At 42.2% G+C, this 72,089-nt stretch overlaps 1 protein-coding gene across 1 annotated transcript; it reads left to right on the top strand.

Moving 5' to 3' along the window:
* The first annotated feature begins 44,767 nt into the window (after nucleotides 1-44,767).
* Nucleotides 44,768-45,352, top strand: LOC137644405 (uncharacterized). Its single transcript, XM_068377386.1, has one exon. It carries the CDS (start codon nucleotides 44,768-44,770, stop codon nucleotides 45,350-45,352), a length of 585 nt encoding a protein of 194 aa, XP_068233487.1.
* Nucleotides 45,353-72,089: the final 26,737 nt, after the last annotated feature.

The following is a 72,089-nucleotide window of genomic DNA, read 5'->3' as shown; positions in this document are numbered from 1 at the left end:
AGAACTTTTGTATGGTGGCCAGGTGTAGATAAAGATGTGGAATCTTATATAAATAATTGTATGAATTGTGTTATGCAACAGAACAATCCTCAATTTGCCAGAATGTACCCGTGGCAGTTACCCAGGTATCCATGGCAAAGAGTGCATATAGATTTTGCAGGTCCTTTTTTAAATTACTTGTTTTTGATAGTAGTAGATGCTTACAGTAAGTGGCCAGAAATCATACCAATGAAGACTACAACGTCTTACGCTACAATAAATGAGTTAATGCAAATTTTTTCTACAAATGGTATTCCAGAAAGAATTGTTACAGATAATGGTCCACAATTTACCTCACAAGAGTTTAAAGAATTTTGTAATGTCAATGGTATAAAGCATACATTTTCAGCAACATATCATCCATCTACCAATGGAGAGGCTAAAAGATTTGTTCAAACGTTTAAACACAATATGAAGTGTAGAAAAGCAAATTCAGGTAACATATTTTTGCATGTATCAAAGTTTTTATTGTCTAATAGAACAAGGCCGCACAGCACAACAGGCGTGACACCCTCAAATTTGTTGATGGGGAGGAGGATAGGGTGTAAGTTAGATTTGTTGCATCCAAGTTTCCAAAGTGATTTAGAAGAAAAAGGGTATAACAAGTAGTAAAGCTTCCTAATGTAAGACATTTTTTACCTTTATCTGATGTCATGGTAAGATCGTACAACACTCCAGAGAAGTGGGTACCAGGAGAGATTGTAAGAGAGATAGGAAATTTACATTATGATGTTCGTGTTGGTGATAGTGTTGTAAAACGTCATGTTGATCAATTACAGCCACTAAAAAGAAATACAGTAGAGCATGTAAATGTTAGAGATGAGAAACTTAAAGGAATAGTTAGATCAAATGAGTCAAATATTATCCAAGATGCTCCAACATCAAATATAGATTCAGAACCAATTTATGTACCAGTACAAGATGAGGTTAAAGTGCTTCCTAATAGGATTAATAGAGGAAAGCCCCCTGAGAGATTAAATTTATAAAGATTTTTACAATGTCAAGTTAAGGGGGAGGAGACTGTTATGTATTATTGTAATAAAGTACTGTATTATTTCAAGTGTTACATGTATTGTGCAACATTGCATCATATTGCATTGATAAAACATGTTATGCTTTGTATATAAGTGGAATGATTTATTTTGATATTAGGATTCAAACATTTATTAGTTACCTCAAAGATAGGATGTAATTCTTTATAGTTTTGTACTGGGGTAGGATTTAAGTCTTTGAAAGCGATGCTCTTTTGTTGTTTAGCAATGTTTTGGTTTTGTCAGATTGTGTATGACGCTCCACACACAGTTAAGAGTTGGCTGTCATAGAGCAATGTAGTCACAAGATTTATTAATGTGTATTTTAAGAATACCAACGTATCATTAAATCCCACCAAGAAAAATTGACAACTTCATTTGGGATCCTCAGGAATAATTACAAACAATTCTTCATCTATTGCAGGTAACAATGTTTGTTATGTTAACATCCTATCATCATATTAGAGTGCCACTCTGAAATTTGAAAATTTTGATAACATTTTCTAAGATAATTTTCTATGAATGTTGTATACTCTCAACACTATGTACTATGTTCACACGGCACAAGTGTTATCTGTATAATTCCACACCTAGGATTTTGAACAGTCTTAGTGTCACCATGGTGACACCCACTTAAAAGGTATCGCATTGGAAGTGTCAATACCTTTTCACCCGAATTGATAGTCCTAATCAATTCACTGTTCATCGTAGCACTAGACTACAGGTTTTAATATACTAACCTGCCGCCACCACGTAATGCTTCAGTTCGTGCATTTGCTTTGCATAGTGTTTGTAGAACACTCTGGATGATTTCCATCCAGTATATGAGGGAAGACGCTTGAAGTCCATATACTGAAAAAAGTTCAGTGATGAAGCAATTTTTCTCGGATCATTACCTGCAGGTGTACCGTCAGGATCCGCTCTGCGAATGAAGTAGGTGAGCTTCGCCCTCAGTTGTTTTAGGGATAAGTTTGATCCTGAAGTTTCTCCTTTGAAAAGCTGTCCTCCCCTGAAGTCTGAAGTTCTTCGAAGATAGACCTTTAGACACTCTACTGGACACAGAGAGACATCTTCCATCAGAGGGCAGATTCTCCAGGGACCCCATCTTTTAGTGGGTAGCTCGTTCTTGGCGAGAAAGGTTGGATCAAGAAAGAGATTCAGTTCTCCCACTTCTGTGAACTGAATGTGGCCCTCATTTCTTGATAGGGCTACTATTTCACTAACTCTAGCCCCTGAGGCTGTAGCGAACGGGAAAATAACCTTTTGGGTTAGATCCTTGAGAGAACAATCTTCATTGTTCACAGATGAAGCAAAATGTAGGACCTTGTCCAAGGACCATGAAATGGGCTTCGGAGGAGCTTCAGGCCTAAGTCTAGCGCATGCCTTCGGGATCTTGTTAAAGATTTCGTTCGTCAGGTCCACTTGAAAGTCATATAGAAGAGGTCTAGTCAGGGCTGACTTGCACGTAGTTATCGTGTTGGCGGCCAGACCTTGTTCATGAAGGTGGATAAAGAAGGACAGACAGAAGTCTATTGATATTTCTTTTGGACCCTTTGCTTTAACGAAAACAACCCACTTTTTCCAAAACGATTCTTATTGTCTTCTAGCTGACTTAGACTTGTATTCTTTTAAGAAGTCTATACTGCCTTTTGAGATCCCAAATCTTTTCTTAACTGCTAAGGCGAAGAAATCATGAGAAGAAGGTTTTGGGTTCTCTGTGACGAAGCGAAGACAGTCGACTTCTGAACCCGTTGAGATAGAGCTGGATTTGGTAGAGGGACCGGCATCAGCCTCAGTTCCATCAGTAGAGGGAACCAGTTGCTCTTGGGCCATTTGGGGGCCATTAGAGCTGCCGTTCCCTGGAAGGATCTCAGCTTTTTGAGGACCTTCAGCAGGAGATTGGATAGAAGGAACAGGAAAATCCTGGTCCATTTGTTCGAACCGAGGGACATGGCGTCCGTTGCCTCCTCTAGAGGGTCCTCATATGGGGCTACATATCGAGGTAGTTTCTTGTTGTGGCTCGTTGCGGAGAGGTCTATCTGCAGCTCCGAGACTTGTTCCAAGATTGAGGAGAATGAGTCTGCGTCTAGGGACCATTCTGACTCTATCGGCTTGAGCCTGGATAGAGCGCCCCTTGTCACATTGCGGAACCTTTGTAAGTGAACTGCTGATAAGTGCCATCTCTCTAGACGAAGGATGGCTAATATCACATGGTTAATATGGGACGATCTCGAGCCTTGTTGGCTCCGACATCTCACTATCACTTTGCTGTCCAAGATCAGCCTTATGTGGACTGATTGCGAGGGTAGAGTTTTCCCAACGTCAAGAGGACTGCCATGGCCTCCAAAATGTTGATGTGAAAGGCCTTGAACAGAGATGACTAAGTCCCTTGGACTTTCCTTTGATTGGAGTAAACTCCCCATCCTTCCGTCGAGGCATCCATGTGGATGGTCCTTGACGGCAGAGGTGGCTGCGAGGGCACGGTCCTCGTTAGGCTCTTGGCCTTCGACCACGGGTTGAGAAGTGATCGTAGTAAGGCCAATATCGGTCATTTTAGATCTCATTGAGCGTTGGTGCGTATCTTCTCCAGACTCCTGACGCATCTTTCAGCTGTGCTCTTAGCACTGGATCTTTTATTGCTGCAAACTGGAGAGAGCCCAGTACTCTTTCCTGTTGGTGTCTTGAGATCCTGTCAGATTTCAGTAGTCTCTTGACAGACCCTGCAATCTCCCTCCTCTTCCCTGAGGGAATGGAGAGACGGTGTGACCTCAGGTTCCAATGGATTTCCAGCCATTGAAACCCTTGAGCTGGAGAGAGTCGAGACTTCTTGAAGTTAATCTTGCATCCCGGATGTTCCAGGAACTGGATCACTTCTTTGGATGCTTGCAGACAAGCCGTTTCGGATGCTGCCCACACTAGACAGTCATCCAGGTACACTGCTACCTGAACGCCTTCTAGGCGTAGTTGTTGCACGACTGCATCTGCAAGTTTCATGAAGATCCTTGGGGGTATGTTTAGTCCGAAGGGTATGGCTCTGGGAACATACTCTATCTTCTGTAACATGAATCCTAGGTAGGAGGAGAGGGGGCAACTGACTAGAAGGGGCCAATAGGGATCTGCCAGGTCTATTGAGACTGTGAACGCCCCTCTTTGGTAACAGGGTCCTTATGTGTTGAAGGATTAACATCCTGAACTTGCTGTTTTCTATGAACTTGTTGAGTGGCAACAAGTCCAGAATGACTTTAAGTTTAACTTAGTCCTTCTTGGGAACACAAAACAGCCTTCCCTGGAATTTGATGGACTTTGCTTTCCTTATAAACTGTATGCTCAAGAGGTCTAAGGTATATTCTTCCGATGGGGGGGGGGTGGAGTGTTGGAAGAATTGAGGAAATAATGGTGAAGACTTGTTTTGTTTCAATCCTAGTCCAATCTTGATTAGGCCGTGGGCCCAAGGATCGAAGGCCCAACGATCCTGAAAATGTTGGAGCCTCCCTCCTACCGGAAGCATCTCCTTGCTTCGATTGTCCGGAGGGTTTACCTCCTCGACCGCGTCCTCCATTACCTCTTGAGGGATGTCTAGAGGAGCCCGGTCTGGATCCTTTACCTTTCGACCGAAAGGTAGTGGTCTGCCTCTCAAACCCGGGGTTGAATGTTGGTGACTGGGCAACCAGCTGTTGAGGCACCACTTGGAAGGTGGTCTGTGTTTGGGCCACCACTCGGTCACCGCGGTCATGGTGACTGTGGGATGTTGTTGAGCAGGCCGAGGGGGAAGTCTAGGCTTCTTCGTCTTCCTTTTAGGTTGGGGACCCGCATCCGGGGAAGACTTCCTCTTTAAAGAGATGCCCCACTTCTGGAGAAGGTTCCTATTCTCCGTGGTGGCTTTCTCAACTACCTCTTTGACTACATCGTTAGGGAAGAGGTCTTTACACCAGATGTTAGAAGATATCAGCTTCCTGGGTTCTGGTTTCACTGTTGCAGCAGAGAACACGAACTCCCTACAGGCTCTCCTAGCCTTCATGAAAGTATACAGGTCCTTTACTAGGGTGGCCATATGCATTTTAGCCAGGACCATGAGCATGTCTAGGGTACTTCTTTGGCCTGCACACATCTCTATGCAATTTTGTAGGATAAGGATGTTCCTTGCGCAATAGAAAGTCCCTGGATAGGTACGCTCCTCGGACACCCCTTTAAGGGTATACTCGGTCGCGTGCGACCCCGACGCCAAAAAAAATTCTTAAAAAATCAGTTTTTGCAGTAACCTCCTTTTTTCTTTTGCCAAAAAGAACTTCAATGAATGCTTAAAACAACTGTAAAGATAAATACTACTCATCTGCAGAAAAACTATTTATTATAAATATTTTAAAAAATTAAGTAGAAAAAAAGACCTTACATAAAAATTCATAAAAAAAAAGTTTATACATATATACACAAATCCTTTTAGGAATTGATTCTTGAATGTTTAGGACACATCTTGATGTATTTTGGATGAAGTCAGACCCATGGAGGTGAAGATCTGAAATGAGAAAAAAAGGGTAACTTTTTTTGGCCAAAAGAATTTGTCCAAATTTCATGAATTTTTTGGGGTACCCAAATGAAATAGGAAGTGGCTAATTTTTTTAGGGAATAAACATATGTTATCCTAAAATAGAAATATGTAAAAAAATCTTCATTATTTTGTAAATTACATTTATATCAGGGGCCATATCTAAAGGTAATTTTTTGAGTACTTAGAAATTTCGTAAAAACATACATATATTTAATATATAATATGATATTTATGCAGGTAAAAATATACCAAAATATCACAAATTCTATAGGGAACAAGAATATATATAGATAGGGCAACTTACGCTTCGGATATGTCCACAAAATGGCCGCCAACCACACTGACTCAGACTCCCTAATCTGCCACTTGAAATGTAGGAAGGGTATGTCAATTTCAAGGTGTTATTTACTAATCTAATTATTCTTGGATATGCATAAAAATTGTATGGTGGGTTGCTGGATAATTGTCGATTATTTTACGACTATAAAATTAAAATTCTGACCCAAAAAAAAATTTTTGAAGGGAAATAAAATCGAAAAAAAAATGTAAAACAATATAATATTTTAGCTAAAAAAATATGATGATATTCAACCAAAAAAGAAGTAAACAAAATTTTCCGACAAATAAACATCTAGAGGAATCATTACTCTGTGATAGTTCCTTAGTACGTAGTAATTTTGAAAGAAATGGGAAAAAACGAAAAAGTGGCAATCGCAGGAAAATCGAACACATACCTATATATACGCCATATCTGGCTAAAAATAAAGATAGGCATGGGTAGCCAGATCATCTAGAAACACTTTCCAACACTATAAAAATACAAGTTTTGCGACACTACTTGCCAATTCCTTACGGTAACATGACTAAGCAAAAAAATGCAAAACAAATAAAAAGGGGCACTCGCGGAAAAATGGCCAACATTCTAATATACGGCATTTCAGAAAAAAAAAAATTCAGCCACCTGCTAGGCAAACCATCAAGGCACATTTTCCGAGAAATAAACATCTAAATGAATCATTACTCTGTGATAGTTCCTTAGTATGTAGTAATTTTGAAAGAAATGGGAAAAAACGAAAAAATGGCAATCACAGGAAAATCGAACACATACATATATATACGCCATATATGGGTAAAAAAAAAGATAGGCATGGGTAGCCAAATCATCTAGAAACACTTTCCAACACTATAAAATTATAAGTTTTGCGACACTACTTGCCAATTCCTTACGGTAACATGACTAAGCAAAAAAATGCAAAACAAATAAAAAGGGGCACTCGTGGAAAAATGGCCATTCTAATATACGGCATTTCAGAAAAAAAAAAATTTCAGCCACGTGCTAGGCAAACCATCAAGGCACATTTTCCGACAAATAAACATATAAATGAATCATTACTCTGTGATAGTTCCTTAGTACGTAGTAATTTTGAAAGAAATGGGAAAAAACGAAAAAATGGCAATCACAGGAAAATCGAACACGTACCTATATATACGCCATATCTGGCTAAAAAAAAAGATAGGCATGGGTAGCCAGATCATCTAGAAACACTTTCCAACACTATAAAAATATAAGTTTTGCGACACTTCTTGCCAATTCCTTACGGTAACATGACTAAGCAAAAAAATGCAAAACAAATAAAAAGGGGCACTCGCGGAAAAATGGCCAACATTTTATTATACGCATTTCAGAAAAAAAAAAATTTCAGCCACGTGCTAGGCAAACCATCAAGGCACATTTTCCGACAAATAAACATCTAAATGAATCATTACTCTGTGATAGTTCCTTAGTACGTAGTAATTTTGAAAGAAATGGGAAAAAACGAAAAAATGGCAATCACAGGAAAATCGAACACATACCTATATATACACTATATCTGGCTAAAAAAAAATAGGCATGGGTAGCCAGATCATCTAGAAACACTTTCCAACACTATAAAAATATAAGTTTTGCGACACTACTTGCCAATTCCTTATGGTAACATGACTAAGCAAAAAAATGCAAAACAAATAAAAAGGGGCACTCGCGGAAAAATGCCCAACATTCTAATATACGGCATCTCAGATAAAAAAAAAGACATGCACGTGATAGCCCAACCATCAAGGCACACTTTCTAACACATAAACATGAACAAAAAATCAATAATAAACGGCAATTCCTTACTACGTAGTAAATTTTTACAAATATTGAAAAAAAAACAGAAATTGGCAACCGCAGTTAAATACCCAATATACCAATAACTACGTCGTATCTGACAAAAACAAAGTCACGCATGGGTAGCCAGATCATCTAGACACACTTTCCAACACTAAAAAAGCAAAAGTTTTACGACACTATTTGGCAATATCTTACGGAAAAATGACTTGGCAAAAAAATGAAAAAAAATGAAAAAGGGGCACTCGCGGTAAAATGGTCCTCGTGGTGATGAACGACATTTTAACTAAAAAAAAAATCATGCACATGGTAGCCAAACAATCCACCAAGACTTTCCACAACTGATAACCTATACAAGTTGCACCATTGTACGACAATTTCATAATACGTAATAACTTTGATAATTATGCAAATTACCTTAGAAGGGTAAACTCGGTCGCGCTCGACCCCGACGCGTCTCAGAAATCGGGGAAGGAGTACAGCTACAGCAATGCACATCTGGACACTACTAGAGCGTGTAGGCGAGACACCTACTGCAGGTCGATCACCCACAAATTCAGTCACGGGGGTGAGTCACGTGAGAAAAACCTCTTTTTTTTTGACGCTCGGGGTCGCAGACGACCCACCGTACCGTTCCAGGGTTAAGTTTAACTTAGTCCTTCTTGGGAACACAAAACAGCCTTCCCTGGAATTTGATGGACTTTGCTTTCCTTATAAACTGTATGCTCAAGAGGTCTAATGTATATTCTTCCGATGGGGGGGGGTGGAGTGTTGGAAGAATTGAGGAAATAATGGTGAAGACTTGTTTCGTTTCCATCCTAGTCCAATCTTGATTAGGCCGTGGGCCCAAGGATCGAAGGCCCAACGATCCTGAAAATGTTGGAGCCTCCCTCCTACCGGAAGCATCTCCTTGCTTCGATTGTCCGGAGGGTTTACCTCCTCGACCGCGTCCTCCCCTACCTCTTGAGGGATGTCTAGAGGAGCCCGGTCTGGATCCTTTACCTTTCGACCGAAAGGTAGTGGTCTGCCTCTCAAACCCGGGGTTGAATGCTGGTGACTGGGCAACCAGCTGTTGAGGCACCACTTGGAAGGTGGTCTGTGTTTGGGCCACCACTCGGAGCACCGCGGTCATGGTGACTGTGGGATGTTGTTGAGCAGGCCGAGGGGGAAGTCTAGGCTTCTTCGTCTTCCTTTTAGGTTGGGGACCCGCATCCGGGGAAGACTTCCTCTTTAAAGAGATGCCCCACTTCTGGAGAAGGTTCCTATTCTCCGTGGTGGCTTTCTCAACTACCTCTTTGACTACATCGTTAGGGAAGAGGTCTTTACACCAGATGTTAGAAGATATCAGCTTCCTGGGTTCTGGTTTCACTGTTGCAGCAGAGAACACGAACTCCCTACAGGCTCTCCTAGCCTTCATGAAAGTATACAGGTCCTTTACTAGGGTGGCCATATGCATTTTAGCCAGGACCATGAGCATGTCTAGGGTACTTCTTTGGCCTGCACACATCTCTATGCAGTTTTGTAGGATAAGGATGTTCCTTGCGCAAGAGAAAGTCAGAATGTTTAGGGAGATTCTCGCTAAACTGTCGTCCAGCGATGTATGCATCCAGTTTTCCTACTGAGAAGGTTAGGTGGACTTCCTTCCATTCCTTCTCTTCCATGGGCAGGGCTAACGACAGAGGCCTGCATTCCTCTAGTGCAGGGTATGGTTTGCCTGCCTCCACTGCCTTGGCAATGGTTTTAAATGCCTTCGACGTAAAGGGGAAGGCTATTGAAGCAGGAGCAAGAAAGGTAGGGTGTTTCTTGCTCAAGGCGGACACTTTTGAATTCAAATAGCCCACCTTTCTCAGGCTACTCGACAAGAGAGCCTGTGCCTTATCGTGGTCGAAAACCATGACCTTCTTCGGTTCCATCTCCTCTTTTGGCGTTGGTTCATGCTTCAGTCGAATGAAGCAATCAGGGTAAGCGATATAGCTTGGCCAGAACTGAATGTCGTCTAAAGGGACGGCTCCCATCTTCTGCGTGATGTAGAGTTTTCCGTTAGTAATCGGCATAAACTCCGCATATCTTCAGGGATTGGTTTTGGAGCAGGTTGGGAGGCCTTGGACTCCGGGTCGCTTGTATGACCCTTGGGAGGTGGTAAGTGGAGCTTCACGGAGCTCTCTCTCGAATCTCGCTTCCCTTGCTTCGCCTTGCTTGCGAATGTTCTCCATTAAGGCCGTAAGATAGGCCAGTGTCTGGCTCCTGTTGTCCAATGGAAGGGTAAAAGCTGAAGATGCCGAGGGTAACAGGTCCGGTGCCGACACAGACGGAAGGAACTCCGACTCGACATCATCATCCTCTTCCGGAGGTAGAGTAGACTCCTCCTCGTGATCATCATTTAGTAGATCCTTTTCAGAGTCCGTAGAAACTTCTGACATCCTTTCCTCCTGGTGGATGTCCATACTTTGCAACGCCTCACTGACATCCGTCTCGATGGTAATCTGGAAGCAGGGAGGTCCGGGTCGTGCTTGGGGCACAACAATTTCACTACACGCTTTCGGGAACAGCAAGCTTCCTATCCTATTGTTAGGTAGGTATGGTCCCGGAGAGTTCTTCTGGAACCCTCTTACCCACTTGCGCAGCTTTTCTCGTGCCGCATCCCTCAACTCCATTGACTTGGGGTCGTCGAAACCTTCTGTCACCAAAGTCCGGCAGATATTGCAGACTTCGGGGTCCCAGTATTGCAGGGTTTCGGTAATGATGGCGCAGGAGTCATGAGACCTGCACGCTTTGTGACCGTAGAAGTTCCTACTCCTATGGTTACAGAAGATCGCATCGTATTTCATCTGGGGTTCCTCCTGTAAAGAAAGGAAAATTAAATGAGTATGCAATTGTTTATCTCACATGATAAACAGATTATGCAAAATATTAATATTTTAACCACTATAGCTTAGGATAGTAAGCTAGAAAAAAATTAGGAAAGACACATACTTGTGTATCCTTTCCAGCCAATTACTGTGACCTACCCCCCAATATCAAGATTATTGAGTTTCCTGATCAGGGCAAACTCAAAATAGAAGGGTTCTAACCTCTAGGGATAGGAAAAGTGCACTATCACTGACCCTTCTAAAATTATTTAACCCTGGATAGGTACGCTCCTCGGACACCCCTTTAAGGGTATACTCGGACGCGAACGACCCCGACGGCAAAAAAAATTCTTGAAAAATCAGTTTTTGCAGTAACCTCTTTTTTTCTTTTGCCAAAAAAAACTTCAATGAATGCTTAAAACAACTGTAAAGATAAATACTACTCATCTGCAGAAAAACTATTTATTATAAATATTTTAAAAAATTAAGTAGAAAAAAAAGACCTTACATAAAAATTCATAAAAAAAAAGTTTATACATATATACACAAATCCTTTTAGGAATTGATTCTTGAATGTTTAGGACACATCTTGATGTATTTTAGATGAAGTCAGACCCATAGAGGTGAAGATCTGAAATGAGAAAAAAAGGGTAACTTTTTTTGGCCAAAAAAATTTGTCCAAATTTCATGAATTTTTTTGGGTACCCAAATGAAATAGGAAGTGGCTAATTTTTTTAGGGAATAAACATATGTTATCCTAAAGTAGAAATATGTAAAAAAATCTTCATTATTTTGTAAATTACATTATATCAGGGGCCATATCTAAAGGTAATTTTTTGAGTACTTAGAAATTTCGTAAAAAAATACATATATTTAATATATAATATGATATTTATGCAGGTAAAAATATACCAAAATATCACAAATTCTATAGGTAACAAGAATATATATAGATAGGGCAACTTACGCTTCGGATATGTCCACAAAATGGCCGCCAACCACACTGACTCAGACTCACTAATCTGCCACTTGAAATGTAGGAAGGGTATGTCAATTTCAAGGTGTTATTTACTAATCTAATTATTATTGGATATGCATAAAAATTGTATGGTGGGTTGCTGGAAAATTGTCGATTATTTTACGACTATAAAATTAAAATTCTGATCCAAAAAAATTTTTTTGAAGGGAAATAAAATCGAAAAAAAAAAAACAAAAATGTGAAACAATATAATATTTTAGCTAAAAAAATTTGATGATATTCAATCAAAAAAGAAGTAAACAGAATTTTCCGACAAATAAACATCTAAATGAATCATTACTCTGTGATAGTTCCTTAGTACGTAGTAATTTTGAAAGAAATGGGAAAAAACGAAAAAATGGCAATCACCGGAAAATCGAACACATACCTATATATACGCCATATCTGGCTAAAAAAAAGATAGGCATGGGTAGCCAGATCATCTAGAAACACTTTCCAACACTATAAAAATATAAGTTTTGCGACACTACTTGCCAATTCCTTACGGTAACATGACTAAGCAAAAAAATGCAAAACAAATAAAAAGGGGCACTCGCGGAAAAATGGCTAACATTCTAATATACGGCATTTCAGAAAAAAAAAAATTCAGCCACGTGCTAGGCAAACCATCAAGGCACATTTTCCGACAAATAAACATCTAAATGAATCATTACTCTGCGATAGTTCCTTAGTACGTAGTAATTTTGAAAGAAATGGGAAAAAATGAAAAAATGGCAATCACAGGAAAATCGAACACATACCTATATATACGCCATATCTGGCTAAAAAAAAAGATAGGCATGGATAGCCAGATCATCTAGAAACACTTTCCAACACTATAAAAATATAAGTTTTGCGACACTACTTGCCAATTCCTTACGGTAACATGACTAAGCAAAAAAATGCAAAACAAATAAAAAGGGGCACTCGCGGAAAAATGGCCATTCTAATATACGGCATTTCAGAAAAAAAAAAATTTCAGCCACGTGCTAGGCAAACCATCAAGGCACATTTTCCGACAAATAAACATATAAATGAATCATTACTCTGTGATAGTTCCTTAGTACGTAGTAATTTTGAAAGAAATGGGAAAAAACGAAAAAATGGCAATCACAGGAAAATCGAACACATACTTATATATACGCCATATCTGGCTAAAAAAAAATAGGCATGGGTAGCCAGATCATCTAGAAACACTTTCCAACACTATAAAAATATAAGTTTTGCGACACTACTTGCCAATTCCTTACGGTAACATGACTAAGCAAAAAAATGCAAAACAAATAAAAAGGGGCACTCGCGGAAAAATGCCCAACATTCTAATATACAGCATCTCAGATAAAAAAAAAAAAAGACATGCACGTGTTAGCCCAACCATCAAGGCACACTTTCTAACACATAAACATGAAAAAAAAATCAATAATATACGGAATTCCTTACTACGTAGTAAATTTTTACAAATATTGAAAAAAAAACAGAAATTGGCAACCGCAGTTAAATACCCAATATACCAATAACTACGTCGTATCTGACAAAAACAAAGTCACGCATGGGTAGCCAGATCATCTAGACACACTTTCCAACACTAAAAAAGCAAAAGTTTTACGACACTATTTGGCAATATCTTACGGAAAAATGACTTGGCAAAAAAATGAAAAAAAATGAAAAAGGGGCACTCGCGGTAAAATGCCCAACATTCTAATATACGGCATCTCAGATAAAAAAAAAGACATGCACGTGTTAGCCCAATCATCAAGGCACACTTTCTAACACATAAACATGAAAAAAAAATGAATGATATACGGCAATTCCTTACTACGTAAAATTTTTTACAAATATTGAAAAAAAAACAGAAATTGGCAACCGAAGTTAAATACCCAATATACCAATAACTACGTCGTATCTGACAAAAACAAAGTCACGCATGGGTAGCCAGATCATCTAGACACACTTTCCAACACTAAACAAGCAAAAGTTTTACGACACTATTTGGCAATATCTTACGGAAAAATGACTTGGCAAAAAAATGAAAAAAAATGAAAAAGGGGCACTCGCGGTAAAATGGTCCTCGTGGTGATGAACGACATTTTAACTAAAAAAAAAAATCATGTACATGGTAGCCAAACAATCCACCAAGACTTTCCACAACTGATAACCTAGACAAGTTGCACCATTCTACGACAATTTCATAATTCGTAATAACTTTGATAATTATGCAAATTACCTTAGAAGGGTAAACTCGGTCGCGCTCGACCCCGACGCGTCTCAGAAATCGGGGAAGGAGTACAGCTACAGCAATGCACATCTGGACACTACTAGAGCGTGTAGGGGAGACACCTCCTGCAGGTCGATCACCCACAAATTCAGTCACGGGGGTGAGTCACGTGAGAAAAACCTCTTTTTTTTTTGACGCTCGGGGTCGCAGACGACCCACCGTACCTATCCAGGGTTAATATTGTGGGGAAAGTTACAGAAGTCCTTACTCCTGTGGTTACAGAAAATTGCATCACACTTCATTTGGTCCTCCTGTAAAGAAAGGAACATTAAATCCGGTTGTTTATCTCACATGATAAACAATTTTATGCAAAATATTAATATTAATATTTTAAACATTATAGCTTAGGGTAGTTAAGCTAGAAAGGAAATAGGAAAGATGCATACTTGTGTTTCCTGTCCGGCCAATTGCTGTGACTTCCCCCAAAATTAAAGCTAGAGTTTCCTTATCCAGGCAAATTCCAAGAGAAGGGTTATAATCCCTTGGGAGAGATAGGTGTATATTAACACTGACCCTTCTTAAGTTCTTTAATATTGTGAGGTAAGTTGCTAACTGATTAACTATCAGTGTATTGAAGGAAATCTTTTCTTCCAATATATGATTGGTCTCAACAATAGACTGTGCAAGGAAACATAAGGTATGTTGGAAAACAACTACTGTATAATATATACTGTACTATAGTTTCCTGCCTGCAGTATACTATACTGCAAATATACTGGCTACTGTATAATTATATACTGTAGTTCAGCCAGCATATTGCCGGCTAGGCTAGCACCTTGTGGCACAGTCCAGCCGGCATGTCGCCGGCTGGTTAGTACCTGGCGGTACCAGTTCAGCCGGCATATCACCGGCTGGGTTAGTACCTGACGGCACCGGTCTAGTTGGCATGCTGCCGGCTGGGTTAGTACCTTGCGGCACTAGCTGACAGAGAGAGAGAAAGTATGGAGTGAAGGGCTGCCTTATTGAAATGTTTGTTAACAATAAAACGGATTTTGAGCGAAGCAAAAAATCTATTTTTGGGTGAGATGGCCATGTCGTCCTGATGGAAGTTCCTAAAGGGTAGTTTCCTTGGGTATATATAACTACGGCGATATTCCCAGAGAATTTACCTTAAGGTACCCAGAATTCTAACTCCTGGAGCGAATATCCCTAATATAAGAACCAGGGATATCGCGAAATATCAGAGGACATATTCTTGACATGCCACATGGCAATCTGCACCCCGAACAGAGTTAACACTTCGAAGGGGTCAATTGGCAAGAAAAAAAAACGAGAAAGAAAGGAGAGCCGCTCGCAAGGTATCTCTCCTCTCCCGTTTCGTAAGCGTGCATTGCGCCGCTCACGGCGCCATCTGTATTCCTTGTAGCGATACTCGAGGTGCTACAGATACTGTATGTAGGGAGGGGCTCTACAACCCTTTTTAGAAGAAAAGAGAAGGGCAGGTCCATCAGGACGACATGGCCATCTCACCCAAAAATAGATTTTTCGCTTCGCTCAAAATCCGTTTTTTGGGCTCAAGCCATGTCGTCCTGATGGAAGTATACCAGAGCATTACTGTATCTGTGGATTCTCAAAACGTGCCGTACTCCCCGAAGGTATTTCCCGGCCAACTAGACCTGGAGACCTGAGATGTTACCTCCTGCCCCCTACAGGGAAGAGTCATACTAGACTCTGGAAAAGTCTCGAAGAGTACATATACCTATGTATGAATAACAGACAAGCCAATATAGTGGTCTCACCCTATATCATGTAAAGCATAGTTTGTAAAGAACCACTGAGTCAATATGAAATATCGACCAGTTCCCCGTTCATTACTGGATTGGACAAAGGTTTATATCCGGGTAGGAGGAAAACTTGCATATCCCCCACCGTCCCCTTAGGGCATGGAGTCCTCCCGCTAGGGGAAAGCATAAACCAATGGAAAAATGCTTGCATAAAGGAACAATCTATTAGAATTATCCCGGATAAATATACATAATAAACGTAATACTAAATCATTTCAAGTAAAATGACACAGGCAAAGGAGACGCAAGGTTCACAAGAACTAGTTTATTGACAAACAATAAAATAAAAAGGTTAAACAACAATTATACATATATAAGAGTAGGATAACCAATAAATAAGCATAAGCATGATAGTAAACAGAAAACTTGTTTATCTGAAAGAAAAACATTAGCGCCACTTTTAACATACCGAGGTATCAAAATCATAAAAGTCTGTATTACTAATCAGTTACATTAGCGTTGGAAACGCTTGGCACACATGTCTGCACTTATGCTAGGTTCACCTTTGAATATGAAACAGTCAATGTGGGCACCCCAGTGCCCTAACACTTAGTTTGTAGAACAGTTCATAACTACACACTCACCCCTGAATTAATCGTCCCAATTAAATCCACTGTTCCTCGCAGAGTTAAACAGCAGGGTTAACGACACTACCCACTGCTACCACAGACCTCTTCAGTTGCTCCACTTGCTTCGCATAGTGATGAAAGAAAACTCTGGAAGACTTCCTGCCAGTGTATGAGCGAACATGTTCGATATCTATACTATTAAAGAAATTTAAGGATGAGGCAACTTTCCTCGGATCGTGACCTGCGGGTGTACTGTCTGGATCCGCTCTGCGAATAAAATAGGTGATTTTCGCCCTAAGTTGTTTCAGTGATAAATTTGAGCCTGATGTTTCTCCCCTGAATAGTTGACCACCCCTGAAGTCTGAAGTTCTACGAAGATAGACCTTTAGGCATTCCACTGGACATAGAGATGCATCTTCTTTTAGAGGGCAGATTCTTCAGGGACCCCACCTGTTGGTGGGTACCTCGTTCTTGGCAAGAAACGTAGGATCCGGAAACAGGTTCAGTTGTCCCCCGTCCAAGAACTGAACACGACCTTCCTCTCTCGAGAGGGCTACAATTTCACTAACCCTGGGCCCCGATGCGAGTGCAAACAGGAAAATAACTTTTTGGGTCAAATCCTTTAAAGCACACTCCTCATTGTTCAACAGCGAAGCAAAATGAAGAACTTTATCTAAAGACCATGAAATGGGCTTTGGAGGTGCTGATGGTCTGAACCTAGCACAGGCTTTCGGAATTTTATTAAAAATATCGTTAGAGAGGTCGACCTGGAAGGCATATAAAATGGGTTTTGTCAAAGCAGATTTACAAGTTGATATTGTGTTGGCTGCTAACCCTTGACCATGGAGGTGGATGAAGAAAGATAAGCAGAAGTCCGTCGAGATCTTTTGCGGATTCTTCGCCTTGACAAAGGCCACCCATTTTCTCCATGATGACTCATATTGCCTTCTAGTAGATTTGCACTTATATTCCTCTAGGAAGTCTATACTGTCTTTCGAAATCCCAAAACGTTTTCTCACCGCTAGGGAGAGAAAATCATGAGCTGCAGGTTCCGGGTTTTCTGTGATGAAGTGCAGACAATCGACTTCTGAACTCGCTGGGTCAGAACTGGATCTGGTAACGGTAGACACTTCAGCCGTAGTTCCAATGCCAGAGGGAACCACACGCTGTTCGGCCACTTGTGAGCCACTATTGCCGCTACTCCCTTGAAAGATCTCAGTTTGTTGAGGACCCTCAATAGAAGGTTGTGAGGAGGGAACAGGTAAATCCTGGACCATCTGTTCCAGTCGAGGGACATCGCGTCCACTGCTTCCGCCAAGGGATCCTCGTACGGGGACACGTAAAGGGGTAACTTCTTGTTGTCTTTCGTCGCAAAGAGGTCTATCTGCAGTTCTGGGACTTGACTCAAGATGAAGGAGAATGATCCTGCGTCTAGGGACCATTCCGACTCTATCGGTGTGAACCTGGATAGAACGTCCGCTGTCACATTGCGGACTCCTTGAAGGTGAACTGCCGACAGGTACCACTTCTTCTTTTCTGCCAGTCGAAAGATGGCCAACATCACCTGGTTGAGTGGTGGTGACCTCGATCCTTGTCGATTCAAGCATCTCACAATCACCTCGCTGTCCAGTACCAACCTTATGTGGATCGAGCGACGAGGAGAGACTTTCTTCAAGGTAAGGAGTACTGCCATAGCTTCCAGAAAGTTTATGTGAAATGTCTTGAATAGAATGAACCAAGTTCCTTGGGCCTTCTTCCGATGAGAATGACCTCCCCACCCCTCCTTCGAGGCGTCTGTGTGAATAGTCAACGAGGGGGGAGGTGGCTGAAGAGGCACCGACTTCTTTAGTTGCCTGACTTGGGACCAAGGCCTGAGAAGCGTACGTAGACGAAGCGGTACTGGTCTTATCAGATCTCTTCGCGCGTTTGATGCATAACTTCTCCAAACTCCTGTTGCATCCTTTAGCTGTGCTCTTAGCACCGGGTCTGTTACTGAGGCAAACTGGAGAGAACCCAGCACTCTCTCCTGTTCGCGTCTTGATATCCTTTTGGAATCCAGAAGTCTCTTGACAGAACCAGCTATCTCCTTCCTCTTCTTCGCCGGGATGGAGAGTTGGTGTGACACTAGGTCCTAGTGGATTCCCAACCACTGGAACTTTTGAGATGGAGAAAGCCGAGACTTTTTTCTGTTGATCTTGAAGCCTGGATGCTCTAGGAACTGGATCACCTGTAGGGAAGCTTGCAAACATTCTGTCTTGGATGCTGCCCACACCAGCCAGTCGTCCAGGTAGGCTACCACCTGGATTCCCTTTAGGCGTAATTGTTTGAGAGCTACGCTCGCAAGCTTCGTGAAGATCCTTGGGGCTATGTTTAGCCCGAATGGCATGGCTCTGAAGGCGTAGAGTCTTTGATGTAGCTTGAACCCTAGGTAGGGGGAGAGTTGACGATTGATTGGAACGTGCCAATAGGCGTCTGACAAATCTATGGAGACGGTATATGCCCTCTTGGGCAGTAAGGTCCTTATGTGTTGCAGTGTTAGCATCTTGAACTTGCAGTTCACTATGAACTTGTTGAGTGGCGACAAGTCCAGAATGACTCTGAGTTTTTCTGAGTCCTTCTTGGGAACACAAAACAGCCTCCCTTGGAATTTGATGGACTTTACCCTTCGGATTACTCTTTTCTCCAACAGTTCTTGAACGTACTCCTCCAGAACGGGGGTGGAGTGTTGAAAAATCGAGGGCACGGGGGTGGAGTGCTGTACCAGCTCCAACCCAGTCCATTTTTGAGTAGGCTGTGGGCCCAGGGATCGAAGGTCCACCGATCCCGAAAATTCTGAAGTCTCCCTCCTACCGGTATCATCTCACTTTGGCTGCTGTTGCCTGAGGTCTTGCCTCTTTGACCGCGACCACCCCTGAATCCCCTCCCCCTTGAGGGGCGTCTAGACGAACCTCTGGTGCTCCTCTAGGCTTCGCTCGAAAGGTAGTAGACTGCCCTTCGAACGCTGGGTTAAATGCCGGAGACTGCGTCGACACGGCTTGGGGTACCCACTGGTACGTGGTCGGGGTTTGTGCCACCATCTGGGGCACTGTAGGCATAGGAAGTTGTTGCTGCTGCTGCTGTCTGAATGGCTTGGCTAGCCGAGAGGGTAGCCTAGTCTTCTTAGTCTTCCTCTTTGGTTGGGGACCCTCATCCGGGGAAGACTTTCTCTTGAGAGATAGGCCCCACTTCTGGAGAAGGTTTCTATTCTCCGTGGCGGCCTTATCTACAACTTCCTTGACTGCTTCACTAGGGAAGAGGTCTTTGCCCCAAATGCTGGAGGAGATTAGCTTCCTTGGCTCGTGCCTCACCGCAGCCGAGGCGAACACGAACTCCCTACAAGCCCTCCTAGCTAGGTGTGTCTTAGCCACTCCCATAAACATTTCATGGACCTTGGGGTCACTTGCCATTGTCTCTAGAGTCGTTTGATGAGACATTGAGGCAGCAAGTCTTTCTTTTGTCTCAAGCTCCCTGCGCAAAAGAAAGTCAGACAGCTTGGGGAGGTTCTCACCGAACAGACGTCCGGCAATATCAGCCTCCAACTTCCCGACTGAGAAGGTAAGATGGACGTCCTTCCAGTCCTTGTGGTCCATGGGTAGGGCCAAAGACAGAGGTTTACACTCCTCCAAGGAGGGGCATGGCTTACCTGCCTCGATTGGTTTCAGCACAGCCGTAAACCCTTTCTGCATAAAGGGGAAGGCTCTAGAAGGAGAGGACACAAAGGAAGGGTGCTTCTTACTCAAAGCAGGTACCTTTGAGTTTGTGAAGCCCCTCTCTTTCATCGAGCTTGACAGTAAAACTTGAGCCTTAGCGTGGTCCAAAACTATGACCTCCTTCGGCTCTGTTTCTTCCTTTGAGGCTGGTTCCTTCCTTAGACGGACATAACAGTCCGGATACGACTCCTTGCTGGGCCAGAATTCCACCTCCTCAAGGGGGACTGAGCCCAACTTCTCCGAAATGACAATTTTTCCCGTCGTCATAGGCATGTGCTCGGCATACCTCCAGGGGTTGGCATCTGAGCACAAGGGAAGGTCTTTCACGCTGAGCTTCTTCTGGGGCCCACGTGATGTTGCAAGTCTCCGCATCTCCAGCTTCATTGCAGCAGCCTTCTCATTATTTTCCCTCTGCTCCTGTTGGATCATTCCAACGATGGAGGAAAGGGTCTTTCCCAGCTCATCTGGGAGAGAGGACGATGTTGAGGGAATAGGTTCAGGGGCCTGAACCGGAGTAGCCGACACCTCGTCGAACTCTTCCTCTTCATTGTCTGAAGCCTGCTCTTCTTCCTGGTCTTCTGCCAGAAGGTCTTCTTCCAAACGCTCGGACACCTCCGACATCCTATCGTCCAATTGGATGTCCTGCAGGGTGTCCGCGACTTCAGCATCCACCGGGATCTGAACCAACGGTATCTCCGCTTGAGGCTGGGGAATCACTGCCTCAGCTGACGCCTTGGGGAAAAGGTAAGCCCTCATCTTCTCACTTGGAAGATAGGGCCCAGAAGTGTTCTTCTAAAAGCCCCTTACTCAGGTACGAAGCTTCTCCCTTGCTGCGTGCCTTGACTCCGCCGTCTTAGGGGAATCAAAAGCCTCAGTAATCAGGTTTGTGCACACGGTACATACCTGCGGGTCCCAATACCGGAGATCACCTTTGGAGACTGCGCATGCTGCGTGCCTCCTACACAAGTCATGTCCGCAGAAGTTCTTGCTGCGGACGTTGCAGAAAATGCTTCCACACTTCGGATGGTCCTCCTGTAAAGAGAAGAAAATTCCATGAGTATCAAGTGAACTACGTATCACTGGATATACATAGCTTAGCACAACTAAACTAGAAAGGAAAGACACACACTTGTATTTCCCGCACAGTCAATTGCTGCAACCTTCCAGATAATAAAATCGTATGGTTAATCTATTCTAGAGCAACCAATAAATAATTTCCAGAGGAAACAGGTGTAGCTCACACCCAAATAAGTGATTTCAAAATGCTGGATAGTAGACAAGAAAGAACTCTCTTTATCTGTAAGGTTACATCAAAGGGCTGTGCAAGACAACACAAAAGTGTTAGAAAAACTTAGTGTTGTAACAAATACTATACTATAGTTTTCTCCCTACAGTATATACTATACTGAAAAATACTGGCTACAGTATAGAAGGTAATGTGCCGGGCGGCACACACCTTAACTAGTTCCAAAGTATACTACTTATAAACTATAAGGTGGAAGAACGCTGGTTCAAATGCGTGTGCCCGGCAACTACACAAGATAGCACCCGGCTGCCGGCCGCCAAACGTAGCGGCCGGCAGAACCTCGGTGTGTTTCTATTGCCGACCGGCAGGGGACTGCCGGCCGGCAGCTAAACAACAACAGCACCCAGCTGCCGGCCACTAATCGTAGCGGCCGGCAGAACAATGGTGTGATATATAGCCGGCCGGCAAAGGTATACAACCAATGCCGGCCGGCAGCAAAAGAACCAGAGAACTCCGACTGCCTGGCTGCCGGCCACTTAGACCGGCAGCCGGGCTAGGGTACAAACACTAGAAGAAAAACAGAATGGATGCCGGGATAAGAGACTGTACTGCCTCATAGCCCGGCAACCCGAAAGAGTGCACATAAGGAAGGGGAGAATATAACTTCAGGCTTCCTGACCAATGCCATCTGGCTCTACAGACAAACATGGATGAGAGACCAAGGGAGGTCCGGGCAGCACTCAAAGCAGAAGACCCTTGCCGGCCAGCACGCACTGCCGGCCGGCAAGGGACTGAGTCAACCCCACATACTAACCTATGCTAGGTTCAGATGTAGAATGACGGACAGGGATGCAATGGCTAGCCCATCGCTAAGGAAAGAGGGGGGAAGGGGAAAGAGGGTCCTGCCAACTTTGCTCTAGTAATGAATCACCCGCAGCCAAGAAAACTCATCTTACCCTAGGGGAGATCCGAGGAGGGAGGCCAGCAATACTTGCCAACTCCCTCGGAACCACAGCAAGGAAGGCGTTGTTATTCACAGAAAAGAGGATCTCATCCTCCACACCGAGAACAACAACGCTGGACTAGTCTGCTAGATCACAAAAAGAAGGAATCACCTCGTACAGAAACCTTCGAAAGTGAACTAAGGAGGCTAAGCCTCCTATGTCTGCTGTCAGCCTAGCAAGGGAATCTCAACCACAAGCTAGACAGAAACAGACTCAGACTAAGAACTCTGATATCCTGCCCCCTTCCTGAATCCAGACTTACTGGAAACAGGAAAGAACAGAAACACCCTAATATAGTTGTATCTAAAGTCAATTCAGATAAACCATTAGGGTTAAGCCCAAGGCTTAAGCAGAGGGAAAGGGATTGCACACATTCTCCGAAGAGAAGAGAGCAACCGGGGAGTGTGAGAAAGTATACTATGGCCCCATAGACAACTAGCCTAGGCGCGAAGAGAATCAATTACCTAATTCACCGAAACTCACTCCTATACTATCTTGGAAGAAAATCAACATAATATTAAATGTATAAAACTGCCTAAAGCTTCAATAAAATTTTAAAACACTCGGAAATCTGAATATCATGCAGGAAAGTACTAGGGCCAAACAACTAGGCTACAAGGTCTAGCGTAGGCCCGAATCGGCAAATCCTTCGGCAAAACGGAAATACTAAAAGCATCATATAAAGAAAACCTATGTAACGCTGAATAGCTAAAATTATTAAAGCGAAACAGCCGAGAACGCCGCTCTGGCTAACTAATTAACTTATACATAGCGAGCGACAGCGTCCAGGACGCCTCCGGTAGGCAACAGCTCTTGTAACAACGATATCACTATCAAATCATTTTAAAATTACCAAGAGCTTACATTTGTACATAAAAGAAATAATACTCAACTTATCAGAAGCAGAAGAAGTTGGAGAAAGCATTATCAAGTTGAAATAATCCAAGAATTGCAAGAAACACAGGGAAAAGACACCGAGTTGTTGAGCTACGCAAAAAGGAATGCAGATGGCGCCGTGAGCGGCGCAATGCATGCTTACGAAACGGGAGAGGAGAGACACCTTGCGAGCGACTTTCCTTTCTTTCTTGTTTTTCGTTTTCTTGCCAATTGACCTCTTCGAAGTGTTAACTCTGTTCGGGGTGCAGATTGCTACGTGGCGTGTCAAGAATACATCCTCTGATATTTCGCGATATCCCTGGTTCTTTTATTAGGGATATTTGCTCCAGGAGTTGGAATTCTGGGTACCTTAAGGTAAATTCTCTGGGAATATCGCCATAGTTATATATACCCAAGGAAGCTACCCTTTAGGAACTTCCATCAGGACGACATGGCTTGAGCCCAAAAATAAGGATGTAAGTACATAACCTTACTGACTTCCTCCAGAACGAGGGTTCAACATGGAAGGGGAGAATATATCATTCAAGCTTCCATCCAGCCACAATTCCATCGCCGGTCACAGCCGGCTTCAGGGATGTGGATGGCAATCCAAAAGAGGACTGAAGAACCCTCAACAGTAGATGGGTCTCCCACCGGCAGCCGTCACAGCCGGCACAACCTTTCCCGGAGCCTTGCGTCCATAAGGGAAAGACTGAGTGACTATACAGCTGCTATGTAGGAGCCCGGCCGGCACCACAATCTACCCAGCAAGCAGTGAGATTGTAGGACGACGGCCACAGGATTGCGATAGCTAGGCCATCACTAAAGGACAGAGAGGGGGAGGGAAAAGGGTTCTGTATCAAGCGTGGAAGTAAGCGGCAGGATTGCCGCCACTTCCACACGACGGAGAAACTGTTTCAGTATCGGCGCCATCCTAGGCGGCAGAAGAATATCTATTCTTCCACCTAGGGTCTCCCAAAACAGGACTAGTCTTCTAGACCGCAGGGGAGAAGGTGGCGGCATCATACTACCACTTCAGGTGCGGTCTAGGGAGGCTTAGCCTCCTATGCCAGCAGCTGTAAGCCGGCAGGGGAGTGCTACTCGCCCTGCTGCTCTGCCGCCAGCAGAAAGACTGAATATTATTATTATTATTATTAAATGCTAAGCTACAACCCTAGTTGGAAAAGCAGGATGCTATAAGCCCAGGGGCCCCAACAGGGAAAAGAGCTCAGTGAGGAAAGGAAACAAGGAAAAATAAAATATTTTAAGAAGAGTAACAACATTTAAATAAATATTTCCTATATAAACAATAAAAACTTTAACAAAACAAGAGAAAGAGAAACTAGATACAACAGTGTGCCTGAGTGTACCCTCAAGCAAGAGAACTCTAACCCAAGACAGTGGAAGGCCATGGTACAGAGGCTATAGCACTACCCAAGACTAGAGAACAATGGTTTGATTTTGGAGTGTCCTTCTCCTAGAAGAGCTGCTTACCATAGCTAAAGAGTCTCTTCTACCCTTACCATGAGGAAAGTAGCCACTAAACAATTACATTGCCGTAGTTAACCCCTGGGGTGAAGAAGAATTGTTTAGTAATCTCAGTGTTGTCAGGTGTATGAGGACAGAGGAGAATCTGTAAATAATAGGCCAGACTATTCGGTGTCTGTGTAGGCAAAGGGAAAGAACCGTAACCAGAGAGAAGGATCCAATATGGTACTGTCTGGCCAGTCAAAGGACCCCCTAACTCTCTAGCGGTAGTATCTCAACGGGCGGCTGGTGCCCTGGCCAACCTACTACCTATAAAATACTCTGAGGTTCTGTCGAAAACCAAAGCCGAGATCTCGCCGGCAAAGGTGGGAGACAGAAAACTCTAGCCTAGTCAAGCCGGAGTGAACTACTCTATGGCAAGACCAGATCGGGTTATCACCTAAGGAGGGATTACCCTTAAATCTCCACAGGAGACGAGTATCGAGTTATATAATTAAAGGAGATGTACTATCTCCCGTTGAATTGATAAAACGATACACGAAGGTAAACGGGGATAAGGTCTGAAAGTATACTACAGCGCATAGGCTAGGTAGCCTAGCGCGAGACGAGATCTCGGTTCCCTAAATCGCCGAAACTCTAACGTATACGATCGACATAAGGAAGAGGAAATTATATGCAAAAAATATATATCTTTACTAGTAAAGTTGTGCCTAAATAGCTTTTATAATTTATTAATGCTATTACAACCGGGAAAGTCGTTCTGCTAACTAAATAACACATGCATAACAAACGACAGCTCCCATGGCGCCTCCGATGACAGGCCTAGCTCCTTAACACAATAAATTACTCTAATTTCACTGTGAAGCAGGAGCTAAAAGTTATACACTGTAAAGAATAAATACTCAATTTTCCAGATGCTAGAAAAAGCTGGAGATTGCATATTTAATCCTCACAAAAGCGATCAAAAACGTTAGATCAACAGGGAAAACCACCGTGCGAATTTGCTACAAAAATAGGAATGAGCGCCATCTTGGATACTCATAATAGTATGGGAGGAAGGGTAACCTTGATAACGGCTCCCCTTCTGTTTTTGCCACTCTTCCCCCTCGAAACGAAAACGCTATTCGGGGTGAAGATTGCTATGTGTCGTATCGAGATATACGTCCCCTGATATTATGCCATATCCTTAAGAGAAATTTTAAGGATATTTGCTCCAGGAGTTAGAATTCTGGAGAACTAAAGGTCAATTCTCTGGGAATATTACTGTAGCCAAATATCCCTTAGAAAGCTACCAATAGGAACCTTCCATCAGGACGACATGGCTTAAGCCCAAAAATAGTTTTGAAAGGTTATAATGGTTTTGATATTCAGGTAATAGGTGATTCGAACGTATTAGTACAGTACACAGAAAAGAAATTAGAGAGAATGCCATTAATAGTAGTAAAAGGTAAAGGATAAACTTTGCTAGGTTTGGATTGGCTACAGTATTTGAAATTTGATTGGCCTAGTATTTTGAAGGTTACAGGTAGAAAAGATGAACACAAAAATGAAATGTCTGTGGATAATATTATATCAGAGTTTCAAGACGTATTTGAAGATAAAGTAGGTACAGTAAAGAACGCAAAGGCAATTTTAGTTTTGAAACCTGACAGTGCTCCTAGATTTTGTGCTACCAGACCAGTACCGTATGCATTGAAAAGCGTTGGTGAAACAGAAATCAGGAGATTAGAAAATAAAGGGTCTTGGGAAAAGGTTACATATTCAGATTGAGCTACTCCATTAGTATCTATTGTGAAGGAAAATGGTCAGGTTAGGTTATGTGGAGATTACAAAGTAACGTTGAATCCACAACTGCAAGTAGCTCAACATCCATTACCAAATCTGAAAGACATGTTTGCAACTATGTCACGATGCAGTGTTTTTTCTAAGTTAAATTTAAGACAAGGATACAGTGTTTTTTCTAAGTTAGATTCAAGACAAGCATTTCAACAGCTTCCCATGGATGAAAGTTCACAAGAATTATGTAGAGTAATTACATCTTTAGGTTTGTTTAGGCCAAAGAGATTGCCTTATGGAGTTGCAAGTAGTCCAGCTATATGGCAACAAACTATAGATAAGATTTTTTTCAGGAATGCAAGGAGTATTCATGTTCATAGATGATATTTTAATTGCTGGTAAAGACACAAGAGAACATAGAGAAAGATTGCGAACAGTTCTGAAGAAGTTAAAGGAACATAATATTAGAGTAAATAAGAGCAAATGTATTCTAGAAGTTGATTCAGTGGAATACTTAGGTTTTGTAATTAATGGCAAGAGTATTCACAAAACTAAAGAGAAGTTGCAAGTAGTCCAGCTATATGGCAACAAACTATAGATAAGATTTTTTCAGGAATACAAGGAGTATTCATTTTCATAGATGATATTTTAATTGCTGGTAAAGACACAAGAGACCATGGAGAAAGATTGCGAACAGTTCTGAAGAAGTTAAAGGAACAATATATTAGAGTAAATAAGAGCAAATGTATTCTAGAAGTTAATTCAGTGAAATACTTAGGTTTTGTAATTAATGGCAAGGGTATTCACAAAACTAAAGAGAAGATTAAAGCTGTACAATCAACTAAAATGCCAGAAAATGTTAAGGAATTACAATCATTTCTAGGTTTAGTAACATTTTATGGGAATTTCATTCAGAATCTGTCTACAATTGCACATCCATTGTATAATTTGTTGAATAAGGATGTAGAATGGAAGTGGACAAAAGAGTGTCAGGAATCTTTTTAAAGAATCAAACAGGAAATAACATCACCTACATTCCTAGTACATTATCAAATGGATTTACCAGTTAAATTAGTATGTGATGCATCAAACATAGGCTTAGGTGCAGTATTATCTCATGTAATGCCAGATGGAACAGAAAAACCAATTGCATTCACTTCTAGAGTATTGAACAAGGCAGAAAGGAATTACTCTCAAATAGAAAAAGAAGGTTTAGCATTAGTTTATGGAGTTAAAAAATTCCATATGTATCTTTATGGAGGGAAAAAGTTCACACTTGTTACAGATCATAAACCTTTATTAGCAATATTGGGTCCAAAAGCAAGTTTACCTACGTTGGTAGCTGCAAGACTACAACGTTGGGCAATTACGTTAGTCGCGTACCACTATGATATAGAATACCGTCCAACATCTAACATGGGTAACGCAGATGCTTTATCCAGATTACCCGTAGACAAAGCTCCAGAGGAGTATGATTTACAGTGTTCTGTTAATTTCTGTATATGATGTACCCATAACTGCAAAAGACGTAGCAGACAGTACCAAGAGAGAACCAGTACTTAGTAAGGTTTTAGAAAGTTTAATGACAGGTAGGGACTTGTGTGGAAAAGAGGAAAATTGTAAACCCTATAAGGATATATGGTATGAACTAAGTGTAACACAAGGAATAGTGATGGGAGGTTCATGGGTAGTTATTCCTAATTCACTGAGAAATAAGGTTTTGTCTGAAATACATGCTGATCACCAAGGTATTGTAATATCAAAGGTAATTGTCAGAACTTTTGTATGGTGGCCAGGTGTAGATAAAGATGTGGAATCTTATATAAATAATTGTATGAATTGTGTTATGCAACAGAACAATCCTCAATTTGCCAGAATGTACCCGTGGCAGTTACCCAGGTATCCATGGCAAAGAGTGCATATAGATTTTGCAGGTCCTTTTTTAAATTACTTGTTTTTGATAGTAGTAAATGCTTACAGTAAGTGGCCAGAAATCATACCAATGAAGACTACAACGTCTTACGCTACAATAAATGAGTTAATGCAAATTTTTTCTACAAATGGTATTCCAGAAAGAATTGTTACAGATAATGGTCCACAATTTACCTCACAAGAGTTTAAAGAATTTTGTAATGTCAATGGTATAAAGCATACATTTTCAGCAACATATCATCCATCTACCAATGGAGAGGCTGAAAGATTTGTTCAAACGTTTAAACACAATATGAAGTGTAGAAAAGCAAATTCAGGTAACATATTTTTGCATGTATCAAAGTTTTTATTGTCTAATAGAACAAGGCCGCACAGCACAACAGGCGTGACACCCTCAAATTTGTTGATGGGGAGGAGGATAGGGTGTAAGTTAGATTTGTTGCATCCAAGTTTCCAAAGTGATTTAAAAGAAAAAGGGTATAACAAGTAGTAAAGCTTCCTAATGTAAGACATTTTTTACCTTTATCTGATGTCATGGTAAGATCGTACAACACTCCAGAGAAGTGGATACCAGGAGAGATTGTAAGAGAGATAGGAAATTTACATTATGATGTTCGTGTTGGTGATAGTGTTGTAAAAAGTCATGTTGATCAATTACAGCCATTAAAAAGAAATACAGTAGAGCATGTGAATGTTAGAGATGAGAAACTTAAAGAAATAGTTAGATCAAATGAGTCAAATATTATCCAAGATGCTCCAACATCAAATGTAGATTCAGAACCAATTCATGTACCAGTACAAGATGAGGTTAAAGTGCTTCCTAGTAGGATTAATAGAGGAAAGCCCCCTGAGAGATTAGATTTATAAAGATTTTTACAATGTCAAGTTAAGGGGGAGGAGACTGTTATGTATTATTGTAATAAAGTACTGTATTATTTCAAGTGTTACATGTATTGTGCAACATTGCATCATATTGCATTGATAAAACATGTTATGCTTTGTATATAAGTGGAATGATTTATTTTGATATTAGGATTCAAACATTTATTAGTTACCTCAAAGATAGGATGTAATTCTTTATAGTTTTGTACTAGAGTAGGATTTAAGTCTTTGAAAGCGATGCTCTTTTGTTGTTTAGCAATGTTTTGGTTTTGTCAGATTGTGTATGACGCTCCACACACAGTTAAGAGTTGGCTCTCATAGAGCAATGTAATCACAAGATTTATTAAAATGTATTTTAAGAATACCAACGTATCATTAAATCCCACCAAGAAAAATTGACAACTTCATTTGGGATCCTCAGGAATAATTACTAACAATTCTTCATCTATTGCAGGTAACAATGTTTGTTATGTTAACATCATATCATCATATTAGAGTGCCACTCTGAAATTTGAAAATTTTGATAACATTTTCTAAGATAATTTTCTGTAAATGTTGTATACTCTCAACACTGTGTACTATGTTCACACGGCACAAGTGTTATCTGTATAATTCCACACCTAGGATTTTGAACAGTCTTAGTGTCACCATGGTGACACCCACTTAAAAGGTATCGCATTGGAAGTGCCAATACCTTTTTACCCAAATTGATAGTCCTAATCAATTCACTGTTCATCGTAGCACTAGACGACAGGTTTTAATACACTAACCTGCCGCCACCACGTAATGCTTCAGTTCGTGCACTTGCTTTGCATAGTGTTTGTAGAACACTCTGGATGACTTCCATTCAGTATATGAGCAAAGATTCTTGAAGTCCATATACTGAAAAAAGTTCAGTGATGAAGCAATTTTTCTCGGATCATTACCTGCAGGTGTACCGTCAGGATCCGCTCTGTGAATGAAGTAGGTGAGCTTCGCCCTCAGTTGTTTTAGGGATAAGTTTGATCCTGAAGTTTCTCCTTTGAAAAGCTGTCCTCCCCTGAAGTCTGAAGTTCTTCGAAGATAGACCTTTAGACACTCTGCTGGACACAGAGAGACATCTTCCATCAGAGGGCAGATTCTCCAGGGACCCCATCTTTTAGTGGGTAGCTCGTTCTTGGCGAGAAAGGTTGGATCAGGAAAGAGATTCAGTTCTCCCACTTCTGTGAACTGAATGTGGCCCTCATTTCTTGATAGGGCTACTATTTCACTAACTCTAGCCCCTGAGGCTGTAGCGAACAGTAAAATAACCTTTTGGGTTAGATCCTTGAGAGAACAATCCTCATTGTTCACAGATGAAGCAAAATGTAGGACCTTGTCCAAGGACCATGAAATGGTCTTCGGAGGAGCTTCAGGCCTAAGTCTAGCGCATGTCTTCGGGATCTTGTTAAAGATTTCGTTCGTCGAGTCCACTTGAAAGTCATATAGAAGAGGTCTAGTCAGGGCTGACTTGCACGTAGTTATCGTGTTGGCGGCCAGACCTTGTTCATGAAGGTGGATAAAGAAGGACAGACAGAAGTCTATTGAGATTTCTTTTGGACCTTTTGCTTTTACGAAAACAACCCACTTTTTCCAAGACGATTCTTATTGTCTTCTAGCTGACTTAGACTTGTATTCTTTTAAGAAGTCTATACTGCCTTTTGAGATCCCAAATCTTTTCTTAACTGCTAAGGCGAGAAAATCATGAGATGAAGGTTTTGGGTTCTCTGTGACGAAGCAAAGACAGTCGTTGAGATAGTGCTGGATTCGGTAGAGGGACCGGCGTCAGCCTCAGTTCCATCAGTAGAGGGAACCAGTTGCTCTTGGGCCATTTGGGGGCCATTAGAGCTGCCGTTCCCTGGAAGGATCTCAGCTTTTTGAGGACCTTCAGCAGGAGATTGGATGGAAGGAACAGGAAAATCCTGGTCCATTTGTTCGAACCGAGGGACATGGCGTCCGTTGCCTCCTCTAGAGGGTCCTCGTATGCGGCTACATATTGAGGCAGTGAACCCTCGCTACTTCGCGGTTCGACCATCGCGGATTCACCACTTCGCGGGTTTTTTCCATAACCCATATATATATATATATATATATATATATATATATATATATATATATATATATATATATATATATATATATATCGTGGATTTTCTGGAAATTTCGAAAATACCGCAATATCTGAAGACCCCAAATACGATATTTCGTTACCTGTAATTCCATTAATACTGTAATTAGTAATATCTGCTCTTACTGATTGTTCATTGCATTACATATGACATATAATTAAGCACAGAATGAAATAAAACACGAAAAGAGAATGTGATCATACGATAATTCAGTACTGTATACAGTACATAGTAAAATTGAATCGAACATGAAACGCAAATCAGATGCAGTCATACCATATTAGAATGTTGTAAGGCTGCTGCTGGCTACTACTGTACTGTACTACAAATGTAATGGATGTGCTTCTTTTCCATGAATCTTTTGTATGTATACGTACGTAGTACTGCATCCAATAATATTCTTTGTTGCAAAAATCACATTTCGAATAAGCGTACGAGAGAGAGAGAGAGAGATAGAGAGAGAGAGACACACACACATCCTACAACAAAAGCGTAAAATAGCGTACGTAAAGCTATTATTATTATTGTTATTATTATAATTATTGTTGTTGTTGTTGTTATTAAAATTATTATTGTTATTATTATCATTATTATTATCATTATTATTATTATTACAGTAACATTATTTATTATTATTATTATAGTAACATTATTTATTATTATTATTACAGTATTATTATTACTGTACAGTATACTGTACGCAGGGTATCTTGTACTTTGAATTGGTAACCTACGTAGCATATAAGACGGGTTGTGATTGGTTCAAGCGCTGATAGATGACGAATCAGAACCCAAGTTTTGTAATCTAGCCTGTGATTGGTGTTTTGACCGCTTCTCCAACCCGCAGCATCTCTTTCCGCGGTCACTTTGTCTCCCGCTGTATCGCTGTGTTGACGTTGTTAAGTTATTGTGAACTTTAATCTGTGCTGCGCGTGACTGTTTTAAGTTGAACTTTTTGTTGGACTTTCTGTTAAACCCTACTGTACAATGCCTCCCAAGCCTTCTGCTTCTACTAAGGCTGGTAGTGAGCCTAAACAGCACCGAAAGATGATGACGATTGCTGAGAAGGTGATGCTTCTCAATATGTTAAAAGACAGTAGAAGTTACGCGGCCGCAGACATCGAAGACCTGATGAAATCGGGCAGCGAAGACAGTGAAACAGAGGAAGAGATCCAAGAAAATGTCGAAGAAACGGGCTTAACATTAGAACGGCTTGCCAAGCTCTGCAAGCTTGCGAATGAGGTGAAAGATATGTCGTAAGAGTGGGACGAGGATATGGTTCGTTCTGTACAATTCTGCACCAAGATCGATGAACACATGGCTCCCTACAGGATGCTCTTGCGAAAAAAGAAGCAGCGGCAGCAACTTCCGATCACAATGCCCTCAGAAAAAATTGAAGAAGTGTCTCAGGAAGAAGTTGAAGAGGTGTCCCAGGAAAAGACACCTCCGTCTGAAGAGACGTAAAATACTATTATTGGCTGCACAGTAGAAGACATCATCAGCTTCATCATCATCATTTCTACTGTGCAGCAAATTCATCGCCATCATCATTCAAGTTTTTCTTTAACTTCTTTCGTGGTGAGTACAGTAACAATCTTTATTTTTTACTTTAATATTCTAACATTTTAATATTTGTGCCTGTTTTATAGTTTAGTACTGTATGCATTAAGTTAAAGGGAATGTTTTAAAAGTCTGAAGAGTATACATGTTGTAACCTATCATATTTTTTTTGTTTAAAATTTACATTTACGTACATAAAACAATCTCTCTCTCTCTCTCTCTCTCTCTCTCTCTCTCTCTCTCTCTCTCTCTCTCTCTCTCTCTCTCTCTCTCTCTCTCTCGTAAATTGTTTTCCTGCTTTGCTACGTACAGTATGTACTGTATGATTTTATATAGATATGGTAAATAATATTTGTAATAACATATTTTGTAAATGCTTTTACTGTAAATATCATTATTTATCACTTTCATCATGCGCGTTAAATGCCTTCTTTGTACTGAGCGTGGTTGTTTACTGAGCATACTTTATGACGCCGTCGTTTCAGGCGGCGTCATAAAGAAAAACATTTCATTTGGAAGTCCTAAGAAAAATTAAGTAAAACATTGGTAATAACAAAATCAACATACTGTATAATCAATATAATCGATGCAAAAACTAACCTATACATATATGTGTACACTAAATGAGTTTGTTTCTTCATTATGATCAGAGATAAACGTAAACAAAACATTGGTTGCCATTTTTTATCGTGGTTTTTAGCGTGTTTAGGAAACGCATGATATAAAATCGCCTTTAATATTTGTGCCTGTTTTAGTTTAGGGTACTGTAGTACATGCATTAAGTGTTCTGTACATTAACGGGTAGTTTGTTAACAGTACTACTGTACGTACAAGGGAAGGTTTTAAAAGTCTGAATACTGTATACATGTTAAATAAATAGGTAAATATGGTGTCAATACTTCGCGGATTTTCACCTATCGCGGTCGGGTCTGGATCCTATCTACCGCGATAAACGAGGGTTCACTGTAGTTTCTTGTTGTGGCTAGTTGCGGAGAGGTCTATCTGCAGCTCCGAGACTTGTTCCAAGATGGAGGAGAATGAGTCTGCGTCTAGGGACCATTCTGATTCTATCGGATTGAGCCTGGATAGAGCGCCCGCTGTCACATTGCGGAACCTTTGTAAGTGAACTGCTGATAAGTGCCATCTCTCTAGACGAAGGATGGCTAATATCACATAGTTAATATGGGACGATCTCGAGCCTTTTTGGCTCAGCCATCTCACTATCACTTTGCTGTCCAAGATCAGCCTTATGTGGACTGATTGCGAGGGTAGAGTTTTCCCAACGTCAAGAGGATTGCCATGGCCTCCAAAATGTTGATGTGAAAGGCCTTGAACAGAGATGACTAAGTCCCTTGGACTTTCCTTTGATGGGAGTAAACTCCCCATCCTTCTGTCGAAGCATCCATGTGGATGGTCATTGACGGCAGAGGTGGCTGCGAGGGCACGGTCCTCGTTAGGCTCTTGGCCTTCGACCACGGGTTGAGAAGTGATCGTAGTAAGGCCGATATCGGTCATTTTAGATCTCTTCGAGCGTTGGTGCGTATCTTCTCCAGACTACTGACGCATCTTTCAGCTGTGCTCTAAGCACTGGGTCTGTTACTGCTGCAAACTGGAGAGAGCCCAGTACTCTATCCTGTTGGTGTCTTGAGATCCTGTCAGATTTCAGTAGTCTCTTGACAGACCCTGCAATCTCCCTCCTCTTCCCTGAGGGAATGGAGAGACAGTGTGACCTCAGGTTCCAATGGATTTCCAGCCATTGAAACCCTTGAGCTGGAGAGAGTCGAGACTTCTTGAAGTTAATCTTGCATCCCGGATGTTCCAGGAACTGGATCACTTCTTTGGATGCTTGCAGACAAGCCGTTTCGGATGCTGCCCACACCAGACAGTCATCCAGGTGGCGATCCTGATGGCGATCTCGAAGTACGCGTCCCTGTCGTAGGTACGAGCTGCGGAACCCGGCGAGAACGGGGTCGCGCTGGGGTTAGCGCTAGCGCTGGCGCGATGGAGCATTCAGAGGGTCGCACGCGGGCGGCTGCTGGAGCGCAGGCGCACAGTCGTGCGGAGATAAAAGCGCGCGGGCACATTCGCTCGCGGGCGCGTGGGTGCGTGGGTGCGTGGGTGCGTGGGTGCGCTGGCGAGTGGGCAGGCGAATGAGCGCGCGAGGGTAGAGGAGATCGCTGTCGGTCAGGAGAACGATGAAGCGCAGGAGATCGACGGCGCACTGGAGATCTATGGCGCGTGGGCGAGCGATTCCGAGTCGGGGAGCGATGGCGCGTTGGCGAGCGATGGCGAGTCGGCGAGCGTTGGCGCGTTGGCGAACGCTGGCGAACGCTGGCGCGTCGGCGAGCGATGGCGCGTTGGCGCGTGATGGCTCGTTGGCGCGTGATGGCGCGTTGGCGAACGTTGGCGCGTAGTACGTTCAGGCGATCGACCGCGCGCAGGAGATTTAGCGCGTGTGCGTGTCAGAGACCTGTGACGATCCGAGTCATGGGCGCGCTGGCGCGTTGGCGAGCACTTGTGCACAGGCGAAGGATCGCGCGGGCACTCAGGAGATCGTTGGTGCGCAGGAGGGTGTCGACGCGCAGTCAGCTGGGGCGCAGGATCCGATGGCGAGGAAATGCACAAGGGCGAACGCTCACGGTCAGGCTCAGAAGAAGAAGACTCGTGGGCCTGCGGGCGCGTAGGAACTCTTGAAGTGCGCACCGGGGAGCGTGCGCGCTGTTCCGCAGGCGAAGATGGGCGCAAAGGAGCGCGAGGGCGAGGCGAAGGAGTAAGGTCCTTGCCTGCGTCCAGATCTGAAGATCTAGGGCTCGTGGGGGAGCGTTGGCAGGGTGCACATCAGGAACAAGGTGCGCAGGTGCGCTCTGACGAGCAGGAGATTGTGTGCTCTCAGGAGACCGATGACGTGCCTGGCGCACAGCAGGAACAGAAGGGCGCTGACGGCTAGCAGGGGAGCGCAGGCGAGCAGGAGAGAGCTGGCGAGCAGGAGAGCGTTGATGAGCAGGAGAGCGCTGGCGAGGCGAGTCTGAAGGCTGCAGCTCAGGAGAGCGCATGTGCGCTACTGCGCGCAAACGCGCAGCATGTGCGCTACTGCGCGCAAACGCGCAGCTGACCGCGCAGGGGAACCCTGACGCGCAAGCTAATTAGCCACACCGTGGGAGACATCCCTTTGCCCCGAAGGGACCAGTGCCCATTGGGTGACGGGGTGAGAAGGCGCCTGCTGCGCATCTGCAACCAGGGGTGAAGGTAGGCCGGAAGGATTGGAAGGTCTGGCAGGCGTAGGAGATCGCGAGCGATCTGCGGAGAGGTCCAAGGACGTGGCTGCTACGGTCTGCTCCAGACGAGAAGAATCCTCTGCAGGGGAAGGCGGCGGTGAAGATGACCCGATGAGGCGCCTCTTAACTCCCTTGTAGGGAGAAGGGAGGCCCCTACGGCGAAGAGGGGGACAAGCCTTACGGCGAAGGCGGCCTCGAGGAAGGGCATCCACATCGTCGGTCCTCCGAAGAGGAGTCTCTGTCAGTGCGCTCCCCCGAGGAGGACACGCACCCGCAGGAGAGACCGTGGGACTCAACTTCCCCTTCGAAGGATGCTCGGAAGGGGAGGCTGAGCCTTCAGCAACATCTGCAACAGCAGCAGCAGCAGAGATTTGACCAAACCCGTTGGAAGCCTCTGCCACAACCACATCGACAATAGACAGAGGGTCTACCTCTGCTATTACCGGCGATTGCTTGACAGCAGCCCCAACTGGATCAGGTCAAACAGGGTTTCCTTGGAGGGCAAGCCCTTAAGCCCCAAGGAAGCCCAAAGCTGAAAGAGATCATCATTAAACACAGCATGGTCATCATCATAATGAGAATAAAAATCCTCCCCCGGAGAAGGAGGGGGAGCTGCCCCGCTATGGGAGGCAACGCCCTCTCCTGCACCCCGAGGTCGGGAAACAGAACAATGGCCTACGCTACCACTCGATGAGTGGGAGCTTCGGAGGAGGTTCGGGCGGCGGAAGAAGAGTCCTTGGAGCCTTCCTTCTTCAAGGCAGCCCTTGAAGGAGAAAGGTCTCTCTTGGACTTCTTACGCCGCCGGGCAAACCTCTCCCACTGGGAGGTAGACCACTCCCTGCACTCACTACAAGTTAAGTCTCTAGCACACCGTTGACCTCGACACTGCAGGCAAAGGGTGTGAGGATCCGTCTCGACCGCCGACATGAAGGTTCCACAGGGGCGGCCGGAGAGTCCAGGGCATTTGCGCATAATTGCGATGAAGGTAGAGGCCAACTTCCAAACACACAAAGTCTGAGAAAAAGAAAAAACAGATTAAGGCTGTCAAAAGCGAGGACAAAAGACAGACACATCTGCTCATCCTCCGAGCCAAAAGTGAAGTGAGACAATTCACCGGTGTGTGTGGGGGGGAGAGGGGTATCAAGTTACCCCTTCCCCTACCCCCTTGCTAACTAGCGCGGGGGTAGTTAACCCTCGTTAAAATCTAATAGCTCGTCATTTTCAGCTACGCCGAAAGTAAACTCTATGTAAATAGCGTGGTTTGTATTTCGGTTACGGAACAAATATCCTTTTTTCTTTAACACAATCTGACATCAAACATAACTTTTTCTTATCAGACATTAATTTGCTAACGAAGGCAATAGTATGGCTACTCATTGTCACCTTCTAACCCAAAGTTTGTTTGGTTGAGATGATTCCCTTGATACTCAAAAATAAGGAATTAACTTAAGAACTCATTACATGAATCAGAGTTTATTGCTTGACTAAACTATTCTTCAAAACACAGACTAGCCTATCAAGTCTTTCAACACTAGGCCTACTGTTATAACTATCGTGTCACCAATATCTGGTTTTACAATCATTCCGATTATTTACTTTACTCTTCCCCACAAACAAAGGAAAATCTACGGCAACTTGTTCGGCATTTCTCAAAATTTTCCCATTACTTATTTGTTCTCGCGAGTTAGCCAGAACTGACAATCACATAAGAACTCAAATTCTCTTCTCTACGTCCTACAGTTGCTGTCTGGGACCTCTTCCACTTTTCGGGATTGTCCTCGGCCTTTATGGGCATGCCATTTCTACCAATACGCCCGCTGCTGCTGCTTGGACGACGAAATCCTTTATGGCAAGGGTAATCAAACACACTCCAACTGCTGTTGACAGAGTGCATAGTAGTGTCCTGGGTCGCCATTTCTGACGGCGATTTTCGATGCTGTTGCTCCCGCGACGGGAAGCTGAATACGACGACGATTTTAGATGTACATGAGGGCGTACCGTCTTCTCTTCCATCAGGAACACTGCCGTGTCATCCTCTCTAGGAAGAACATGTTTCCTTACAGTTTCCTTTCTTGGCCGCCGTCTGTTTAGGCCCTCTTGACTCGACGTAAGGGCGCCAAGATCTCCTCTCCGCAGGTCCTCCGTGGGTGACTGATCCACAAAACTCTTCCTAGCTGCGTCCCTCCAGCCAGGAACATATTTACTGGCGGTACTTAGGCCTAACCTCCGTTGTAGGTGTATTATCAGATGTGCCTATGACCTGGGTTCCACGAATTCGAGATCTCTCCTCACTTTCATATGGGCTTTTCCTCGAATTCTCCGTTTCGCCACGATGATTTTTTGACGAACGGTCCAACACTGCTTCCCCAGAACTCAGAAATGTTTTGTATTTGCTGTATCGTCCATTCCCTCCGGCCCGGGGTTCGAACCCATCTACATGTGAAAAGCTGTTTTGGCAAACTCCCTGTAGTGCTGGTCTATCTGCGCCCGCTGATGTTTTAATATGGATTTCCATTTCGATGAAACTATTATCTTGCTGTTGCTCCAAAGTACTCATGTTGTAGTTTCGTAATTTCACTTCTTCGTTTCAGTTCAATTCTAAGTTGAAAGAAATCCCAGTAAGATGCCACCATTTATTTGTACCAACACAAACAAATTATTTCTAAAAGTTATAATTCAGGAAACGGGATAAGTCAGAGGTGAATCTGATCCGACAAACTTACATGTATTTCAATAAAGAATTCTACAACATCGATCTTGAGCACTTCATTTACGTTATCAAGTTAATAATCCTGGGTAGCGTTCAAGCATTGTTTATATGTTATGTTTTCTCGATAATCATCAACATGAGCTCTTACATTAATCAAATATACATCATAATTCCTGGGCAAGACTACAGCTGGGAGACAAGTTTTCTGTTACTCTACATTTCACTAAAAAATAGTACAAGTCCAAATTTAAGCTTAGCTTGGGTGCCTTAGGCACAACGGGAGGACGTTAGCCCTTGATCATGGCTCTTTTTGAACTGCTCTAGGCATGGCAGACTATCAAGACATCGTCCTTTGGGGCGTCATGGGGTAGGTGCCATCTTGCCTAGGGTGTTCGAGGTATGGGTCCTCTGTTTCCAAGCAGATTGTACCGGTCTCCTGGCTGTAGTCTTCCCACCATCCTGTACGAACAAAGAGGAGACAGCAAAAGGTCTTAGTCATCGGAAACGAGATGGCAACAGCCCTCTGTCGCCACTGGGAGCTAAGTCTATGTCTATTCTCAAGCGACGGCAGCAGAAGAGGTCGTTCACATGACCCCAAAGGGGTTTCAATTCTTTCTTACATGTGACATTTACGGTAAGTACAGTTACGCTGTAATGTAGTAATATTACTGTAAATATATTACAGTAATATACATTACAGTATTAGTGAGTATTAAGTTACAGGACAGTATTACTAGATAGAAATAACTTTTGCTACACAGAACAGTAAAGAAATGACGATGACTTGGTAAACTTTATCTTTGTGAAGAATTTCTCTTCACTCTTCTTCTTCCTTTCGTATTTTAGGCTCTCTCCTAATATTATTGTTAACCCTTAAACGTTCCCTCCTACATTAAGTTTTCTTTACCGAAACATTGGGAAAACTATTTTAAATCAACTAAACTTGTTGACAATAGCGTATGCCATGTTCGTAACGTCACAGCGTAGACACTCACAGCAAAAGCCTTACGCCGGCGAATGATGGTTCTTTCCTCAAACTACGTGTCGAGATAAAATATTAAACTGGTTTTGAATATAATTTTAATACTGCTGACTTGAATGCAGTTTTTATTTCTCAGTACCAATTAAGGTCTGTTAATTTTAAGATTTATGCCAATTGCACCAGCCAATTGCTAATTGCTACATTAGGTTATTAATTTTTAGCAAGCCGGAATAGGTAGGATTATTGTATATGTAAACTCCCTTAGAGCAGCAAGCTGTCTCTAAGTATTTTGTGCAAAATCCTACCTCCTATGGCACCTCCACTGGGTTACTCACGCATCATAACCTTCACTTGTTCGAAAGGTGAAGACAGGTGAACCCTCACGACCTAAGCGTCACCCATTCGTTCACCAGTTGATTGACCTGGTCAGCTAATCTGTTTACCTCTGGCTCACCACCCAGACTGGACTCTCCCCAAACAAAGGGATGGGGAATTTTGTGTGTCCAAGCTGGAGATAGGGAAGGAGACGAGCCTGGTATACCCTATCTACCACAAGCGAGGATTTCAGGGTTGTGGCAGTCAAGGGTGCAAACTGAGCAAATTATCTGGTAGACCCCATTTCAATCAACAGCCATTTGAGGACAAGGGCTGGCTTCTGTAAGGAGCGCAGGTAAAAACACGTGGCCACTTAGTTTTTCCCCCATTTTTACCTTAGATTAATTTTTACTTGATTTTAGTTTAGCTGGCTGTTACATATTTCAGGTTAATAGCAGTGGGATTGTGGGTAGTGTTTTTTACATATCATTTTTGCTTTCAAGACTAGCACAGTCTCGGGGTCACAGGGCCGCATGTCCGACCTCTTTTCAATCATTAACACTTGCAGAAGACTGCGAGTTTAAGCAACCATATTTTTTATTGTTTTGCATTTCTTTTTATTACATTACATTTTGTATTGATCCTTTTACTTGATGTTCAGATGTCCATTTCTTTTAATGTAAATTTGTGTAATAAAGCAAGATTAGGTTATTTAAACCTTGTCGTATTTTTAATCCTTCATTTATTTGATTATGCCTACTATGAATATTTGATATCGGGACACTATACCCGATATTTTGGAAGGAGTAAGTTTAGGTAACTTAAGAATAATAGTGTGTTAGCGAGTGACTTAATATTGAATCTATATGCTTCAAAGGTAAAGATCCATATCTTTAACTTTTAATTTACACTACATCACTGCTCCCATCCATTGCCATTGTCTCAATAATTACTTAACGTAAGATTCCTGAGCAGCATCTCACTGGGATCCCTGGGACAGAGCCGAAACCGAGCCTAAGAGTGTAGATGACCTTAAACCTGAGAAAGCTAGAGTAGGCCATCAAATTACCTTTATTTCATGTATGGAGTTTTCAGGCCTCTGAACAGAATACAGTTCTTTGCATTTCGATTGATGGGTTCGTAAACTATGTCATCAAAGTTATTAACAGGGTGTATGTGCTTTGAGTGATAGTACTCATTTTCCTCTCCTGTTGATCTTTTAGGAATAGACGTAGGGAGTCTTTCCCGGAACAACAAGTTCCCACTCAACAATTGAATAAAAACACATTTCTCCAACCTTAACACCAATGTACTGTAACCTTACTGTGTCCAGTACACAGTGTACATGTGTGCAAATGTTCTGTACATTGTACATATGATTATAAACTGTTATAAAAACTGAATTAAAACTATTAGGCAGTATTTACTATGTTGATCATCATCTCGGGCACCCACTTGTGGCAAGGGGCAGTGACTTTTTAGATTAGGAGCTAGCCCACCCTAGTGTAAGATTCATTCCTGATTTTTTGCTTATCGTGGCTCTCTGTGTAACCTATCGCGATGATCGAGGTCTGACTGTACTTTGTTCAAGAGTACTCACCTGGCGGCAACAGGAAAGAGTCTTGGGTTCCCTGCAGTTCGCTGCCGTGACAGATCCAGTCTTAAAAGTAAGACTCAAAGATGCCAACAGAGTCTGGAGAAGAAAGGCATCAAATACTTGGAGAGATCTTTGCCACAAAACCCTGGTCTTACTGCAAAAGCAGCTCAAGCCGTGGTCCACTACCATGAGTTTATCAACATGCGTCCCTCTGCAGTGTCCTCCTCCTTCCGTGACAATTTACACAGACGCCTTGAAGCAAGGTTTGGGGTGGGGACACTCCCCTTCCATGAAAGTATAGGGTCGGTGGTCAATTACATTTCGGAAATTTCATATCAATATTCTGGAAACTATGGCAGTGTTTCTGACTCTGAAGAGACTGAACCCAAAGACAAAATTTCACAACAAATGAGTTATCAACAACAGGACGATAGTCCACTATGTCAACAGATGGGGCTCCAGGTCTCCTCAGATCAACCATGTGATTCTAGCCATCCTCACTTTAGCAAAGCAGAGGAATTGGCATCTCACAGCAGTTCACCTCAAAGGGGTTCCCAATGTGGCAGTAGACGCCCTTTCAAGATCTAGGCCTCTGGACACAGAATGGTCTCTGGATGCAAAATAATTTTGTTCCATTCTAGAGTAAGTCCCTGAACTGCAAATCGATCTCTTTGCGATGATCTTCAACAAAAAGCTTTCCTTGTATGTACCACCAAACTTAGATCCGGAAGTGATAGGAACAGATGCGATGTCTCTAGATTGGAACTATTGGTCTCACATCTACTCATTTCCACCATTCAAGCTTCTAATGAAAGTTCTGAATAAACTGCAGACTTTCAAGGGAACAGCAGCTCTAGTAGCCCTCAAGTTGCCCAAGAGCAATTGGTACCTTGTTCTGGAACCCAAACCTCTCCAGGTCCCTCTACCATCTCGAGTGCTGTCCCAGAAGACTGTCTTTGCCTCCTCTTGGATAACGAAAACCCTTCAGCTTATTTTCCAGTGCTGTCCCAGGATGATCAACAGAAGACTGTCTTCGCTTCCTCTTGGATAACGAAAGCCCTTCAGCTCATGATTTTCTCGTCCTCACGGCTTAAAGAAAGTTAGGAGTTGCAAAGGAGAGAATTGACTTTATAGAAGTGTAGGATATGCCACAGCGTTTTACGTTTCTAGTTAAGTTGGCGCTACACGTTTTCTTTGTTGATGATAAGGATGAGGGGATAAGCGAGCGTCGGGATTGCCAGATGTTTGTTTAGTAATTTAATTATATACATATGTGCACTATTTTGAATTAAATATTTCTATTGAATGGAAAACTGTATACATTTTTTGTTTACTTTTTTGTATGAAAAAGAAGTATTGATTTGGTACTGAAAAATATTGTATTGTTATTGTTGGCATCTGCCCAAAAGGCCGCGATTTATGCCTGCCTTTGTTTAGTTCAGCGTGGGTAGGCTCTGGAAAGCACATGGAATTTGTGCATGCTGTGGTTCTGCAGTATTTGTGGTGTGCTGAGCTGCCCAGTGTTCTCATCATAGTAATAAGTGACCAGTGTTGCTGTTAGCTTGGAGGCTGAATGCTTCTGGTTGTACAGCAACTTCTATCAGTGGTTATCTGTGAATTTAGTATTAGAATTGGCGTCTGGAAAATGTAAGTTTATTTTTTATGTTAAGTGAATCTTACCTGTGGAATTACTGTATTGTATTTTACATCATTTACATTATTTTGTATTTACATAATATTTACAGTATATATATTGTATTTACATGAATATTTACATTATTTTTTGTATATTTATTGCTGCTTTTGTTTGCAGCGTCAAACCTCGCTTCTTTGATGGAATATATGAACAAACCAGAGGAAGAGTGTTTGACTTCCCCCCTAGTAAAACGCCGATGTTCAGAACGTAGCTGCATTGGTGGTGTAGTGTTCTACAGTTTGACGAATACTCCAGCCTGGGTCAAGTAACGCCAGCGTGGGACAAGTGGACTTCATCAGCCTTGTGTCTGCAAGGATCGTCTGTTGTGGCTTCTATCATCTGTCGCCATATCGTCTGTTTCAAGAGCTTCAGCAAAGACCAGCCAGTCGGCGCTGCGTGTGCGCTTGCTTGAGGCGCAAGCAAAGCTTAAGCAAGCTGAGGAAGCAAAACAGCTAGAAGAAGAGGAATTGGCTTTGTAAATGCAAGCCAAAGCACTTGCAGTTGAAGCTGAAATGCAAGCCAAAACACTTGCAGTTGAAATGCAAGCCAAAGCAATTGCAGCTAAACGCAAGAGCCAAGAAGAGATTAACGGCCTGAAGTTAGACTGTGATAAACTACAGGTATGAAACACTGTCTGAAGTTGGAATTTCATATACTGGTTCTGCTGCTAGTAATGCTTCACAACGTGAGAAGAGGGACTCATCAGCTCAGTTGGATGTCAAAGGGATTGAGCAGTGGAGAAGTGATGTAAATTCTCACTATGAGAGTGGGAGAATCAGCAGGGTTCATGAAGTAGATGTGAATCCTACAAACGTCCACAGTGCGACGTATGACCTGAAGGGTCTTGAATATCATTCAACTCCATTGGTCCCAGATGCAACGTTTTTTGTGCCAAAACGTGTTCCCTTAACTAGAGATGTGTCACAAGCAGATCTGCAAACTTCTGAAATAGTAAAGGCTCTTGATTGCACACTAGCTAGTCAGCAAGTAGTAACACGACGAATGCAGCTGCCACAGATGAAGCTGGAGCGTTTCAGTGGAGACTTAACCAAATTCTCCATGTTTAAGAATTCTTTCACCTGGATTGTGGAGTGTAATACCGACGACCCTGCACGAAGGCTAACTCATCTATACAACTGTTTAGATGGTACTCCCAAGAACCTGATTGAGAACTGTTTCCATCTACCCACTGACATTGGGTATGATTGTGCTTGGGAGATATTGTGTCGTAAATACAAGAACGACAATGACCTGTCAGATGCTTATGTCAAGATGCTATTTGATTGGAAGGAGATTAATGCAGGTGATATTGATGGCCTGGAAAACTATGTTGCATGTTTGAAGATAGTTAACGCAGCACTTGGTAATAACTACCATCGAATAGAGCTTCAAGAAACAATGAAGAAGATTGTTGAAAAGCTCCCATACCAACTGAGAGTGAGATGGGTAGCGAAATGCGAGGAACATAAGTTTAAGCTTCCAGCTCTAATAGAATACATTGAAAAGCAGGCATGTATTGCCAAGCATCTCTCCTATTATGAGTGCGACCGTCGTACCCCGAAGCCTACTGAGAAGCCATCCAAGCCTGTCAGGCCTAAGACCTTACCTGTACACCACACAGCTTCACCAGCTAGAGGGAAATGGCGTCCCTTCTGCACTAAGGAGGACCATGAACTTAAAGAGTGCTTCAAATTTGAGAGGTTGAAGCTTCCAGATCGCTGGGAGGTGATAAAGAAGGCAAGATACTGCTTCAGGTGTCTTGATGGTGAACATTCACATGCAAAATGTGAAGATGCATCCATTTGTGAAAAGTGTGGATCTCACAAGCACCATACCATGCTGCATAAGTCCACCTAAGACTACAAGCAATACAGGTGCGGCCCATGTGGGAGGCAAAAGTGCTATCGGGGGCAGTCAGAAGGCAGTTGGTGCTACAGAAGGTGGCGCGACTGCTACAGCAGACAAGAGTGCTGTAGCCCCCAATGTGCAACCTATGCACTCAGTGATTGCAAGCCAGTTACCTAAGGGAAGAACAATGCTCAAGATCTTACCTGTTCTCGTGAATGGCATCCATGCAACCTATGGATTCATCGACAGTGGAGCTGCCCCAACATTGGCAGCAAGGAGCCTGATAGACCGAATGGGTCTCAAAGGAAGACCATGCAACCAGATCATGGCAACTGAAGCAGGGACTTTCACTTGTAAGGAAGTTCTGTCCCTACACATTGGTAATATTAATACTGATGAAGGAGAACATGCGACCGACGTGTTCATGGCTGACAAGATCAATGAGTCTATGGACCATGCCATGAGTCAAGAATGGCTGACCAAGTGGCCACATCTGAGTGACCTGGAAGTAGAAAGTCTACCTGAAGATCATCGTCAAGTAGAGCTGATCATTGGGCTAGACACGACATTGAACAGAGTGATTCTAGACCAGCGACATGGGCTGAAGGACGAGCCATCTGCCTACCTGACCAAGCTAGGGTGGGTTGTTTTCGGCCCAACAGGACCCAGATCGACTTCAGGTCCTGCCCCTCTGTTCCATGTGTGCACTGTGGATGATACAACAGAACTTCTGCAACGCAACTTCAACCAAGACTTTTGGGAGAAAGAGACACTCTTAAAGATAGAAGATTCTTTTGAAGACAAGAGATTCCTGTCTTTGTTGGATGAAACTGTTGTCCAGACCGATGGCAAGTATGTTGCTTGCTTACCCTTTAGTGACACTGAGCCTCTACCTAATAACCGTGTCATGGCAGAACGTAGGGCTCACTCCTTAAAGAAGAAGTTTGAGGCAAATGAAACGTACAAGACTATATACGTCGAACAAGTAGAGAAGTACCTTTTGAAAGGGTACGCTGAGCTTGTCCCAGTCGACAAGCTGAATCGCAGTGATGGCCGTGTGAACTAAATGGTGCACCATGGGGTCAAACACCCTACCAAGGACAAGCTTAGGGTCGTCTTCGACCTTAAGGCTAAGCATGCTGAGACCTCACTCAATGACCACCTCATGCAGGGACCAGATCTCACAAGTAGTCTTGCTGGAGTGCTCCTGCACTTCAGGGAAGGACAACATGCTGTTACTGCGGACATACAAGAAATGTTCCATCAAGTCAAGGTGCCAGAAGACGACAGGGACTCTTTACGCTTCCTGTGGTAGCCAGGGGGAGACACCAATTAAGCTATTCAAGAGTTCAGGATGACTTTACATGTGTTTGGAGCGTGATCGTCTCCAAGTGTAGTTAACTTCTGCCTCAGACAGGCAGCACTGGACTATGGTGACAAGTATGGTGAAGAAGCTTGCCATGCCATTCGACGCAACTTCTACGTCGATAACTTGTTGAAGTCAATGGACAGCGAGGAAGACTGTATCCAATTGAAAAAAGACATCATTGGACTCTGTGCTGATGGAGGATTCCGGCAGAACCAGTGGACATCTAGCAACAAGTGCATTCTTGCTGCCGTGCCTGAAGGGGAGAGAGATAAATCAGTGGCTACATTGGACCTCAGTAAGGACGAGCTGCCTACGGAGTGCGCTTTGGGTATCCACTGGGACATGAGCAGTGATGAGTTCACCTTCAAGATCAACCTCAAGGAGAAGCCTAGGACGAGCAGAGGAGTTCTCTCTGTAGTGACTTCCTTGTACGATCCACTTGGTTTTGTTGCACCTTTCACCCTGAAAGGGAAGATGTTACGACAAGACCTGTGTCGTCGCAGCTTACCTTGGGACGAAGAAATGAACAACGACGAAGCAAATCGCTGGAGCAGATGGACTTCCCAGCTTCAGTGTCTAGGAGACTTCAAGATCAGAAGAAGCCTGGTGCCTCCAGACTTTGGGGAGGTATCATTGTACCAACTTCACCATTTTGCGGACGCAAGCCAGACAGGATATGGTGTGGCCATGTATCTGCGCACAGTAGGCAAGAATAACCAAGTGAACAGCACACTGGTTATGGGTCGAGCTCGTGTAGCTCCCCTCAAGAGACCAAGCATTCCACGAATGGAATTGACTGCAGCTGCTGTGGAAGCTCAACTTAATTGCAAGATCAGGTCAGAACTCGATTTGGAGTTGTGTGACTCAGTGTTCTGGACCGACAGCACGTCTGTCCTGAAGTACATATGTAACCTGTCTGCAAGATACCACATGTTTGTGAACAACCGTGTGAACCTCATCCGCGACCTCAGTGACATCACCGCTTGGAGGTATGTGAACACCTCCGTGAAAACTCAGCAGACCTGGCCTCTCGGGGCCTTAATGTGGACAGCTTGCTGGAGTCATCGCTGTGGCTGACAGGACCAGAGTTCCTGTGTCAAGAGCAGGATAGTTGGTCAGCTCTTCCTGACGATGTGAAGCGAGCAGAACTAGATGGAGATCCAGAAGTTAAGCAGTCTGCACCCATCTTCAGCATGGTTGTGCTGGAACCAATCTTAGTTGAGAAGATTGCTGCCAAGTTCTCTTCATGGACCAAGATAGTGTGAATCATCGCTCGACTGAGGTGATTAGGAACCAAGAGCGGATCAGAAGTGTTATCTGCAAACGAGATGAATAGTGCAACAACCATAATATGGAAGAAGATTCAAGTTCAAGAGTATGGGAGTGAGATCAAATCACTCTCCAAGAAGGATTCCAAGATGAAGAAATCCAGCAAGATTTGCAAGTTGCGACCATTTCTACAAGAAGGCTTGCTGAAGGTTGGTGGAAGACTCTGTGAAGTCACCATCAGTGACAGCTGCAAGCACCCCATCATTCTTCCATCCAAGTCGCCAATTGTGAGGAAGATGGTGCGATGGACCCATGAAACAAACAGCCATTGTGGGCAGAGCCATCTTATGGCTAAACTAAGAAAAAACTACTGGATCGTTCATGGAAATTCAGTAGTTAGATCAGTGATACGTGACTGTGTCATCTGTAGAAGACTCAGTTGTCGGCCAGTGAATCAAGTGATGGCTTACTTGCCCTCTGACCGGATCTGTTCGGGCGACCCTCCCTTCACCAGTACAGGGGCAGACTGCTTCGGTCCCTTCTTTGTGAAGCAAGGGCGCTCTACAGTGAAGCACTGGGGATCCATTTTTACCTGCCTGACAGTCCGAGTGATTCTCCTGGAGGTTCTCAGCTCGATGGACCAAGACTCCTTTGTGAATGCAGTGAGAAGATTTACAGCCAGGCGAGGAGATGTCAAGAGAATATGGTTAGACAATGGTACCAACCTCGTCGCAGCTGACCGAGAGCTGAAGAAAGCTCTTCAAGACTTCAAGGAAGAGGAAATTGCCCAAACCCTAGCAGTTAAGGGCATCAAGTGGCGTTTCAACCCGCCACATGCGTTACACTTCGGAGGAGTCTGGGAACGCCTCATACGCTCAGTGAGAAGAGCTCTCAGTGCAACCTGCCTGCAGAAGGTCACCACTGACGACACACTACTGACTCTGTTCTGCGAAGCCGAGTCTTTGGTGAATGGAAGACCTCTAACCAAGGTAAACGACGACCCAGACTGTCCACTGCCGTTGACGCCTAGTATGCTGTTGACTCTGAAGAGTACAGTGCTCCCAGTAACGAAGACTGACCAGAAGGACTTGTATGTTAGGCGCCGCTGGCGTCAAGCGCAATATCTTTGCCGACTAATTCTGGAAGCGATGGCTGAGGGAGTACCTACCATTGTTGCAAGAAAGACAGAAGTGGACCGTCCAATGACGAGATATCCAAGTTGCCGACATTGTGCTAACTACCGACGAACGTCTCCCCAGAGGCTCTTGGCCTTTGGGACGAGTCTTGGAAGTGACTTGAGACTCTGACAACCAAGTTAGACAAGCCAAGATTAAGACCGAGTGTGGGTTATACTTACGCCCAGTGCAGAAAATGTGCCTTCTCCTTGAAACGGAGTGTGATGACAGTGGAGTGCCATTGGAAAAAGAGTGAACGCCGTGCGCTGCTCATATGGCGTGCTGTGTATGTGGCATATTTGCGGTGTGTTTTGTATACTACAAAATAGGGGGCGGTGTAGGTTATACCACAGCGTTTTACGTTTCTAGTTAAGTTGGCGCTGCACGTTTTCTTTGTTGATGATAAGGATGAGGGGATAAGCGAGCGTCGGGATTGCCTGATGTTTGTTTTGTAATTTAATTATATACATATGTGCACTATTTTGATTTAAATATTTCTATTGAATGGAAAACTGTATACATTTTTTGTTTACTTTTTTGTATGAAAAAGAAGTATTGAGTTGGTACTGAATAATATTGTATTGTTATTGTTGGCATCTGCCCAAAAGGCCGCGATTTATGCCTGCCTTTGTTTAGTCCAGCATGGGCAGGCTCTGGAAAGCACATGGAATTTGTGCATGCTGTGATTCAGCAGTATTTGTGGTGTGCTGAGCTGCCCAGTGTACTCATCATAGTAATAAGTGACCAGTATTGCTGTTAGCTAGGAGGCTGAATGCTTCTGGTTGTACAGCAACTTCTACCAGTGGTTATCTGTGAATTTAGTATTAGAATCGGGGTCTGGAAAATGTAAGTTTATTTTTTATGTTAAGTGAATCCTACCTGTGGAATTACTGTATTGTATTTTACATCATTTACATTATTTTGTATTTACATAATATTTACAGTATATATATATTGTATTTACATGAATATTTACAATATCTTTTTGTATATTTACTGCTGCTTTTGTTTGCAGCGTCAAACCTCGCTTCTTTGATGGAATATATGAACAAACCAGAGAAAGAGTGTTTGACTTCACCCTTAGTAAAACGCCCATATTCAGAACATAGCTGCACTGGTGGTGTAGTGTTCTACAAGAAGAGTACAAGTCCAACACCATGAAACGACAACATTTGTCTTCTTGGAAACAAAGGGTTGTATTCATTAAAAGTCATCAGCACTCTTCTATTTTATATGGACTTCTGTATATTTATCTTTATTTCATCGCAGGATCAAGGTCTGGCCTCTACAACTATTGCTTCATGTAAGTCAGCACTAACTAGACCCATTGCTTATGCTTTTGATATTGAACTCAATTGCGAGTTGTTCAATAAGATCCCAAAGGCCAGTGCTAAACTGAAACTTAACGCTCTTCCTAAGGCTATTTCATAGTCATTGGATATAGTCCTGCACTTTGCCTCTTCGGTAGATAACGCCTCTACCTCTCTGTGGGATCATACTCCAAAGCCTATCTTTTTGCTTGCTATGGCTTCTGGTGTTAGAGTCGGTGAGATTGTAGCCCTTTCAAGGGAGGATGGCCACATTGAATTCACGGAATCAGGGGTAGATAAATCTTCACCCTAATCCTGCATTCTTGGTGAAAAGCGTACTTCCCATGAAACGCTGGGGGCCCTGGAAGATTGTTCTACTACAAGAGAACCCTTCTCTGTGCCCAATGGAATGCCTTAGGGGGGCCGGCCGGTATGGCAATATATGGGGATATAGGAAGAAAAGCACAAAATCCTGAAAAAATTCACAGAGCTGCGTATAGCAATGGAGAATGCGTATATGAAATATTTTGTCAAAATTCCTCTTTCTCTCATAGTTACAGGGTAATTAGTAAAAGTAACTCGATAAACCAAAAAAAGTGTTCCCTACAAGAAAATGCAGTATTCCTCCTATAATCGTAAATTTTTATAGTTATTTCATCCTGGATAAGTATTGTTATTTCACCACCTTGGATAGGTATCGATAGGTCAACCTCGGCCCGACGTACAGTCCAAAATAAAAGAAAAAATTAAAAAAGTTAATTTTTCAAGACAATTCACAACATTTGGATATAAAGAAAAAAATTCAAAGAATATTCTAATCTCCAAAAAACAGTAAATAAAAGCTAAGTCCAAAATCAATTTTTAGTACAAATAAATTAAAAAAATAAGTATACAAAAAAAGTGACTTTACAAAAATATTCACCTAAAATCTAAGTATGGAAATAAACAAAAAAATATTCTAAGCACTTATTCTACGATAAGTGAGCACCATTTGCTGAGATCCGGGGGGGGGGGGGGGAGGGGGTGGACCACAGGGGAACGTTTCCTGGGTCGAGAAAAAAAGTATATGATTTTTTGGCTAAAAATATTTATCCTCTTTTCAACCTTTTTTGGGGGTAGGTAATTGACATAGTTAGTGGCTGAAATTTTTACAGAAAATTGTATTATTATCATACAACAAACATGTGTTAAAGAATCTTCACTTGGATATTATTTAGTGTTATATAAAGGGGCAATTTATTTATTTATTTATTTTATTTATTTTTTTTTTTTTTTTGCTGAGTTCTATTATGAAATTCTTCAAGAAAAATCCTTATATCCATTCCTGAGTATGGTATCTATGCATGAAAATATCAGAAGTTTTATAAAAAAAAAAAAAAAAGAAGAATACATATAGCTATGCCAGCTTACCTGTCGGATATGCTCACAAAATGGCCGCCAACTACATCACCTCGTAAGGCTAAATCTGCTACCTGAAATGGAGAAAGATATGTCAATATCAGCAAGTTATTTACTTATGTAATTGTTCAAGGATTTGAATGAAAATATTATGGTAGCTAGAATGAAGTTTATAGATTATTTTACAATGAAAAAAAAATAAAATAGTGATCATAATTAGGTTATCATAAAGGTATAAACTTACAAAAAAGGAAAAATTATAAACTATTCTATAAAAAAAATGGATAATATGCAATTTTATGAATTATTGAATGGTAAAAAATACGAATATTTATTTTATTTTCTTACCTAGAATAAGCATCAAACACATTCTGGACACAGCACAGTTTGGTGCTCCAGACACAGGTTTGCGACACTTCAAACAGGCTGTGTTCGTCTTGTGATCGTCCTTGGATTGGGAGCTATGGCATCTAACCCTTTTCGGCAGCTTGATGTGGTCACAGAGAATGTCAAGTCCGGGGTGAAGTTTTAGCTTGAGAGTGTCAAGCATCTGTTGACGGAGCAACTTAGAAAATTTCCCCGAAGACCTGTCGTACCACTGTGGAACTTGGGGAACTCACAAATCAAATGCGATTTCCTTGAGGAAAGTTCGCCTTGGCATCGGCTTGGAGAAGGGCATGGACGTGTACAGAATATAGGAATTTACCATTGCTATGTTCAGTATCCCATAAAATAGACACAGAGGCCAGCGTCGTGTCTTACGGATACAATTGGATGTAGCACACATCTGATCAAATGTGTCTACAACCCCCTTCGGCGAGTTATAGAACATTTGAATGTCAGTTTTCCTCTTCTCGATCTCAGAAGGATTGTGATGAAGAGAACTCAACAACATGATCTTCTTTGTTCTATTAACTTGCTGACATTGTGGGATCAAATTTTGTTCGTAATTGATCACAGCCACCGAGTCCTTGATTGATTGATTGATTTAAAGTTTACCGAGTCCTTGATAGGAAGCGCATTCTCAGAAACCTGTTTGGGAATGTAAGGTTTCTGTCGAATGTGCCACACAAGTACATACCTTTTGTCTCGAGTGCCAAGACAAGTGGAAGACTCGTGAAGAAATTATCTATTGTCACTGTGCAGCCCCTTCGATGAAAAGGGGCCACAAGGTTCATCGTGAACATTTCTCCAAGAAACGTTCCTCTCGGCACCTTGTCTGCGTCCTTCCCAAGATATGGTATGGCATTACACATGTAGTGCGTGTCTGCACCACTTGCCAATAACAGCGTATGCCCTACCTAGAGGAAAAAACTAAAATTAGTTACCAATAAAATCAAATGGTATAAAATATATATATATATATATATATATAAACATATATATATATATATATATATATTTATATATATATATATATATGTATATATATATATATATATATATTATATTATATTATATTATATTATATTATATATACATATATATATATATATATATATTATATTATATTATATATATATATATATATGTATATATATATATATATATATATGTATATATATATATTGTGACGGCTTTATGGCCAAGGTTCAGAGAATAATAAGTTCCATAGGTCACATAAATAAGTAATGAAAGGTTTAATTTCAAAACTGAACAAAATTTAACACTTTAATAATGAAATAGTTCACATAATTACGTTAATCCCTTTCTTACCGAAATAAACCAGAAAACACTCGAACAATCCTGCACCGCACAAATAACAAAATCAATAATCTTAATATACTAAATTTTAAATATAAATCACATTACCAATTTCACCAAGGTTCACTCAAAACTTATATAAAGAACATTAATACATTACAAAAACTAAAAAATAAGAAGACAGCTACTCCAATAGGACACTTATCACAGTAGAGGACCAGGTGAGACTAACTATGCATGAAATAAGTGGTCCGAAGAAAACTTAAAAGGCGGGAAAACAGAAAGCACCCTGAAAACGGGATAACTAAAGATACAGCCAAGGATCTTAAAAATAGGTACAGGAATGAACTGTACATTTCCACAACAAATGAAAATTAGAACTATATTCAAAATTAAGATGTATTTTTATTTTTTTACACCATTGTCCAGGGGTTTTACGAGGGCAATTGTCCCGGGGGCAGTTTTCCTACGGGGGCAGTTGTCCTACGGGGGCAGTTGTCCCGGGGGCAGTTGTCAGGGGGTAGTTGTCAGGGGGTAGTTGTCCCGGTGGTAGTTATCCGGATACCGATAAAAGCCCTTTAAGAGGTCTATTTTCGTAACAAACTTTGCTTGTCCTACTGAATCTATTAAATCATCAATGAGTGGCAAAGGGTAGGAATCTTTAATGGTGACATTATTAATCTTTCTATAGTCTGTACAAAATCTGTAGCTACCATCCTCTTTTGGAACTAGGATGCAAGGTGAAGCCCATGGCGATTTACTCGGTCTTGCTAGACCATGTCAGAGAAGATATTCGACTTCCTCCTTCATTTTGCTCTTCTTCTCAGGACCCACACGATAGGACTGCTGACGAATGGGTGCTGTACCAGGAACCAGCTCGATGTCATGTAGCAGCAAATCACTTTTCCTGGGAAAATCATTAAAGAGATTTGAATGGCTAGAGATTACATTCTTTAAGTCTTGCGACTGCCAAGGAGAGAGGTGGTTCAGGAATAGATCCAGGTTATTTAGAACCTCAGTATTGGTTTGTGGCATGGAGGAAGCAATAGGGTCTTCCAATGAATTGTCCTCTCCTGGTGTCTCTACCTTAAAATTAAGATTAACAACCGTCTCACTGGGACCATTTCCAGTTTCCCTAGAGTGATAAGCCTTGAGTAAATTAACATGAATGATCTGAGTGAGTTTTCTACGATCTGGAGTTCTGATAATGTAGGTATTATTGTTAACATTTTTTATGATGGTATAGGGCCCACAAAACTTAGCTTTAAGAGGGGAACCAGGGACAGGAAGGTAGGCTAACACAAGGTCATTAGGTTTAAATTTTCTGACTTTACAGGCTTTGTCATAGTTTCTCTTCATTAAGATCTGTTGACCCCTTAATTTCTCCCCAGCAATTTTCCTAACCTGCATAAATGTGCTTTTAAGTTTATTCATATATTGTTGAATGGTTTGGCTAGACTCAGAAGGGGTGTTCAACCATTCCTCTTTAATTACTGAAAGAGGTCCTCTAACTGACCTCCCAAACAACATCTCATAGGGTGAAAAACCAAGGGACTCATGGGGAACTTCCCTGATAGCAAACAGAAGAAAATCAATGCCCTCATCCTACTCAAGTTGACTTTCAACACAAAATTTCCTAAGCATACTCTTGAAAGTTTGGTGCCAACACTCGAGGGCACCCTGAGACTCTGGGTGATAGGCAGCAGACAAAGTTTGTTTAATATTTAGTTCTTTAAGTACCTGGGCAAAAAGGTCACTGGTGAAATTCGAACCTCTATCACTTTGTATTTCCTTTGGGATACCGAAATTCGTGAAAACTTTCAGTAAAGAATTAGCAATGTTCTTAGCAGAAATGTTACGAAGAGGGATGGCAATAGGATATCGTGTCGTAGGACATATTAAAGTGAGCAAGTATTGATTACCTTTCTTGGTTTTTGGTAAAGGACCAACGTTATCTATAATTATCTTACTAAAAGGTTCATCAGGGACCAAGATCGGTTGTAAAGGTGCCTTGGGTATTACCTGGTTAAGTTTTCCTGATATATGACATACATGGCAAGTGCGAACAAATTCTGCTACATCCTTTTTCATATTAGGCCAAAAGAAACAATTCAAAATCTTACAATAGGTCTTATGAATTCCTAAATGTCCTCCATAGGCATCATGAGCTATTTCCATTACAGAATTCCTAACAGAAAGAGGCAGCACAATTTGTTGCTTTTCGCTCCATGTGTCTTCACTAGATCTCTTTGGGGAACGGTAAAACCTCATCAACAAATCAGATTCAAAGTAAAAACATGGGATTTGCTAATCTCACTTCTAAAAACCGCTTGGTCATGAAGCTTACTTAAAGTGTTATCGTGCTTCTGAGCTTTAATAAGGTTATCTCTACTCATAACATTTCGTGCTTCAAAATTTACAGAAGTGACTTTAGATTCATCCGTACTAGATTTCTGGCTACGAGTGACAACACACGAAGGATATACAGAGCAATCGGGATCAGGTTCAATGTTTTCACCTACAGGTTTTTCCATTACAATGACGTTGGGAACTACCAAACATCCTGCAAGGTCATTAGCCAATAATAAAGTTACACCTTTTACTGGAAATTCAATATCTCTTATGCCTACCAGCACATTACCCTTCTTTATAGGACAATCAAGATGAACATTAGCAAGGGGAACTTTAGATATTTGTGAAAGGTCTTTCACGAGAACATGTTCATTAGTTACGTTAGCTTCAATATTAGGGAGAGCATTTCTCAATAGTAAACTTTGCGAAGCACCTGTGTCACGAAGTATCCTGACTTTATATTTATCCCCATCAGAGTTCAAAGCTACAGTTCCATCAAAAGTAAAATCATCAAATAGATTTACAGGCTTTTCAGAATGGATATGGGAGACAGGCTTAATCTGACCAACCGCTTTACCTTTAAAGTTAAGAAAAGGGTTAAATGGGTTCCGAAAAGGCAAGGAAGTCTTACATTTAGGATCTGGGCAGTTTTTAATTGTGTGACCGTCTTTCTTACAATAACTACAACGAACATTAGACGCTTTTGCCATATCAGTCAGAGTTTCAGAGTTTTTAGCTGGAAATGGTTTTACATTCTGGTCGGTTCTCTTACTGTTGCCAAATTTATGTATTAAAGAGTAAGTGTCTGCTAGAGAAGCTGCCTTTAACAAGTCATTTTCTTCCCTATCCTCTAAATACATCATAATGTTCAAAGGAAGCTTTCGTTTAAACTCTTCAAGTACAATCAAATTCTCTAATTCAGCAAAAGTATTTACTGCAGCAGATTTTACCCATTTCCTAAACTCCCTTAATTTCTCTGAAGCGAATTCTACATAGGTTTGAGTTGTGAACTTAGTTTTGTTACGAAAGGTCTGACGATATCCCTCGACAGAGATTGAAAACGCATCCAAGATTGCTTGTTTAACATTCTGGTAATCTGTAGTATTTTCGAGATGTCTACAAACTTTCGCAGCTTTCCCAGTTAATTTCGGCCTTAATAGCCAAACCCACTGATTGCGTGGCCAATCCAAATGCAAGGCAGTCTCTTCCAAAGTCTTAAAATAATCTTCAGGGTCATAATCTGTGAATGTGGGAACCAACTTAATGTTTTTTGTTAAATCAAAGGGTTTCTCCTGAGCCTCCAAAACCGAAATTTCATGTTCCTTATTCTCTCTAGAAAGCTTTGCTTTTTCCTGTTCAAATTTAAGTGCTAATGAAGATTCATAGTCCATTTTTTCTTTCTCTCTTTCTAAAGCTAACTGAAGTTTAGCTTTCTCTATCTCGAATTCTAATTTAAGTTTCGATATTTGTCTCTCTGACTCTAACCTTTTCTCTTCGGCTTGTTTCTCCAACAATGCAAATTGTCTCTCTGATTCTAACATTTGAGCTTCCGCTAATCTCTCAGGTTCTAACCTTTTCTCTTCGGCTTGTTTCTCCAACAATGCAAATTGTCTCTCAGATTCTAACCTTTGAGCTTCCACTAATCTCTCTGATTCTAATTTCTGTGCCACAAGTTTCTCGTGTTCAAGGGAAATGCGCACATATTCTAACTGCTGCTCGTGGGCTAGTACTGCTGGTTCAAGAGTTATATACTGTCTAGCTTCATTGCCTAGTTTACCCACACGCATATAATGCTCAAGAATCAAGTTGCGAATTTCATTCTTCCGCATACTACTCCTAGTTGCAATTGACAAATGACTAGCTAACTCGAGAAGCTCTAGTTTCTTAGCATTTGGGATACTAGCTAACTCAACAGAGGGATCCGCAGCAAACTTCTGAACGTTAAATTGAGCTATGGTTAAAGTTTAAAGAAAACTTCCTTTAGTAAACAATTGAATTCCTGTTTTACAATTATAATAGACTAACACGTTCCTGCTGCCATTCAAGTAATTGCATTACAAACCACAATACAAAATTATCATGTTAGCGATTTTATAGTTTCCCGACAAAATTAAACAACAAACATTACAAGTAATAAGACTATTTTAGGGTTTTTAGGGAAAAGGGACAGTCCCGATTCGAAAGCAAAAGGTAATATAGAACACGAGGGAGTGAAAACAAGTTTTACATTCCCGATTCAAGCTGATATGGAGGAACTAAGGATATAACCCGTTGGTCCTAAACAAGCGTTATTTACTCCAAACAACTTGAATGACAACTTACAAACTTGAACGTCGGCGCAGAGAAAAAATAAAGTAAATAAAGGTTTAAACGACTCCTCACCTATCGTCTAAACTACGCGACCTGGTATCGTCCAACCCAGGGGAAATGACTGCACAAGTTGTAGTTGTAATTACATAAGGACAAAATATGGATAAGAGCTTCCGGATAGCTCTCGTGAGTCTCGAGGAGTCGTCGACTCGGTGAGGGCGAAAATGAAAAAATATACTACTGCATTGTCATTACCCAAAAGAGCAAACCATCCATAAACATTAATACAAAAATGGTTTCACAGCGCGCACATATAAATCATTAACCCTAATAACAGGTATTCAGAATGCTTACAATAAATCTTGAGTGAAACTAAAAATATTGAACTATTAGCGGCGACAATTGTCTAACTGAATGAATCCTCAGTACGGTAAAAGAGATATCTCCCGGACAGGCCCCCAATTTATGTGACGGCTTTATGGCCAAGGTTCAGAGAATAATAAGTTCCATAGGTCACATAAAATAAGTAATGAAAGGTTTAATTTCAAAACTGAACAAAATCTAACACTTTGATAATGAAATAGTTCACATAATTACATTAATCCCTTTCTTACCGAAATAAACCAGAAAACACTCGAACAATCCTGCACCGCACAAATAACAAAATCAATAACCTTAATATACTAAATTTTAAATATAAATCACATTACCAATTTCACAAAGGTTCACTCAAAACTTATATAAAGAACATTAATACATTACAAAAACTGAAGAATAAGAAGACAGCTACTCCAATAGGACACTTATCACAGTAGAGGACCAGGTGAGACTAACTATGCATGAAATAAGTGGTCCGAAGAAAACTTAAAAGGCGGGAAAACAGAAAGCACCCTGAAAACGGGATAACTAAAGATACAGCCAAGGATCTTAAAAATAGGTACAGGAATGAACTGTACATTTCCACCAAAACAACAAATGAAATTAGAACTATATATCAAAATTAAGATGCCAATCTGGCAGATGGGTGACATATATATATATATATATATATATATATATATATATATATATATATATATATATATATATATATATATATATATATATATTTTATACTATTCGATTTTATATATATAATATTATACTCAATCTTTGCATCTCTTCATGAGAGAGAGAGAGAGAGAGAGAGAGAGAGAGAGAGAGAGAGAGAGAGAGAGAGAGAGATCTTTGCATCTTCATGAGAGAGAGAGAGAGAGAGAGAGAGAGAGAGAGAGAGAGAGAGAGAGAGAGAGAGAGAGAGAGAGAGGAGAACATATATATATCACAAATGAATAAAAGAAAATAAAAATATTTACGTGGTAGGTTTGTTGGGAATGTATATTTTGATGGGGAACCATCCTTTGAAAGCCACGAGCTGCTCATCTACAGTTAGATGTGGCGTGGGGCTATACAAGCGACGACAATTTGCCACATCATGCTCCCACACATTCCTGATTTGGGGCGAGGCGATCTTCTCTCACCCTCTCGGCTCTAGTGGTGTTGTCGTCGAGCTGCAGCGCACGAATCAGCAAGGCAAATCTCCGCTCGCTCATTGTACATCGATACAAAGGATTCCCTCCCATGAAGTCCCACATGTCCTTCGTGGTAGTGTGGTTGTCATTTCTCACTGCCGACATTACCAAATCCCAATGAACCCCTTTAGCTCCTTCAAGTCAATATCCTTCAGGGCAACATCACCCTTTTGATGATATTTACTTCTGAGAAGAGCAAGGCGAACATTGGAATGCACGACAATTTCCTCAAGGATTTCGTCGTCCAGGAACAAAGAGAAAATGTTAACCATGCGTCTAGTACTAGAGACAGAGGACGTCGGACCTCCGGGATCAATGTGGGGGGTGAACATGTGGGGAAGAGCTGGGTTTGGGTCTTTGATCCAGATTGTACCATCACAACCTTGAACCTCGACTTCCACTAAGCAATGTATTGGCGCTCCCCTGGCTGGCTGAAGTTCACCCCTCCTCCTCTTCCTACTCCTCTCCTCCACTAGGGTGAGGCACGTGAGGTCGATGGGAATAAAGGTGATGTTGTTATAATCACTGACATACTACCCCCCTCACCATACACCGACGCACTAGCCCCCTCATCATCCTCCCCACCCTTCGTGTTTACAAAGGGAACTATCTTCACATCGACACTTGAGTCACCCTCCCCCACCACACTTTCTTCTAACTCAGCTACGTCAAACTCATCGATGTCTGAGATGTTAGCGACTTCCAAATCATCGTCAACATCACTCTCTAGCTCAAGGAGAAGAGAGTTGATCTGATCAGAGGCAAGAGTTTGCTGACGTTTTGCCATGATATCGATGAAAACTGAAAAATGCAAAAAAAAAAAAAAAAAAGAAAGGGAAAATTAGCATTAACAGAAAAATTCGCTACATGGCAACTTAGCCCACACCTAGGTCACGCATAGAGGTAAACAACTCGACTCTCCTAATCTACTGTAAATAGTTCGGCCAATCGCCACCGTACGGCGCCACCAAACCATTCTTTCCTTTGTAGCTTTGGTGGCCAGTATTTTCCCTGTGTTATCTCGCTATTTTCGAAGCTTTTTCATCGCTGTTATGGATTCCCCTGCTTCATCAGCTTCTGGAAAGTTAAGTAATATCTTTTAATTGTGTAAATGTAAGCTCACGCCAGTTTTGCTTTTCGATTGATATCGTAATTAACGTAACAAGAGCTGCTGCCAGCCAGATGGCGTCATGACGCGATCGTTCTTTTGTTCATTTAGTTAGCAAGAACGATATTCCCGGCATCTTTGCTTTAATAACTTTAGCTATTTAGTATTTTAGCTAGGGATTTTTATATCATGTCAGTGTTGTCGTGAATTTGGCTATTAATTCGAGCCTCATGAGTGCTAGGCTTCTAGCCTAGGCACTTTCACACCTCATGCATGGTATAACCTTCTTGGTAAAGTTTTATTGAAGCTCAGGCAATTTTTTATACAATTAAGATATTACTGTTTATTTTCCTCTTCCATACTAGTATACTAGAGTTACGTAGAACGTTTCTCTATGCTCTTTAGCTTAATAGCTAAAGTGCTTTAGTATACTTTATATGTCCCCATTACTCTTGTATTGTCTTTTGGGGGGAGATAGATATCTCATATACCCCTTTAAGTCAATACTATCTCTATGAGATCTAAGAGTAATTCCCTTTCCCTCTGATTAGACTAGGCTATCCTCAGTTAATTTACTGTAACCTTTGGTTGGGTAAATTTTCTGGGGCGCTTCGTTTCTCTCTCCTTTTCTCTGAGCTGGCAACTGAGTAGCTTGTCAGCAGTGAGTTTGGAGTTGGGGACGGGACATCATAGTAAGTCTGTGTTAGGCATCTGGCTACCTGGTTTTATACCGGCAACTGAGTAGCTTTTCGGTATTCCAGTAGGGCTAGTTGCTGTTCAGGAGGCTAGCCTCCCTAGATCTTGTAAGGGTTATTGTTTTACAATTTCCTCTTATGGGTCTAGCAGACAGTCCTGTATTAGGGGTTCTTAACTGGAAGATAGGTTTCTTCCCTGTTTTGATCCCTGGTACGAGATTCTGTTCTCTTTGAGTTCGTTTTGGACGTTCTCTCATTGCCTAACCCAACCTGGGGAATTGACTTCCCCTATTTGAGGTTACTATGAGGACAGAATCCTTCAGGTTAGGTAATGCCTTAGGGTATTACTTTACTTACGGACTATTCACCCCTTTCCCGCTATCTCTTTCGTGTTGAATGAACCAACACCCTTCTGGCCGTGGTTCTACATAGGCTCCTGTGGACGTCTGTAGACCTGGAATGAGTTTTTCTGTCTGCTGCTAGTAAGTCGCTGACAGATAACCTCATATCTTTAAGTGTACCTTAGAGTCCTCCCTTGGACTGCCTTCCATATGCCTTAAGATGGGATATGGTAGAGTGGAAGCCCGAATATATTTCCCTCTTCCACTGGCACACTCTTTCGGGATGTAGACGACATAGCTGATTCTTTGCCGTCTTCTATCCTTATCTTTCTCTTTTACTGTCAATCAAGGGCTACTGCCGGCAATTTTGGATGGTTAGGCTACAGTTCACTATCATCCCTTACCTTGGTCACCGTTGATCGATGGCCGTTGGTAGGGTTTTTCTAGGCCCGTCTACCGGCAACTGAGTAGCTTGTCGGCAGCTGGCCTATGCCTTCCATCCATGAATTTTATTTTTATAGCCGGCAGTTGCTGGCATATGCTGGCTAGCCCAACATGCCGACAGTGTCGGCGGGGCCGGCAATGCTGGCGGCATACTGCCGCCGGCAACTGCTGTATCCAAAAAAATATAGTAATTTTTCCAACCTGCAAGTGTTTCTTGAGCAGCCATTTGTGAGACCATCACATAGAGAGTTGATTCTCTTTTATATTAATGGTTATGTCCATTAAAATTATCCACTATATTGAACATTATAAGAGGATGTGTCAAGAAGACACTATATATCTTGGATATTCCCTCTGTTATCTAATTCTTTATGAATATCCTAGTTCAATATGGGAGGTCATAGCAAATGGCTGAACGGGAAACAGGTGGGTGTCTTTCCTACTCTATAGCTTACCCTATCCAAGCTAAATATAATAAATTATGTTATGTTGAAATCTGAAGATTTCACAGAAAACTCATTTGCTTTTTTTTCTTTACAGGAGGAGCATCCCGAGTGCGGGAACAACTTTTGTAGGGTCCGCAGCTAGGACTTCTACGGACATGGTGTGTGTAGGTCTCACGCTCGCTGTTCTGTCACCAAAGGGGCCCTCAAGTACTGGGGCCCAGAGGTATGTACTGTGTGTGACAAGTTGGTAAAGGAGGCTTTTGATGATCAAAAGTCTGCTGAGTCTAGGGATGCAGCTAGGGCTACGCTGCGTAAATGGGTAAGAGGTTTTCAGAAGAACACTTCGGGCCCATACCTTCCTAATGTTAGGATGAGGGACTGTCTCTTCCCCGGAGCTCGTGATGATTCCATCATTCCCCAGACTAAGCCTTCAATCCCCATGGTGCAGATTCCGCTTCGGAAGCCTGGAGAACCTGACGTTGCGGATACTTTGGAAAGTATCCAACTGGATGACAATATGTCTGTCGTTTCCGAGGAGACCGAGAAAAATCTCCTCGTGGAAGAGTTAGAACAGGAGGCAGTGGTTCCTCCTACTAGTGAGGCTGAGAACGCTGAAGCGGTGTCGGTTTCTTCAGCGGCTGCGGCTGAACCAGCACCCTCAACCTCTTCGCAACCGCCTCATTTGGAGGCAATTACGACCACTCTGCAATCTCTGATGTCTATGATATATGACTTACAGAAGAAGTCTACCGAGAAAGAGACTTCTTTCCGGTCAGAAATTGAGCAGCTAGTTTCCTCGCGTTTAGCCCCTGAAGAAGCTAAATGTTAAGGACCTTCCTGTGTTCTCCGACGTTAACCCGTGGAGGTATGCAGAGCACATACCTATGTCAGCAGGCAAGATTTTCCTCTCGGAGAAACTGGGTACCGTACCAGTAGAAGAAGTCGAGTTCTGGCCCAGCAGAGCGGACTACCCGGATTGTTATGTCCGGCTCAGAACTGAACCGGCATCAAAAGAAGAGACGGAGCCCAAGGAAGTAATTGTCCTTGAGCTCGCTAAGGCACAAGCTATGCTTACAGCGAAATTAAAAGAGAGGGCATTCACTAGCTCAAAGGTGCCGGCCTTAAGCAAGAAACATCCGTCGTTTATTGCTGACCCTCAACGTGCTTTTCCCTTTATGGATAAAGGGTTTAAAGCAGCCGTGAAGGCCGTAAGGGCAGGAAAACCCTGTCCAAAGCTAGAAGAAAGCAAGCCTTTCTCCCTTGCTTTCCCTTCAGATGACAAAGACTGGAAGGACGTTCATGTTACCTTCTCAGTCGGGAAGCTGGAGGCCGATATCACTGGACGTCAGTTCAACGAGGACCTCCCAAAGCTGTCAGAGTTTCTCCTGAAGAGAGAACACGAGACGAAGGAACGCTTGGCGGCGTCCATGTCACTACAAACAGGGCTAGAAACGATGGCTAGCATTCCTGATACCCAAGATATGTATATGGTCTTTGCCAAGGCTCACTTGGCTACAGTAACTAAGGACCTATACAACTTTATCAGAGCCAGGACGGCTTGTAGGGAGTTCGTGTTTGCTTCTGCTTCCGTAAAACACGAACCTAGGAAGCTGATAGCTTCTAATATCTGGGGAAAAGACCTCTTTCCTCGTGATGTGGTCAAGGAGGTCGTAGATAAGGCTGCTTCAGAGAATAGGAATCTCCTCTCCAAATGGGGCTTATCCTTCAAGAGAAAATCTTCCGCTGATGGGGGTCCCCAGCCGAAGAACAAGTCAAAGCGGCCTCGCTTGCCCTCTCGGCCAAGACAGCAACAGCTTCCCGTGGCCATGGTGTCCCAGACGGTGGCACAACCCACCACTACCTTTCAACTGGTGCCCCAAATACTGGCGACTCAGTCACCAGTCTTCACCCCAGCTTACGAAAGGCAGTCGGCTTCTTCTAAGCCGAAGTTTCGAGGCTCCTTTCGGGGCTCCTCTAGACGCACCTTCAGAGGAAGAGGCAACAAAGGTGGTCGTGGCCAAGGAGGAAAGTCCTCCAACCAGCACTCAAAATGAGATGCTGCCAGTAGGAGGGAGACTTCTACACTTTCAGGATCGGTGGACCTTCGATCCTTGGGCCCACAGCCTGATCAAGATGGGACTGGGGTGGGGTTGGAACTCAACTCCACCAAGCTTTCCTCAATTCTTCCAACCATCAACCCCAGTTCTGGAAGAATACGTTCAAGAACTACTGGACAAGAGAGTCATAAGGAAAGCAAAGTCCATCAAATTCCAAGGAAGGCTATTCTGTGTTCCAAAGAAGGATTCGGAAAAGCTCAGACTCATTCTGGATTTATCACCACTCAACAAGTTCATTGTGAACCTCAAGTTCAGAATGCTGACGCTTCAGCACATAAGGATCCTTCTGCCCAAAAGGGCATAAACAGTCTCCATAGACATGACGGACGTGTACTGGCATGTACCAATGAACCATCAGGTTTCCCCCTACCTAGGGTTCAAGCTCCAGAAAAGAAAATACGTTTTCAGAGCCATGCCCTCCGGTCTGAACATTGCACCGAGAATATTCACAAAGCTTGCGAACGCAGTTGTTCGACAACTACGCCTCAAAGGTGTTCAGGTGATGGCCTACCTGGACGACTGGCTGGTGTGGGCAGCATCCAAAGAAGAATGCATGCAAGCCTCCAGAAAAGTTATCCAATTGCTAGAGTACCTAGGATTCAAGATAAACCTGAAGAAGTCTCGGCTGTCTCCGGCTCAAAAGTTCCAGTGGCTGGGAATTCACTGGGACTTACAGTCACATTGCCTCTCCTTGCCAAAAGCAAAGAGAAAGGAGATAGCAGGGGCCGTCAAAAGTCTACTTCAATCACAAAGGATTTCAAGAAGACAACAGGAGAGAGTGTTGGGGTTTCTCCAGTTTGCCTCATTGACGGACCCACTTTTGAGAGCACAATTAAAAGATGCATCAGGGATCTAGAGAAAATACGCTTACAGCGATCGAAGAGATCAACTAAGACCATTACCAAATCGTCTGCAATCGATTCTCAAGCCATGGTCAGAAGCGAAGAACTTAAGAAGAAAAGTATCCTTGCAACCACCTCCTCCTGCAGTCACCGTCCACACGGATGCTTCAAAGGAAGGATGGGGGGGGGGGTCATTCTCATCTTCGGAAAGTACAAGGAACTTGGTCTCCCCTCTTCAAAACCTTCCGCATCAACTATCTGGAAGCCATGGCAGTGTTTCTTTCCCTGAAGAAACTGAAACTTCGCCGCTCAATCCACGTTCGTCTGGTCCTAGACAGCGAAGTGGTTATGAGATGCATAAATCGACAAGGTTCGAGATCGCCTCAGTTGAATCAGGTGATAATAGCCATCTTTCATCTGTCCAAGAAGATGAAATGGTACTTATCAGCAGTCCACCTTCAAGGATTCTGCAATGTGACGGCGGACGCTCTATCCAGGTTCAACCCGATAGAATCCGAATGGTCCCTAGACGCAGGATTATTCTCCTTCATATTGAGCAAAGTCCCAGGATTGCAGGTAGATCTCTTCGCAACGAGCGACAACAAGAAGTTAGCCCGGTATGTAGCCCCGTACGAGGATCCTCTAGCGGAAGCGACGGACGCGATGTCCCTAGATTGGAACAGATGGTCCAGGATTTACCTGTTCCCACCAACCAACCTACTGTTGAAAGCCCTCGACAAACTGAGATCCTTTCGGGGGAGGGCAGCGGTAGTGGCCCACAAGTGGCCAGGCAGTGTCTGGTTTCCATTGATAACAGAACTACGCCTGAAGCTGATCCCATTGCCGGAACCAGTTCTGACTCAGCTAGTACAGAATTCGACTGTCTACGCTTCATCAGAGAAAACACAGAACCTTCATCTCATGATTTTCTCGCCTTAGCGGTCAGGAAAAGGTTTGGGATTTCTGAAGACAGTATTAATTTCTTAGAAGAATACAAGTCAAAGTCAACAAGAAGACAATACGAATCTTCCTGGAAGAAATGGGTGGCCTTTGTTAAGGCGAAGAAACCTCAAGAGATTTCTACGGATTTCTGCTTGTCCTTTTTCACGACGTGTAAATCTGCCTTAGCTAGACCGATTCTATATGCCTTCCAAGTGGATTTTTCCAGCGAAATCTTCAACAAAATTCCGAAAGCCTGCGCAAAACTTCGGCCTGCAACCCCTCCAAAGCCTATTTCATGGTCTTTGGATAAGGTCCTTCATCTGGCCTCGACCTTGAACAATGAAGATTGCTTGCTGAAAGGCTTGACTCAGAAAGTGATATTTTTATTTGCACTAGCCTCAGGAGCCAGAGTTAGTGAAATTGTGGCTCTCTCGAGGGCCACAATTCAGTTTACACCAAATGGAGAACTGAATCTCTTTCTGGATCTGACGTTTCTCGCCAAGAATGAGCTACCCACTAAGAGATGGGGTCCCTGGAGAATCTGCCCACTGAAGGAAGAAGCATCCCTCTGCCCAGTGGAATGCCTAAAGGTCTATCTTCGTAGAACTTCAGACTTTAAGGGAGGTCAGTTTTTTAGGGGGGAAACTTCTGGTTCGACGTTATCTTTGAAACAGATTAGGGCAAAAATCACTTACTTTATTCGCAGAGCGGATCCTGATAGTACACCCGCAGGTCATGATCCGAGAAAGGTTGCCTCGTCTCTAAACTTCTTTCAGACTATGTTGTTTGATAACCTGCGTGCTTATACTGGTTGGAAGTCTTCCAGAATATTTTTTAGGCACTATGCAAAGCAATTACAAGAAATCAAATTTCATGTGGTGGCTGCAGGCAGTGTAATAAAGCCTGTAGTTTGATTACTGCGAAGGACAGTGCACTAATTGGGCCTGTTAGTGAAGGGTGTGCATGATAGACTTAGGTATATCATGATATTTTAGTGTTGATATGAACATTATAAACTGTCTTCCATAGTTAAGTGATCTTAAGCATAATATTTTGACATGAGTGCCAGCATGTTTATGCATAATGTCTTTTAGTAATAACGTATATATTGAAATTTCCTAATTTCATGGAGTGGCAACGTTTCTCTTTCAGATGAAACTTATTTATTTTGTTATTACTGTTATGCTTATGTCTATGTCTAGCATAAATATATTATTTAATCATAACTTCTGTCTTTCTTGTAAATAAACTATAGAAGGAATCTTTGCGTCTCTCTCGCCTTAAGATTATCAGATTATATTCAGAGTATCCTTGATCCTCCTATGGACCTTGTGGGACAAAGTCTCCCTTACCATGCAAACAGGTAAGTTTGGTTGTGCTATGTTTGTTTACTGTATTATGTTTCCTACGTGAACATAAACTCGTCTGCCTGATCCAGACCTGGGAGGTACAGTACTCTATTCAGAACTTTAATACAAACTACGCTTTACGTATATACGACACGATATACTTTCTGCTTGCTTATTGTTCCTTGAACTCACAATCTCGGGTTTTTTCCTAGAATCTATACAGACTTTTCCCTGTAGGGGGCAGGAAGAGCTGGCATATGGTATGCTCAGTTGGTTGATGTATTACGGTAACATCAAGTGTCTTTGGTCTTTATGACCGATTACGAAATAGTCAATTCGAGATAACGGCACTATTAAATCCACAGATACATTAATGCTCTGGTAAACTTCCATCAGCACGACATGGCCTAAGCCCAAAAAACGGATTTTGAGCGAAGCGAAAAATCTATTTTTGGGTGAAAGAGCCATGTCGTCCTGATGGACCCACCCTCCTTTGGTAAAAGGATGTTCATCCCTTCCTTTTGGTACTGTATCTGTAATACTTACAAAGCTACGGAGAATGGTTTGGTGGTGCCTTACGGTGGCGATTGGCTGAACTATTTACAGTACATAGGGAGAGTCGAGTTGTTTACCTCTTTAACGACTCTCCTATTTTTCTTGCCACTTTCCCTCTCGAAGTGAAAGGCTATTCGGGGTGTAAATAGCTATGAGATGTGTCAAGATACGTCCTTACGCGATATCCCTTGGAGAAATTTAAGGGATACTCGCTCCAGGAGTTAGAATTCTGGGTACCTTCAGTAAATTCTCTGGGATATATCACTGTAGTCACATATAACTTAGGAAGCTACTAATGAAGGAACTTCCATCAGGACGACATGGCTCTTTCACCCAAAAATAGATTTTTCGCTTCGCTCAAAATCCGTTTTTTCATACACACCTAAACACTACTGCACATTCGATAAATATAATAAAACTTTGATATATCACAACTTAGCTGTCCATCACGCCTAAAGAAGCAAGATAATGAGCAAAGGGATCATCATTTATGATTAAATTATGATGGATAACTTTGTTTTGGCTTATTAATATCCAAAAAAGGAACATAAAATTATTAATAACCATGATTTATCAACATGGTCTTTGTAAAAATACAAAGGAAAACATTGAATGCCCATATCTCAAAACTATACTTATTGACTTTCAAATTCTATCTTCTCCCTTAGTTTTAAAGATATAGCATTGGAATGTTGTATATAATGTAGAAAGCCACTATAAAACAATAAAATATAGCCTTTTTTTCCAATTTTTGTTTCATATTTCTTTTCTTTTTTTACCATAATGAAAAAATTCATATCTAGCAAAAAAATTACTTTTAGAAAAAACTCTATTTCATTTGAGGTCTATATCACGTCTATAAAGGGTATTAATATGAGGTCTTAATATTCAGTATCAAGTGAGGAGATACGATTTGAAAAAAAAAACTAATTTTCAAGATAAAACACCCTGGTGTCACAAAACTGAAGGTCAGAGGCAAAAATTCTACCTAATTTCGAGATGTCCTAAGTTACCTTATTAAGTGGCATAAATATAAATGTCCTGTCCTTAAAATTAGCATTAGCCAGCCGGCCCCCTTAAGGCCTATCTATTAAAGAGCCGGGCCTTTAAAGGCTGTCAACTTTTTAAAGCTGAGTCGACAGGATTTAATCTTTCTCTGAAACAGTTTAGGTCCAAACTCAACTAATTCATCAAAAGAGCTGACCCTGATAGTATAACAGCGGGTCATGACCCTAGAAAAGTTTCCTTTTCCTTAAATTTTTTCCAATCTATGTCCTTTGCAGGCTTAAACACTTACACTGGATGGAAATCTTCAAGAGTGTTCTTCAAACCTTACTTATGTCAGTTGGAAGAGATTAAACACTTTGTAGCGGCCGCTGGTAGTGTGATTAAGTGTTGTGCATGGACTCTTATGGACTGTATAGTTGGGACTTCTCAGTCTACATTGTGCAAGGGGATTAATGTTTTTCTTTCCAATGTTCTATCTATAATTGTAAGGAGACAAAGGTGATATTTTCCTTTTATGTCATAAGTGTTACTATTTTACTACTCCGTTACATAATTTTTGGGTCTGAAAACCTCGGTTTTCTGACCATATCTACTGTACATAATGTTGCATTGATTACTCTTACATTTATAAATCTTTGGAGACAATAAAAGACTATTGTTCCTTTTGCATTTCTTTCCATATGACCTACTGTACAAAAGAAAAGCAGTGTACCTCAATTTTTAATCCTTTTATAGATTGGTCTTTTCATCTACTGGAGACAAAGATCTTCTCCACAATGTGTGGGACTGTGATATTGATTTCCTTTGCTCCTACATTTTACAACATATCGCTTGCTCTCATAGCTTGGTAACATAATTACCAATGCTAAGGGAAGTATGGTTATGTCTATGAGGCGTAAAGGGTTAAAACTCTCCTGGCCACAACTGAAAATCATAATTCTCTGGCACACTTCCATCAGGATGACATGGCTCGAGCCCAAAAAATGAATTTTGACATAAGAAAAATCAATTTTTTGGGTGAGATAACCATGTCGTCCTGATGGCCCGCCTGTTACCTTTCCTCCCTTCCCAATTCTCAGTATGAGGCCTTGCTTCATGCGATGGCTGCTCCTGGAATGGTTCTACAAGAAACGTATTAGTTGTAGCACACTGGGATCGGGTGTTGCAACGACTATCTCACCTACGATTTGCTGACGATTTTTTGAAAAACAATTATTTGAAAGACAATTGTTTGAAAAACTTTTTTTTCGAAAACCAATTATTCGAAAACAATTGTTCGAATGTGTAATGGTTCGAATTCGCAATTGATTGATTTACAATTTATTCGAATAAGCAGTTTATCAAAATTAATAATGTTCGAATACAAGAGTTACAGTGACTTGTTGAATGAGTAAGGATTTCTTTTTCATTTTTGCAGTTTATTAGCGAATGAGTAGTGTGAAGAATTTTCTTCACTCTTCTTCTTTCAATCGTATTTTTAGCTCTCTTCTACTAATACTATAGCTACCCCTTAAATGTTCTCTTCTACATTCAGTTTTCTTTAACGAAACATAGGGAGAACTAATCTAAACTTAAACTTGTTGACAGTGGCGCACGCCATGCTTGTGATGTCACAGCGTAGATACGCACAACAGAGGGCCTTAGTAGTAACCCCGGCGTATGTTGGTTCTTTCCTTAAAGTACGTGGGTCGAGATTAAATTCCTAAACTGCATTTTTGATATAAATTCCAATACTGCATCTTATATTTCTCAATACCAATTAAGGTTTGTTAATTTTAAGATGTATGCCCATCACACCAGTCCATTGCTGATTAATCATTTAAATCATTAATTTTTAGCAAGCCAGAATAGGTAGGGTTGTTGTGTATATAAACTCCCTTAGAGCAGCAAGATTTCTCTAAAGTATTTAGTACAAAATCCTGCCTCCTCTGCACTCCTTGCAACAATACATTGCCCTGTCCTGAAGTCCCGATATGGCACCCCCAATGGATTACCGCGCGCATCATGACCGTCACTTGTTTGGCAAGGTGAAGCCAGGTGATCTCCTCGACCTTAGTATCGAGGCCCATTTGAACAGAAGCCGGCCTGGACGACTGGCCTGCCTGGTCAGTGAACCCGTGCACCTCTGGCTCACCCCCCCCCCCTCTCTCCCAAAACTCGACTCGCAAAAGATTGCTGCCGGTCGGAGAGATTGAGAAGAAGAGGACCCTGGTGTACCATAGTTGCTTCCAAAGTGAGAATTTTTGGGGAGAGCCAGGCAAGAGTGCAAAGTGCCAATTAGTGCAACGTCCAGGTCAACAGCCATCACGGGCATAGGACTAATCTTCAAAGGAGTGCAGGTACTACATCAATGGCCATAGTTGTTCCCCCATTTTTTCTTAGCTTAGACTAATTTTAACTTGATAGTGAAACTGGCTTTTACACTATTCGGACTGTGTGCG

Source organism: Palaemon carinicauda, chromosome 7 (assembly GCF_036898095.1).
Source record: "Palaemon carinicauda isolate YSFRI2023 chromosome 7, ASM3689809v2, whole genome shotgun sequence".
Taxonomy (NCBI): Eukaryota; Metazoa; Arthropoda; class Malacostraca; order Decapoda; family Palaemonidae; genus Palaemon; species Palaemon carinicauda.
This window is presented reverse-complemented; position numbering and strand designations above follow the sequence as displayed.

Coding starts and splice junctions, on each gene's coding strand:
- LOC137644405 (XM_068377386.1), top strand. CDS start 44,768: ATGCTATTTGATTGGAAGGAGATTAATGCAGGTGATATTGATGGCCTG.